At 42.2% G+C, this 71179-nt stretch overlaps 5 protein-coding genes across 10 annotated transcripts in view; all 5 read right to left on the reverse strand.

Moving 5' to 3' along the window:
• Positions 1-2298: 2298 nt before the first annotated feature.
• On the reverse strand, positions 2299-29746 carry LOC121540725 (switch-associated protein 70). 2 transcript variants are annotated; one of them, XM_041849775.2, is made up of 12 exons: positions 29612-29746; positions 28787-28927; positions 21276-21449; positions 20353-20580; positions 19816-19962; positions 18788-18896; positions 18166-18347; positions 10027-10134; positions 4526-4692; positions 3765-3963; positions 3533-3629; positions 2299-3261 (listed from the first exon to the last, which is right to left on the reverse strand). In XM_041849775.2, the coding sequence occupies exons 1-12, from the start codon at positions 29705-29707 to the stop codon at positions 3143-3145; spliced, it is 1767 nt and encodes a 588-aa protein (XP_041705709.1). In that variant the 5' UTR covers positions 29708-29746; the 3' UTR covers positions 2299-3142. The 2 variants fall into 2 exon arrangements, with proteins under 2 accessions (XP_041705709.1, XP_041705710.1); XM_041849776.2 differs by lacking the exon at positions 29612-29746 and adding an exon at positions 29036-29130.
• Positions 29747-29967: 221 nt separating this feature from the next.
• Positions 29968-36741, reverse strand: LOC121540724 (wee1-like protein kinase 1-A). The gene is made up of 9 exons (XM_041849774.2): positions 35569-36741; positions 34801-35012; positions 34390-34453; positions 34009-34181; positions 32674-32942; positions 32212-32399; positions 31913-32083; positions 31384-31529; positions 29968-31030 (listed from the first exon to the last, which is right to left on the reverse strand). Exons 1-9 carry the CDS (start codon positions 36061-36063, stop codon positions 30874-30876), a joined length of 1875 nt encoding a protein of 624 aa, XP_041705708.1. The 5' UTR covers positions 36064-36741; the 3' UTR covers positions 29968-30873.
• Positions 36742-37606: 865 nt separating this feature from the next.
• On the reverse strand, positions 37607-57324 carry znf143b (zinc finger protein 143b). Of its 3 annotated transcripts, none has more exons than XM_041849772.2 (16): positions 57228-57324; positions 48942-49055; positions 48474-48566; positions 48157-48252; positions 47824-47904; positions 47352-47545; positions 46830-46892; positions 45833-45949; positions 45572-45647; positions 45324-45449; positions 44220-44399; positions 43812-44039; positions 42984-43117; positions 42593-42745; positions 41933-42079; positions 37607-37919 (listed from the first exon to the last, which is right to left on the reverse strand). In XM_041849772.2, the coding sequence occupies exons 2-16, from the start codon at positions 49045-49047 to the stop codon at positions 37836-37838; spliced, it is 1878 nt and encodes a 625-aa protein (XP_041705706.1). In that variant the 5' UTR covers positions 49048-49055; positions 57228-57324; the 3' UTR covers positions 37607-37835. The 3 variants fall into 3 exon arrangements, with proteins under 3 accessions (XP_041705706.1, XP_041705705.1, XP_041705707.1); XM_041849771.1 differs by having other exon boundaries at positions 48942-49099; positions 57228-57307; XM_041849773.1 differs by having other exon boundaries at positions 48942-49058; positions 57228-57306.
• Positions 57325-67155: 9831 nt separating this feature from the next.
• On the reverse strand, positions 67156-70797 carry LOC121540722 (A-kinase-interacting protein 1). Of its 3 annotated transcripts, none has more exons than XM_041849770.2 (5): positions 70057-70797; positions 69600-69754; positions 67879-67965; positions 67688-67798; positions 67156-67505 (listed from the first exon to the last, which is right to left on the reverse strand). In XM_041849770.2, the coding sequence occupies exons 2-5, from the start codon at positions 69735-69737 to the stop codon at positions 67362-67364; spliced, it is 480 nt and encodes a 159-aa protein (XP_041705704.1). In that variant the 5' UTR covers positions 69738-69754; positions 70057-70797; the 3' UTR covers positions 67156-67361. The 3 variants fall into 3 exon arrangements, with proteins under 3 accessions (XP_041705704.1, XP_041705703.1, XP_045063764.1); XM_041849769.2 differs by having other exon boundaries at positions 69600-69814; XM_045207829.1 differs by lacking the exon at positions 70057-70797 and having other exon boundaries at positions 69600-70041.
• Positions 70798-70901: 104 nt separating this feature from the next.
• Positions 70902-71179, reverse strand: part of LOC121540092 (60S ribosomal protein L27a) — a gene marked incomplete at its 5' end in the record, with an annotated part of 5286 nt that continues 5008 nt past the window's right edge. The window contains one exon of the mRNA XM_041848716.1: positions 70902-71069. Within this exon, the coding sequence (XP_041704650.1) occupies positions 70941-71069 (129 nt within the window). The remainder of the gene's footprint in view (positions 71070-71179) is intronic.

Consider the following 71179-nt stretch of genomic DNA (forward strand, 5'->3'; position numbering starts at 1 on the left):
ACACACACGCACAGGCCCCCGATGGATTCCAGATCAGAGGGGGAATTTATTGCATTCTCTGCTTTGCATCATGTCCCTGGAATGTGGTATTCAGGCTACAGGCCTCATAACCCTGAGCTGATGAATTTTAGGAAGTTTAAGGAGGCATGATGCGATGCAGACTCTGCTGGGGGTGGAGAGGGGAACGAAGGGGGTTGACGGAGTGGTGTTTGGCGTTAATGACAAGCTGCCCTGTTGCTTAAAGCAGTGTTAGTACAGCTGTGGTGTGTGTGTGTGTGTGTGAAGCGCATCTGGAGCACATCTTTAGTTCTTCTTTTTTTTACTGCCCCCTCGCTCCTTTCACTCAAGCAAATGAACAACGATTGCACGATATGTAAGGAAGACAGAGTGAATTAAATAGTTAATATAGGGGTATCTATTGGGGAGAACAGATTAGCTTGATTGATTGGCTTTTGAGAGTTTGGGATGTTTAGACTTCCCTCCCTCTCTTTGTTTTTACACTTTGACCTGCTGTCTATCCCTCTTTGCAGCCAAAGAATAAGTTTTGTCGCCACTTACTAGAGAAAAAGAGCCCCTTCAGGGGATCTTCTAGTCCAGAGATTTGGCCAGAAAAGCTATGAAAACTATATTTATTTAAAATATGAAAGAATGTTAATTAAAGTTTTTCAGCAGATAAATACTAAACAATGCAGATAATCTTGGTTTGCATCTAAGTGTACTTGGCTTTGTTTACACAGGCAGCCCAATTCTGATCTTTTCTTACTTATTGGTCTTCTGACCAATCAGTTTAGCTCTTTCTACAATAATTGGGCAAAAGATCAGAACTTGGCTGCCTGTGTAAATGGAGAAGACAAGATTCTATTTTATTTTGGAAAGTGGCAGGTTTGTGCAGTGAAGTAATGGAAATAAAAACATCACTGACACACGCACACGCACGTGCACACGCACACACATACTGTTGACAGCACAACAGGTTGTGTTCATGACATAGTTCACTTTAATTAATGTTGTAGGGGATCATCAACTAGATTCAGTCGCGGTCCGATTTTTTCTTTAGCAGATGGTCGGGGGGCCGGAACATACTTACAAATAAATTGTAGACTGCATATTGACCGCAAGAGGCCCAAACAGATATAATATTTGACTAAAACATCATTTCAAAACTTGCTTACATTTGTCTATACGATCGTGTGTCTATTATGCGTGGGAATACTTGGGAACAGATTTCCAAAATTCTAATCACTTGGAGCTGATTTCCTGGTGTTTTTACAGTATTTTATGTCCAACCATAAAAAAATACATAATAATAATAATAATAAATACATTTTATTTTTTTTGCTCAAAAAACTTGGGAGGCCAAATAAAAGCCTGTGGGCTGCCTGCTGGGGAACCCTTTTGTAGGAGATGATGACCAACGATGCATAGCCTGCCTTTTCTGAAACTATAGTACCCCCTGGAGGACATGGAAACCATGTGGTCGATTTATGTGATACCATTCCACTAATTCCACTCCAACGATTACCATGAGCCCGTCCTCCCCAATTAAGGTGCCACCAACCTCCTGTGATGTCTATTGTGTTCTATTATGAACATTGTTAAATTATATATCAACAATCAGATCTACTTGCAACAATTGCACAAAACTACTGTTTAAGATTGATGTAATGTTTTATTACAGGGTTCAGTCTTCATTGATTTACACACATTAAAGAATACAAAATACCAAAAGTTCAACAACAACTCCATATCCCCCATGATCATGGTTCTGGCACCGCGGTACAAAGCCCTGTAATTTGCTAGCAACAATGCTTAAAGTGTAATGTTGCAAAATGTCCCTATTTCTTACAGTATGTGTGTAATACCTTGCTAATACCAAGTATAGAGTTGATTTGTTATAATGAATTGGTATTAGATTTAAAAGGTGATCGAATTGCTCCTGATTTGTAATGTCGTTAATCCATTTCTTTTGAAGCAATGTTTCAAAAATGTACAAGTGAATAGGTTGGTTTACTTTTAAGTTTAAGTTTCCCACGTATCTTGTTAATGTTTTGACCAATGAGGTAACTTGTTACGTTGTGGCCAATGGGAGAGTGGACTGGTTGCTGGGATAGAAAAGAGAGGGAAAGGTTGAAAGAAGGGAGAGGAGAGATGTTAGTGGGGTTGGTGAAGGAAAATTACTAAAGGAAACGATAAAGAGAGAACAAAACCATACCTACAGAGTTTTGAAGGGAAATCCTGATTTTTTCACCCTAGCAAGTTTACAATAGGGATTCTTATTGGAGATGTCCTTCTCACCTAATATCCCATGCTGTTCAGATATTCTAAGTAAGGTAATATCGTGAGAGTCAAAATCGAGCCTGGTGAGAGGGTTACATGTGTACACAAAAATTACATTTAATACAGGGAGCAGTATAGTATGATGGGCTAGTTAGTGAGATAAGCTGCAGTCATTAGATTTTCTTGAATTGTCATTTCATGATGTTATCATGGAGTTTTGTTCATACTTACATGGGCTATTTAAGTGCTATAAGTTCTATCACTTTGGCAACGGAACCAAAAACAGTAACCCTAAAATGTATGCAAGCTGTAGTTTTAACATTTTAATAATACACAAACAATTGTGAAATCTTAGGAAAAATCTAAACACACCAACATGCTCCAACACATTTTGATAAAGGAATCTACCGTTTCAGAACACACTCCGCCTTCCCCACAGACATTGAATTATTAGTGTCAAGTGTGCAGCTCCTTTATTCCTTCATTTGAAAGCAATTTTAATCTGACTGTTCATTTTCCTCTCAGGCTATTCAGGTAGTATCAAGATCTGTGCAGCACCGGCTCTGAACTAGGTTGTGTTCATTAGGGGACGCAACAGAAAACATTTCAAAGCGCTTTGCAACGGAAAACAAAAATGAGCCTTTCGTATTGGACAAGTCCAGGTAGGCCCTCGCCGTTTCAGTTAGTTGTCTTCCATTTGGTGCCTAGTGAACACAACCATGGTATCTGTGTAAAAACAAGCCTGCCTTCCCTGTTTTCTTTTGAGTTGGTCAATGAATGCTGAAGACGCAACATCGCACACTGATGGCAACATTGCATCAATGTTCCAGCAACCATGAGTGTGCCGACTGTGGGAATGGGGGCTCTACTGGGTCTGAGCGGGTTGGTTCTTCCTCTCCTGCCAGTCTTTCTCCCTCAGGCTCAGTTCTGCCTCAGTGAAGGCCGCTGGGCCCCAGTTAGTGATCTTCTGAGGCCCCTTCGATCCTGAGAAAACAAATCAGAAAGTTCATTCACATCAGTGCAGACAAATCAGAACGTTCATTCACATCAGTGCAGACAAATCAGAAAGTTCATTCACATCACTTCAGACAAAGGAAAGGAAATGAGGAGAGGAAGCAATTTTAGATTATTGAGATGCACCCAGAGAGGCCACAGACGGAGAAATAACAAATAGCACAACAGAAAGAGAGGGAAGAATGAATAGAGAGTATTGATTTAAAGGAGGAAAATGTACAGTAATATAGTGTGGTTTTACCTGGTTGAATGAGGTGGACTAACCCCTCATGGTGGGCCACTTTATGTTTCCAGGTCCTGGTGTTCTTCGCTGCATCCTCCAGTTTCTGCACTACCTCCTGTGACAAACAAAGAAAAGACGATGTCCTACTCCTGAACTGAAAAGCTTTTAGAATCTCTGTTCAAAGTACATTTTAGTCCAGAAATGGGCAGTGAATCTTTGTCCGTGAACCATGCCCTAAAACATGTCTCACCTGGTACTGCTCCAGCACCCCCTGCCTCTCATTCTCCAGCTGCTCCAGCTGCAGCATGGCGGCCTGCAGGGCATTCTCCTGGGCTGTTCTCTCCTTCCGCAGCTCCTGCTTCTCCGCCTCCGTCTCAGAGATGGCCCTCTGCTGGTGGAGGTGGATCTGTTCCAGCTCAGCCCGCTTGGCAGCCTCCTCCTCTAGTAACCTGGAGAAACTTACTTTAAGTACAGGGAACAGCCTCCTCCTCTAGTAACCTGGAGAGACATACTTTAAGTACAGGGAACAGCATCCTCCTCTAGTAACCTGGAGAGACATACTTTAAGTACAGGGAACAGCCTCCTCCTCTAGTAACCTGGAGAGATGTACTTTAAGTACATGGAACAGTTAGTTCAGAATGTGTAATATACAAACAAAATATGTTGATCGAAACCAAATGACATTGCACACATATCCACCCAGGAGTACACACACACACATCCCCATTTAGAACACAATGTGAAAAGTGCTGAGCCCAGAGAAGCACAAATGTCAGCACAGAGGAAGGAAGGAAAGGTTTCTGGACTGGAGGGACTGTTGCCTATGTCTATGTACATGCCTTTGTGTGTGTGTGTGTGTGTGTCACCCTCTTCCCTACTGACTCACTCCACTTGTCAGACAATTACAGTGACTCAGTCAGAGAGACAATCAAGTCCATCAATTCATCTCAAGAGTGTGCATGTATCCCTTTCTATGTACAGTATACGCCTGTCTGTGTGTGGAGCACCAACCGGGCCTGGAGCCTGCGGACCGTCTCCTCGTCCTGCCTGGCACGTTTCTCGTCCTCCAGTGCGTCCTCCAGGCGGTGGTACATGTCCTCCAGCTCCCGGACGCGCTGCAGGTACTGCTCCAGCTCACTGGACTTCTGAGCCACCTGCTCCTCCATCTCCTGTCGCACCTGAAGACCGGCGAGAAGACAATGTAGAAAGAGCACTACAGTTCTCTAAAACTAAATCTAGTGGTGCTCTTGGACCTGGGGACCCAATTACTAGCAGTCAGTGCTTAGTAGGTTATAGCACTGATAGATGGGACTGGTTGCTTAGCAACAAAACCAAACGCGTGCGCAACTATGGGGCAAAACAGACATGGTTGGCTTAGACTGTTGACAACATGAACACTATATTTACTCTGCAAAGAGCACTTGTTGTCTCTCAAGTATGTCATTACAGTTGGTTAGCTATCGAATCAGTCAAAACACCTCAAAACAAGACATAGTATCAATAACAAGATACACTACATGACCAAAAGTATGTGGACAACTGCCCGTCAAACATTTCATTTGACGGGTAGGTGTCCACAAAGGGTCCCCCCTTTGCTGATATAACAGGCTCCATTCTTCTGGGAAGGCTTTCCACTAGATGTTGGAACATTGCTGCAGGGACTTGCTTCCATTCAGCCACAGGAGCATTCGTGAGGTTGGGCACTGATGTTGGGCGATTATGCCTGGCTTGCAGTCGGTGTTCCAATTCATCCCAAAGGTGTTCAATGGAGTTAAGGTCAGGGCTCTGTGCAGGCCAGTCAAGTTCTTCCACACGATCTCGACAAACCATTTCTGTATGGACCTCGCTTTGTGCACGGGGGCATTGTCATGCTGAAACAGGAAAGGGCTTTCCCAAACTGTTGCCACAAAGTTGGAAGCACAGAATCGTCTAGAATGTAATTGTATGCTGGTGCGTTAAGATTTCCCTTCACTGGAACTAAGGGGCCTGAACCATAGAAAAACAGCCCCAGACCATTATTTCTCCTCCACCAAACTTTACAGTTGGCACTATGCATTGGGGCAGGTAGCGTTCTCCTGGGATCCGCCAAACCCAGATTCGTCTGTCGGGATTGCCCGATGGTCAAGCGTGACTGATCACTCCAGAGAACATGTTTCCACTGCTCCAGAGTAGAATGGCGGCAAGCTTTACACCACTCCAGACGACGCTTGGCATTGCGCATGGTGATCTTAGGTTTGTGTGCAGCTGCTCGGCCATTTCATGAAACTCCAGACGAATGGTTCTTGTGCTGACGTTGCTTCCAGACGGAGTTTGGAACTCGGTAGTAAGTGTTGCACTTTCGCACTCGGCAGTCCCATTCTGTAAGCTTGTGTGGCCTACCACTTCGCAGCTGAGCCGTTGTTGCTCCTAGACATTTCCACTTCACAATAACAGCACTTACAGTTGACCAGGGCAGAAATTTGACGAACTAACTTGTTGGAAAGGTGGCATCCTATGACAGTGCCACGTTGAAAGTCACTGAGCTCTTCAGTAAGGCCATTCTACTGCCACTGTTTGTCTATGGAGATTGCATGGCACTGTGCTCGATTTTATACTCCTGCCAGCAACGGGTGTGATGGAAATAGCCGAATCCACTAATTTGAAGGGGTGTCCACATACTTTTGATTATATAGTGTACAACGATGCTGAAACGAGCCTCCTACAATTCCCCACATGGCAGCTTCTTGTCATTGTTGCTAGCTATCTGACCATTCAGAATCATAACACCCCATGGCCTTCTGCCTCATCGATGCACGTGCATCATTTTCGTGATGTTGTCAGCCAACTCGTCTATTTAACTCACTTCTTTAATCTAATATGGCTGAACTATCCCTTTAATATCACTCATTTAACCCATTGGATCTTCTCTTTCATATATTTATTGGAGACCCATTGTATCTTAATACCACGCATTTCCTTTTGTATCCTACGGCCACTAACTTCCTACCATTCAGTCCTACCATTCAGGCTATGAAAATGAATAATGTGATGATTGGAAACACTTGCCATCGCTAATGGCAATCTGTAAACATTCCGTTTTTTTTATTTTTATACATATAACAAAGAAAAGAGGAAGCAACCCTTCTGGATACTTCCTGAAACAGAGCAGATATTGGCCTGAGATAATGAAATAATGTGACACCTTATTGAGCTGAGAGAATGAAATAATGTGACACCTTACCAATCTGGACCCTTTTTCTAAAATTAGCCGCCGAAATTGTCGCAACCCCTATTACTAGCCTGATCAACCTCTCTTTTGTAACGTCTGAGATCCCCAGAGATTGGAAAGCTGCCGCGGTCATCCCCCTCTTCAAAGGGGGTGACACTCTAGATCCAAACTGTTACAGACCTATATCCATCCTGCCCTGCCTTTTGAAAAATTATTTGAAAGCCAAGTTAACAAACAGATCACCGACCATTTCGAATCCCACCGTACCTTCTCCGCTCTGCAATCCGGTTTCCGAGCTGGTCATGGGTGCACCTCAGCCACGCTCAAGGTCCTAAACGAAATTATAACCGCGATCGATAAAAGACAGTACTGCGCAGCCGTCTTCATCGACCTGGCCAAGGATTTCGACTCTGTCAACCACCGCATTCTTATTGGCAGACTAAATAGCCTTGGTTTCTCTAATGACTGCCTCGCCTGGTTCACCAACTACTTCTCAGATAGAGTTCAATGTGTCAAACCGGAGGGCCTGTTGTCTGGACCTCTGGCCGTCTCTATGGGGTGCCACAGGGTTCAATTCTCGGGCCGACTCTTTTCTCTGTGTATATCAATGATGTCGCTCTTGCTGCTGGTGACGCTCGGATCCACCTCTATGCGGACGACACCATTTTGTATACATCTGGCCCTTCATTGGACACTGTGGTAACAAACCTCCAAACAAGCTTCAATGCCATACAACACTCCTTCTGTAGCCTCCAACTGCTCTTAAACACTAGTAAAACTAAATGCATGCTCTTCAACCGAACGCTGCTTGCACCCGCCCACCCGACTAGAATCACTACTCTCGGCGGGTCTGACCTAGAGTATGTGGACAACTACAAATACCTAGGTGTCTGGTTAGACTGTAAACTCTACTTCCACACTCACATTAAGCATCTCCAATCAAAAGTTAGATCTAGAATCAACTTCCTATTTCGCAACAAAGCCTCCTTCACTCATGCTGCCAAACATGCCCTCGTAAAACTGACTATCCTACCGATCCTTGACTTCGGCGATGTCATTTACAAAATAGCCTCCAACACTCTACTCAGCAAATTGGATGTAGTCTATCACAGTGCCATCCGTTTTGTCACCAAGGCCCCATATACTACCCACCATTGACCTGTGCGCTCTTGTTGGCTGGCCCTCACTACAAACCCACTGGTAAACTGGCAGTGCCAAACCCACTGGCTCCATGTCATCTATAAATCACTGCTAAGCAAATCCCTGTCTTATCTTAGCTCACTGGTCACCATAGCAACACCCACCCGTAGTCTGCGCTCCAGCAGGTATATCTCACTGGTCATCCCCAAAGCCAACACCTCCTTTGGCCGCCATTCCTTCCAGTTCTCTGCTGCCAATGACTGGAACGAACTGCAAAAATATCTGAAGCTGGAGACCCTTATCTCCCTCACTAACTTTAAGCATCAGTTGTCGGAGCAGCTTACCGATTACTTCACCTGTACACAGCCATTCTGAAATTAGCCCAACCAACTACCTCATCCCCATTTTGTTATTTATTTTGCTAATTTGCACCCCAGTATCTCTATTTGCACATCATCTTTTGCACATCTATCATTCCAGTGTTAGTGCAAAATAGTTACAATTTCGTATTATGGCCTATTTATTGCCTTACCTCCATAACTTACTACATTCGCACACACTGTATATATATATTTTCTGTTGTATTTTTGACTTTATGTTTTGTTTACCCCATATGTAACTCTGTTGTTTTTATCGCACTGCTTTGCTTTATCTTGGCCAGGTCGCAGTTGTAAATGAGAACTTGTTCCCAACTGGCTTACCTGGTTAAATAAAGGTGAAATAAAAAAAAATATATAAAAAAAATTGAGCTGAGAGAAAGAAATGTAACACCTTATTGATGGCAGTCCTATGAACGGAGGATGTAATTTATAAAGTCGGTCAGTAGGATGTATGGACTAAATGTCAGAGGTTATGAGCTTAGGGGCATAAATGGGAGGATAAAAGAACTAGAAAGTTGCAATCATTTTCATGGACCCAAGAATTGACTGAATAAATGAAGAGAAACTGCTGAATGAGCTGAATCAGTGGTTAGGGACAACTTGTACCTACTCCTTGAATTCTCACAGGGTGCAGGACAACTTCTACCTACTCCTTGAAGTCTCACAGGGTGCAGGACAACTAATGAAAAAGTAGCCAACTAAAAGTGTGAGGGGCAATTTTGTTAAAGTCAATTAAGTAGCCGGCCACATAAGGGGTAGTAGTCAGCGGTGGGTGTAGTTTACAGTCTAAACATATTCCCCTTTGACCGCTAAACTGTGAGTAGCTTGTGATATTTTTCAGTAGACCATACAGAGCCATGGTACCGAGTGGTACACAAGGTCAGACCATAGGTTAAACATAGTAAATATTTGTTGACTATAAAGATTAAAACATAATCATAAAGACAATCATAAAGACAAGCAGTATGACTAAGTGAATACGGAGTGTGGTACCGAGTGGTCCACAAGGAGGGAGGCTGAGCCAGAGTCAGGACATGGCTCTTGATTGATTATACTGTTATGCATGAAGCAATGCATTAGGAATGTCTTAAATATATATGGTTGAGAATGGGTTATGGACCTGCCATGTTTAAACCATATTTAAGTATTGATTGATATGTTTTTGAATAAACAGAGCAGAGCCAGGAGATGGCTCTGCTATTTTTTACATGAGAAAGCTTGGTTCTGCCACTATTGTTTTCAAACTGAATAAATAGGAGGAGAAGTCAGATTTCGCCACTATCATAAATGGAGTGGGCGGAGCGTTTAAAAGATGAACGTTTGGAAACAATGGTGGAGGAGCTAAACTGGGAGGGATTAGGCAAAAAGTATGTAAAATGAGCAGGAATGGAAATTGTATATAAACTGAGGGACAAGTATTGGGAGTTAGTTGGTCTGCAGATCAGCTCGGCTTTTGTTGCTTTGTGTAATAGTCTATCTTGATTCTACAAAAACTCTGGAAGAACTTTGATTTTTAATAAGTATAGGGATACATTTCTACGACATAGCTAGGTAGGTACCATATACTCCTTTGACCGCTAAATTGTGAGTAGCTAGGTAGGTACCATTTTCTCCTTTGACCGCTAAATTGTGAGTAGCTAGGTAGGTACCATTTTCTCCTTTGACCGCTAAATTGTGAGTTGCTAGGTAGGTACCATTTTCTCCTTTGACCGCTAAATTGTGAGTAGCTAGGTAGGTACCATTTTCTCCTTTGACCGCTAAATTGTGAGTTGCTAGGTAGGTACCATTTTCTCCCTCTCCAGGTCCATCCTGTAGCGATCCTGTAGTTCAGTCTGGATCTGCAGGCGGCTCCTCTCCTCCTCCGCCGCGTTGGCCGCCGCCTCCTCCAGTTTCTGACCAATAGCAGAGGGGACAGTTGTTACAAAATTGAACATAATTGACGACAGATACACATCATCTTCTCTCCGACAAAGTTGATGGCGTTTCTGAATTTTAAACCACTTCCTGAATTGACTGAATTGAAAGTTAAATCTACACAATGCAATGCATGACCTCAATTCTTAACCTAAGCTAATGGATATGTTGCTTTGTAAACAAAGCAGGTAAAGCTTCTGAACAGTTCCTAAAGAGGAATTGAAAGCACAGCACTGAAGTCTGACATGGCGTCTTCGCAGCCCAAAAAACACCCTTCTTATCAAGATTTTCCAATGTAATCTTGTGCTGACAATACATAGCAAGAAATGTATCTTAATTTAGTGAGTCGTTGGATTAAACCATATTAGGATCAATATGTTGATTGAAACCTCTTTCATATCATTTTTTTCTTTCTGAATTAGCTATTTTTTCCAAACTACTTTTCAAAGGGGCATTATTTAGTTGATACATCCATTTTATGACTTTTAAATTAATTATACGTACACAGTGACTCTTGAAGAAAATAATTTAGATGCCTAATGAGCAGTCCATCAGAACCCAAAATATAGGATTGTTTACAAACAATGGAGTCAAACAATGTAAATGTAAACCAACATTGTGTGTAGACTCAAAAAAATTTTTTGTTAAAACTATAATTTTGATCTCACAGATGGTCAATCCTTGCATCCATAGCTCTGTCTATGAATTTCAGAGTAGTTACATTTCTACAGCCCCATATTTCAGCTGTTTGCCAACACAGTGGCAGGGCTGCTTTGTTGTTTGAACTTCAGATTTCCCCTTGGGTTGTTAATTGGTGATTCATCTCCATTTTACTCTTTCCATGCAGCTGTGCCTTTCTTGTTCGTTACTCACTCACCATGGCAGGTTAGTGTGAAGTGACCAGCCCATCACAGTGGCTATTGTGTACACGTGAACCCAGGGTTAAAGGGTTTTAAGGGGGTTGACCCTCAACATCCATTCCTGTGTGTATCAGAGAGTATGAGAGATGGGGAGTTGTTGCACCTCAATGGGAGATTGTTGTTCATTTATTATGCATCGAGTAGTAGAGGCACAATGAATGTTTAGACAAAGAGAGATTGTTGCCTCAGTAAATCTAATGATTGTCCACGGCAACACTATATGGGTTACATTGGACAATAAAGTTGTATTGTATTGTTGTAGTGTATGTCTCGTGTGAGCTTGTCCAGATGAATTGTCATGAGTCTCATCTATAAGAGCTCAGCTACAATGGGTATTGAAGACAAATACTGTTATTGGAATGTACTGGATTTTAGAGCTCAATCTCTCTTACCAATCTCTACAGCAAATAGAGGGTGTGAATGAAACGTTGTTAGCACTATAACAGTGAAATGAAATGACCACATAAGATAACATTTGTGAATGTTATTTCACTCATAACTGGAACTGCCTTGTTAGTATAATCAGCTCAATAGGATAATATTGCCATTATGTATTCCATGTTTGTCTGCTGATGAGTGAAATGAGGAAACATCTAATTTAAGTGACATTTCATCTGTAATTAGAGACCCCCAACTGACCAGCGATAATTGGATTTAAACTGTGAATAAACTGCATCAGAAGGCCATACTAAAGAACTTAATCAGGATTAAGAGAGGTACTGTAGCTGGAAAAACAAGTTAAGTGAAAGTGACACTGCAGGACAGGGCAAGTTGAGCCGCCTACAAATGTCTGTACTGAATTAAATATTACCACTACCTTTCTAAAACCATATCTATCTTTATTTACCAAACACAATTCAACCCAATCACAACGGCTTTCTTGTCTTTTAATCATTTTAGCATCTTTTAACACAGGCTTAACACCTAACAAACACTTTACTTTTTAATCGCTGGGATATGAGGTAACAACAGGACCTTACATTACACCTGAGAAGCCAACACTTCAATTTGCTCAACTTGTCATTGACTCAAACATTGGCTCAATTTAACCCATGGCCATTGGCTCAACTTACCCCAAGGGAAAATTTTTTACTATATTAGCCCACAGATCTACAAGCATGCACTTTCATGCAAGGTTTAGGACCTCATATTTAAGCTAGAGACCAGCCTGAATTTAAAATTGATTAAATTGTGTGTTGTTGTTTTTTGCTGGCCGACACACAATACCCCACAATGTCAAAGTGGAATTATGTTTTTAGAAACTTTTACAAATTAATTAAATTCAAAGCCGAAATGTCTGAGTCAATAAGTATTCAACCCCTTTGTTATGGCAAGCCTAAATACATTACATTCGGAAAGTATTTAGACCCCTTCCCATTTTTGCACATTTTGTTTCGTTACAGCCTTATTCTAAAATTGATTACATTTTTAAAAAATCCTCAATCTACACACAATACCCCAATGCGAAAACAGGTTTTTAGAAATGTTTGCAAATGTATAAAAATAAAAAAAATGATACCTTATTTACATAAGTATTCAGATCCTTTGCTATGAGACTCAATTGAGCTCAGGTGCATCCTGTTTCCATTCATCATCCTTGAGATGTTTCTACAACTTGATTGGAGTCCACCTGTGGTGAATTCAATTGATTGGACATGATTTGGAAACGCACACACCTGTCTATATAAGGTCCCACAGTTGACAGTGCATGTCCTCCTGTAGCTCAGTTGGTAGAGCATGGAGCTTGCAATGCCAGGGTTGTGGGTTAGTTTCCCACGGGGGGCCAGTATGAAAAAATGTATGCACTCACTAACTGTAAGTCGCTCTGGATAAGAGCGTCTGCTAAATGACTAAAATGTCAATGTAAAAATGTCAGAGCAAAAACCAAGCCATGAGGTCGAAGGAATTGTCCGTAGAGCTCCGAGACAGGATTGTGTCGAGGCACGTATATGGGGAAGGGTACCAATACATTTCTGCAGCATTGAAGGTCCCCAAGAACACAGTGGCCTCCATCTTTCTTAAATGGAAGAAGTTTGGAACCACCAAGACTCTTCCTAGAGCTGGCTGTCCGGCCAAACTGAGCAATCGGGGGAGAAGGGCCTTGATTAGGGAGGTGACCAAGAACCCGATGGTCACTCTGAAAGAGCTCCAGAGTTCCTCTGTGGAGATGGGAGAACCTTCCAGAAGGACAACCATCTCTGCAGCACTCCACCAATCAGGCCTTTATGGTAGAGTGGCCAGACGGAAGCCACTCCTCAGTAAAAGGCACATGACAGCCCGCTTAGAGTTTGCCAAAAGGCACCTAAAGAACTCTCAAACCATGAGAAACAAGATTCTCTGGTCTGATGAAACCAAGATTGAACTCGTTGGCCTGAATGCCAAGTGTCACGTCTGGAGGAAACCTGGCACAATCCCTACGGTGCATGGTGGTGGCAGCATCATGCTATGGGGATTTTTTTCAGCGGCAGGGACTGGGAGACTAGTCAGGGTTGAGGGAAATATGAACAGAGCAAAGTACAGAGAGATCCTTGACGAAACCCTGCTCTGGACCGGACTGGGGCAAAGGTTCACCTTCCAACAGAACAACGACCCTAAGCACACAGCCGCGACAACGCAGGAGTGGCTTCGGGACAAGTCTCTGAATGTCCTTGAGTGGCCCAACCGGACCCAACCAGAGCTCGGACTTGAACCCAATAGAACATCTCTGGAAAGACCCTGAAAATCTGGACGCTCCCCATCCAACCTGACAGAGCTTGACAGGATCTGCAGAGAAGAATGGGAGAAACTCCCCAAATACAGGTGTGCCAAGCTTGTAGCGTCATACCCAAGAAGACCCGAGGCTGTAATCGCTGCCAAAGTTGCTTCAACAAAGTACTGAGTAAATGGTCTGAATGCTTATGTAAATGTAATATTTTCGTTTTTTATTTTTTTAAATGTGCAAACGTTTCTAAAAACCTGTTTTTGCTTTGTCATTATGGGGTATTGTGTGTAGATTGATGAGAAAAAAATATTTTATCAATTTTAGAATAAGGCTGTTATGTAACAAAATGTGGAAAAAGTCAAGGGGTCTGAATACTTTCCGAATGCACTGTAAGTTCAGGAGTACAAATGTGCTTAACAAGTCCCATAATAAATGGCATGGACTCGCGCTATGTACAATAATAGTGTTTAACATGATTTTTGAATCTACCTCATCTCTGTACCCCACACATACAATTATCTGTAAAGGTCCCTCAGTCAAGCAGTGAATTTCAAACACAGATTTAACCACAAAGACCAGGGAGGTTTTCCAATGCCTCACAAAGAAGGGCACCTATTGGTAGATGGGTAAACGTTTAAAAAAAGCAGACATTGAATATCCTTTTGAGCATGGTGAAGTTATTCATTACACTTTGGATGGTGAATCAATACACTCAGTCACTAGAAAGAGACCGGTGTCCTTCCCAACTCAGTTGTCGGAGAGGAAGGAAACCGCTAAGGGATTTCACCATGTGGCCAATGGTGACCTTAAAACAGTTACAGAATTGAATGGCTGTGATAGGAGAAAACTGAGTATGGATCAACAACATTGTAGATACACCACATTACTAACCTAATTGACAGAGTGAATAAAACATATTCCAAAACAAGCATCCTGTTTGCAACAAGGCACTAAGTAAATATTGCAAAAAATGTGGCAAAGCAATTAATGTTTTGTCCTGAATACAAAGTGTTATGTTTGGGGCAAATCCAATACAACACATTACTGAGTACCACTCTCCATATTTTCAAGCATAGTGGTGGCTGCTTCATGTTATGGGTATGCTTGTAATAGTTAAGAACTGGGGAGTTTTTCAGGATATAAAAGAAACGGAATGGCGCTAAGCACAGGCAAAATCCTAGAGGAAAACTTGGTTCAGTCTGCTTTGCACCAGACACTGGGAGATTTAATTCACCTTTCAGCAGGACAACAACATAAAACACACAGCCAAATCTACACTGGAGTTGCTTACCAAAAAGACAGTGAATGTTCCTGAGTGCCCGAGTTACAGTTTTGACTTAAATCTACTTGAAAATCTATGGCAGGACCTGAAAATGGTTGTCTAGCAATGATCAACAACCAACTTGACAGAGCTTGAAGATTTTTTAAAAGAAAAATGTGCAAATGTTGCACAATCCAGGTGTGGAACGCTCTTAGAGATTTATCCAGAAAGACTCACAGCTATAATCGCTGCCAAAGGTGCTTCTACAAAGTCTTGACTCAGGGGTGTGAATACTTATGTATGTAAATGAGATATTTCTGTATTTCAGTTTTAATACATTTGCAAAAACAGGTTTTCACTTTGTCATTATGTGGTATTATGTGTAGATGGATGAGGAAAAAATATTTAACCATTTCGAATTCAGGCTGTAACACAACAAAATGTGGAATAAGTCAAGGGGTATGAATACTTTCTGAAGGCACTGTATAGAACAATCTTAAAATGATCTACTTTGGTTTATATACAAGCTTCATGAAACCTCTAACAACTTAATTTGACTTGGTGGAAAATCGTTTTTTGGGGCCTCCCGAGTGACGAAGCGGTCTAAGGCACTGCATCGCAGTGCTAGAGGCGTCACTACAGACCCGGGTTCGATCCCGGGCTTTGTCACAACCGGCTGTGATCGGGAGTCCCATAGGGCGGCGCACAATTGGCCCAGCGTCGTCCGGGTTAGGGGAGGGTTTGGCCGGGGGGGGCTTTACTTGGCTCATTGCGCTCTAGCAACTCCTTGTGGCAGGCCGGGCACCTGCAGGCTCACCTCTATCGTCAGTTGAAGTGCGTTTCCTCCGACACATTGGTGCGGGCAGGTGTTAAGAAGCGCAGTTTGGCGGGTCATGTTTCGGAGGACGCATGACTCGACCTTCGCCTCCTGAGCACCTTGAGGAGTTGCAGCGATGAGAAGAGATCAAAATTGTGGAGAAAAGGGGGCTAAAATAGTCCTTCACAGACTCCATGAAATGATGACCTCTTCCTAACTACAGTGGGGGAAAAAAGTATTTAGTCAGCCACCAATTGTGCAAGTTCTCCCACTTAAAAAGATGAGAGAGGCCTGTAATTTTCATCATAGGTACACGTCAACTATGACAGACAAAATGAGAATTTTTATGAATTTATTTGCAAATTATGGTGGAAAATAAGTATTTGGTCAATAACAAAAGTTTCTCAATACTTTCTTATATACCCTTTGTTGGCAATGACACAGGTCAAACGTTTTCTGTAAGTCTTCACAAGGTTTTCATACACTGTTGCTGGTATTTTGGCCCATTCCTCCATGCAGATCTCCTCTAGAGCAGTGATGTTTTGGGGCTGTCACTGGGCAACACGGACTTTCAACTCCCTCCAAAGATTTTCTATGGGGTTGAGATCTGGAGACTGGCTAGGCCACTCCAGGACCTTGAAATGCTTCTTACGAAGCCACTCCTTCGATACCCGGGCGGTGTGTTTGGGATCATTGTCATGCTGAAAGACCCAGCCACGTTTCATCTTCAATGCCCTTGCTGATGGAAGGAGGTTTTCACTCAAAATCTCACGATACATGGCCCCATTCATTCTTTCCTTTACACGGAGCAGTCGTCCTGGTCCCTTTGCAGAAAAACAGCCCCAAAGCATGATGTTTCCACCCCCATGCTTCACAGTAGGTATGGTGTTCTTTGGATGCAACTCAGCATTCTTTGTCCTCCAAACACGACGAGTTGAGTTTTTACCAAAACGTTCTATTTTGGTTTCATCTGACCATATGACATTCTCCCAATCCTCTTCTGGATCATCCAAATGCACTCTAGCAAACTTCAGACGGGCCTGGACATGTACTGGCTTAAGCAGGGGGACACGTCTGGCACTGCAGGATTTGAGTCCCTGGCGGCGTAGTGTGTTACTGATGGTAGGCTTTGTTACTTTGGTCCCAGCTCTCTGCAGGTCATTCACTAGGTCCCCCCCGTGTGGTTCTGGGATTTTTGCTCACCGTTCTTGTGATCATTTTGACCCCACGGGGTGAGATCTTGCATGGAGCCCCAGATCGAGGGAGATTATCAGTGGTCTTGTATGTCTTCCATTTCCTAATAATTGCTCCCACAGTTGATTTCTTCAAACCAAGCTGCTTACCTATTGCAGATTCAGTCTTCCCAGCCTGGTGCAGGTCTACAATTTTGTTTCTGGTGTCCTTTGACAGCTCTTTGGTCTTGGCCATAGTGGAGTTTGTAGTGTGACTGTTTTGAGGTTGTGGACAGGTGTCTTTTATACTGATAACAAGTTCAAACAGGTGCCATTAATACAGGTAACGAGTGGAGGACAGAGGAGCCTCTTAAAGAAGAAGTTACAGGTCTGTGAGAGCCAGAAATATTGCTTGTTTGTAGGTGACCAAATACTTATTTTCCACCATAATTTGCAAATAAATTCATTAAAAATCTTTTTTTTTTCTCTCCATTTGTCTGTCAAAGTTGACGTGTACCTATGATGAAGATTACAGACCTCTCTCATCTTTTTAAGTGGGAGAACTTGCACAATTGGTGGCTGACTAAATACTTTTTTCCCCCACTGTATTTGGTAAAATTATACATTTGGTGTATGGTTTCCAAGAAACAAGGGTGGCTCAACTTACCCCACTCTCCCCTACTGTTAGTATAACCATGTTAGTGCTGTTTTCAGTGAATTTATGTAAATCATGAAGCTCAACTGCATTTCTTGCATTGCAGGAAAATTCTCAGCAACAAAAGAGTGATCAAATTAAGATCCTACATCTGTAGAGAGAACACTTTTTCTCTCTGCCTCCCCACTTTCCACTTTTTTCCCACTGTTTTGGGTGATTCAGCAAACATCCTCATGACTTCCAGTTAGTCTAACAGCACTGACAATCCTAGACTAAGAACCATGGGGGATGGATTCTAATGGCGCTAGTATCATTTTCCCACTACCTTACTGTGCTGGCTTGGATGTTTTCTCTTCACATTGTCTTTTTCACATTGTGGATGCATAACTAGGTCAGCACAGTGTAGCTCAGCTCAGTAGTGTGAAAAGGGCATAGTAGCAAAGGGAGGACTTTGACCGTTGTGAGTGGGCTGGCTGGGCTCACCTTCCTCATGGCCTCCAGTTGGTGCTGCTTGTTCTCGTTGGCCATCTGCAGCTCTCTCATCCTAAGCTCCAGCTCCTCCTGCTCCGCTTGCTGTTTCTGCCTCAACTCCCGCCGCTTCTGACGGGACTCGCAGTGCGGCGCCGACCGTCCCAGCTTCAGCAGACTGATGCACATCTGGATGGCTGAGATGGAGAGGAGACACACCAGACAGGGGTCAGTACCAAGGCTGGGCCATGTTCAGTCTAGGCAAACGTTGTGGAATGTTGCAGATAGAAATGTGATGAGTAAAGCTGATAGGATTCCTTATTCTACATGTCAGAGAGGCATGTCTATTCTACATAACATATTTCTATCTGAACATTCCACAACGTTGTGCTCTGCTGAACACGCCCCTGTACTTATACGTCTCAACAAAGTCTAGATCGTCCAGTCCATGCTTTCCATAATACCGAAAGGAGATAAATTGCATGGTGAGAGAATTGTGAACTACAAGAGTTACATTACACAACAACAGGATTTGAAGTGCAAAAACAATATACTTTTTTTAATCTAATACGGTATGAGCTATGTATGAGTCATTTAATTTCTGATTAAATATGAATTCAATATGTCCACTTCGTACCCTGAATCCATTCCTGTTTCCTCTTCTTATCTGACGCGTTGATCTCATAGCTTTTGTCAGAGCATTTGATGTAGAACAGGCACTTCTTTCCTTCCTTATCCGGTAACGACTGCAAAGACAATTTCATTACATCTTTTCACTATTTCACCAACGTACACTGAGTATACAAAACATTAGGAACACCAGCTCTTTCCATGACATAGACTATCCAGGTGAAAGCGATGATCCCTTATTGATGTCACATGTTAAATCCACTTCAATCAGTGTAGATGAAGGGGAGGAGACTGATTAAAGAAGGATTTTTAAGCATTGAGACAATTGTGTATGTGTGCCATTCAGAGGGTGAATGGGCAAGACAAAATATTAATGTGCCTTTTGAACAGGGTATGGTAGTAGGTGCCAGGCGCACCAGTTTGAGTGTGTCAAGAACTGCAATGCTGCAAGGTTTTTCACTCTCAACAGTTGCCCGTGTGTATCAAGAATGGTCCAGCACCTAAAGGACATCCAGCCAACTTGACACAACTGTGGGAAGCATTGGAGTCAACATGGGCCAGCATCCCTGTGGAACGCTTTCGACACCTTGTAGAGTCTATGCCCTGACAAATTGAGGCTGTTCTGAAGGCAAAAGGGGGTGCAACTCAATATTAGGAAGGCGTTTCTAATGTTTTGTACACTCAGTGTATATTTAAGCAATAATGCACGAGGGGGTGTGGTATATGGCTAATATACCACAGCTAAGGGCTGTTCTTAGGCACGATGCGGAGTCCCTGGACACAGCCCTTAGCCGTGGTATATTGGCCATATATCACAAACCCCCAAGGTGCCTTATTGCTATTATAAACTGGTTACCAATGTAATTAGAGCAGTAAAAATACATGTTTTGTCATACCCATGGTATACGGTCTGATATACCACGGCTGTCAGCCAATCAGCATTCAGGGCTTGAACCACCCAGTGTATCTTACTAGTTAGGTTAATGTGTAACATTAATGTATGAGCCTTGTTTGTTGTTGTTTAGTGTTCCTTGCCTCGACAGAGCAATTTCCATTCAGCACAATGTCGCCCTTCTTCTCGGCCAGGTTCTCGCTCACGTAGTAGGAAATGGAGTTTGGCCTCAGGAGGAACCAGCGCTCTGTCCAGTTTTTCCTCTTGTGGCCCTTTTTCATCATGTAGCCCTGCAACAAGAGAATACAGGAGGCTCAGACAGTTGTATGTTTCTGTCTTTTTTTTACATCTGTCTGTTTGTGTTAATAGCTGTGTTGAGCTACTTGGACGGCTCCTGTCAGTTTAACTGCTTACTTGACCACTGCACAGCCAACAGGATGAGTTTGTGGTGTTGCATATGAGATTCTAATCATCAATATTGATGTGGTCCCTATAACATGGCTCCCTACTGCACTCCACTGACCATTGCTCTGGTGTTTGGTGTTTAAAAGCTAACTCCATGCTATAGTTTTGCTAGTATGTAACACGGGTCAATGCTATCAATCAACCATGGTCACATGGAGGACGGTAGTGTGCTTGATGTCAACATATATGGAGATATAAATGGCTCTGATGCCAACCTGTTTGAATATGTCAAGGATGAGCTCGTGGAAGACCTCGGTGATACCCATGGAGAGGGTCTGGCAGTCCATGCCCTTGCTGAAGGTGCCCGTGCCCACCAGGGTGATGAGCTCCCAGACACTCAGACACTGCTGCTTGATGCTCAGCTCTAGCTTGTAGTCCTCAAAGCGCTCCTCCACCCAACTGCCACCCATGGCCTCCGTCAGCTTGCGCAGGAAGTACTCAATCTGAAGGGAGGCGGTGAAGAGACACAGGTGAGTACACAGACAGGTTAGTGTACACGCACACCAACATTTAAAAAAATACCCATACTACCTTTTGAAGTGACACAATCTGTATGTTACAGTACATGTGTTTATGTGGAATAATAAAAGGGAGTACTAACCTCACAGCAATAATTATATGAAACTACACATAGTTTCCATTAATAACCTTATAATAAATCCTGCCGTGTTGTAATTTAACAGCAAGCTGCTAACTTCCTTTTCTGTGAGAGCTGTTGGGCAATGGTGAGAGTGTTTCTCCAAAGTAGTACGAAAAGTGTACCAGTGGATCTGAACAATCCTTCTTTACCTATAACCTACTCCCTTCTTATGTATTCCATTGTGACAGAGGTAGAGGTATCGTTGATACGGAACACGAAAACAATGTTATATCATGAGTTTCAGACTGATTAGCTTTACAACTGATTACTGATCTGTTAATGATCAACCTAAACTTTGCACAAAGTCGGGTTTGTGTTGGGGCTAAATGTGCCAGCATCAGAACCCAGTTCATGTTCATTAGGGCACTCGACGGAAACGTTTTAAAACCTTTAACAACAGAAAATGGAAACGAGTGTTTCTTATTGGATGGTCCCTGCCTGTTTCAGTCCATTGTCCTCTGTTTGGTGCCCAATGAACACAACCCCGTCCAATCTCACCTCCTCATTGACGATGGCCAGTGGGTATTTGTCTTCAGATAGGAAGTTGAAGATGCACCAGATCTTGAAAGCGTCTTCGTCCGAGATAAGGAGGTGGGTTCTGTTGAGGTTCTTCCGGGCGCACAGGGTCCAGCACATTCTGTTAAAGTCCTGCCGGTCAAAGTTGTCCTGGACCTGCAATCAGGAACATTATTCTCAAGTCACGTCACTTGGCTGGAGACCGGCATTTTTCGTATGAGAAAAACACAACAACAAGCTGACTGTACTAAGGACCTCTTCTCTTTATACTACAGTTAAGGTTTAAAATGGCACGGAAGATCATACAGTCAGTGTCGGTTTGACTAACACACAAATCAAACCAAATTAATAGGACAGAATGAAAGGAGAAACGTCGTTTTTGGTAAACAGCTGAGGGATGGGGCTGAAGAAATGTAACGACTCAAATAGAGTTATCGATGCTAGGATTAACTATCAATGAAATCAAAATGAAATCAACCCATGCTTGGATTCTGTTTACCTGGCCACTGTTTCAAATGCTACTTTTTTTGGCATTTGTGGCACAAATCCAATGCAAGTCAATGGTACATTTATTAGCATTTTCTCGCTAAAGTATCAATAAATTGATTGTGTAACTCAATTATGTTATTTGGATATGAAGCTCAAAAAAGCGAATATAGGTACAATTGACTTGCATTGGATTTGTGCCACAAATGCTAAAAAGTTAGCATTTGAATCTGTGGCCAGGTAAACAAAAACAAAAAAGCATGGGTTTCTGTCATATCTTGTCCATAGACCACTTACAGGGTAAGGAAACCAATGTCATTTTCTAATTTCGGTGAACGATCCCTTTAACATTTAGAGGGGGGGATTCTATTTGTTTTATCACTTATTAGCAGGAACAGCACCATCTAGTGGTCAGATCCTGGTAATATCAGGACGTAGGATGGGACATAAACCTAACTTCAATTACTAATTTCTCTGAACAGGGGAAAAAACAACACCACATTCACTGAGAATTTATTCCATTGGATGACGGAAACAATACTCCCGAGCTGCAGCTCTATACTACTTGTCAAACAGAGAACTCCTACTGTATACTTGTTGTTGGGGTATATTTGGCGTGAGGTCCGTGGGTGGTGGATTTGGCTTGGGGGTCCGTGGGTGGCTTGACCATTTCTTTGGAATGTCTTACTCATTGTTAGAATATTTGTATTTCAAATCGGATGTTATGTAGTATTTCTACTGAATATTAATGAATCCTATAATTGAAAATGGCCAATTTGGGTGCAATAAATTTTCTTAAATTTCTCAGAGATTAAATTATATTTCAACAAAATGTTGAAGGAATGCTAATTGTATCTATTTCAAAAACGATTACAGAACAATCTGAGATGGTGGGTGTCATGGCTTGCTGAAATGACATGGAACGACACTTAGCTGTTTAGATGCATGACTCAACTCAGCTAAACCACAAGAGAGATAGACCTGATACTGATTATCAGCAATCTACAAATAGCAAGATGTGCATAAACAGAGAAACAGACTATTGAAACACAAACAGTATGTGTATTATGGTCAGGAGACATCTTTAGGAGTGTTTAAAACACACATCTAACTACACCCTAATCTGAATGAAAGACTAAAATGACCACAAACAAAAAGCTGAAAATGCTCCTCCCATATGAAAAAGAATCATGAAAAGCAAATAAGAATATTTTATGGCAGAATAAGATTAAAAGCTAATAAGTATCTGGTAAGATTTTGTATGTTATATGTTAGTAGTGTATGTGTGTTAACTTATGTAATATGACATACACAAGTCACTACATGATTGTGGTGAATTTCTTACAAAGATATGGTATTTGAGACAAAATATGAGTCATCTATGAGTTTTGTGTGTATGTTCTGTGTATGTTCTGACATTGTAACCTCTACAAAATAAATATTTTCCTTATAGGTTTCACATTGTTTATATACAGTGCATTCGGAAAGTATTCAGACCCCTTGAGTTTTTCCACATGTTACGTTACAGCCTTATTCTAAAATTGATTAAATCGTTTTCCCCCCTCATTAATCTACACACAATACCCCATAATGACAAAGCAAAAACAGGTTTTTAGAAATGTTTGCAAACGCTACAAGTTTGGCACACCTGTATTTTGGAAGTTTCTCCTATTCTTCTCTGCAGATCATCTCAAGCTGTCAGGTTGGATGGGGAGCGTCGCTGCACAGCTATTTTCAGGTCTCTCCAGAGATGTTTGATCGGGTTCAAGTCCGGGCTCTGGCTGTGCCACTCAAGGATATTCAGAGACTTGTCCCGAAGGCACTCCTGCATTGTCTTGGCTGTATGCTTAAGGTCGTTGTCCTGTTGGAAGGTGAACCATCGCCCCAGTCTGAGGTCCTGAGAGCTCTGGAGCAGGTTTTCATCAAGGATCTCTCTACTTTACTCTCTGAACAGGGGAAAAAACAACTTTCCCTCAATCCTGACTAGTCTCCCAGTCCCTGCCGCTGAAAAACATCCCCACAGCATGATGCTGCCACCACCATGCTTCACCGTAGGGATGGTGCCAGGTTTCCTCCAGATGTGACTCTTGGCATTCAGGCCAAAGAGTTTGATCTTGGTTTCATCAGACCAGAGAATCTTGTTTCTCATGGTCTGTGTCCTTTAGGTGCCTTTTGGCAAAATCCAAGCGGGCTGTCGTGCGCCTTTTATTGAAGAGTGGCTTCCGTCTGGCCACTCTACCATAAAGGCCTGGAGCTCTGTCAGAGCTCTGTCAGAATGACCATCGGGTTCTTGGTCACGTCGCTGACCAAGGCCCTTCTCCCCCGATTGCTCAGTTTGGCCGGGCGGCCAGCTCTAGGAAGAGTCTTGGTAGTTCCAAACTTCTTCCATTTAAGAATGATGGAGGCCACTGTGTTCTTGGGGACCTTAAATGCTGCAGAAATGTTTTGGTACCCTTCTCCAGATCTGTGCCTCGACACAATCCTGTCTCGGAGCTCTACGGACAATTCCTTCAACCTCATGGCTTGGTCTCAAGGATGATCAATGGAAACAGGATGCACCTGAGCTCAATTTCGAGTCTCATAGCAAAGGGTCTGAATACTGTTTCTGTTTTTTTTTTTTTTTTTATACATTTGCAAACATTTCTAAAAACCTGTTTTCGCTTTGTCATTATGGGGTATTGTGTGTAGATTGATGAGGAAAATTGATTTAATCAATTTTAGAATAAGGCTGTAACGTAACAAAATGTGGAAAAATGTAAGGGGTCTGAATACTTTCCGAATGTACTGTTAGTCAACATATACAAAAACATGACAATTACTATAAGAAAAGTACAATATTTGTATATACACTGAACAAAACTAAACGCAACATGCACCTGCGTTACTGTTCATATAAGGAAATAAGTCAATTTAAATAAATGAGGCCCTAATCTATGGATTTCACATGACTGGGAATACAGATATGCATCTGTTGGTCACAGATACCTTTAAAAAGAAGGTAGTGGCGTGGATCAGAAAACCAGTCAGTATCTGGTGTGACTCATGCAGCATGACACATCTCCTTTGCATAGAGTTGATCAGGCTGTTAATTGTGACCTGTGGAATGTTGTCCAACTCCTCTTCAATGGCTGTGCGAAGTTGCTGGATATTGTGGATATTGGGGGGTGAACTGGAACACACTGTTGTGTACGTCGATCCAGAGCGTCCCAAACATGCTCAATGGGTGACATGTCTGGTGAGTATGCAGGCCATGGAAGAACTGGGACATTTTTCGCTTCCAGGAATTATGTACAGATCCTTGCAACATGGGGCCGTGCATTATCATGCTGAAACATGAAGGGATGGCGGTGGATGAATGGCACAACAATGGGCCTCAAGATCTCGTCACAGTATCTCTGTGCATTCAAATTGCCATCGATAAAATGCAATTGTGTTCGTTGTCCGTAGATTATGCCTGCCCATACCGTAACGCCACCATGGGGCACTCTGTTCACAATGTTGACATCAGCAAACCGCACGCCCACATGACGCCATACACGCTGTCTGCCATCTGCCCGGTACAGCTGAAACCGGGATTCATCCGTGAAGAGCACACTTCTCCAGCATGCCAGTGGCCATCGAAGGTGAGCATTTGCCCACTGAAGTTGGTTACAACGTGGAACTGCAGTCATGTCAAGACCCTGGTGAGGACGACAAGCACGCAGATGAGCTTCCCTGAGACGGTTTCTAACAGTTTGTGCAGAAATACTTTGGTTGCGCAAACCCACAGTTTCTGGGTGGCTGGTCTCAGATGATCCTGCAGATGAAGAAGCTGGATGTGGAGGCTGGCGTGACTGGAGTAGTTACACATGGTCTGCGGTTGTGAGGCCGGTTGGACGTACTGCCAAGTTCTCTAAAACGACGTTGATAGTGAAATTAACATTAAATTATCTGGCAACAGCTCTGGTGGACATTCCTGCTGTCAGCATGCCAATTGCACGCTCCCTCAAAACTTGGAGACATCTGTGGCATTGTGTTGTGTCACAAAACTGTGCATTTTAGGATGGCCTTTTATTGTCCCCAGCACAAGGTGCACCTGTGTAATGATCATGCTGTTTAATCAGCATCTTTATAATCCATCCACCTGACAGGTGTGGAATATCTTGGCAAATGAGAAATGCTCACTAACAGGGATGGAAACATTTGTGCACAAAATTTGAGATAAATGTCTGGGATATTTTATTTCAGCTCATGAATCATGGGACCAACACTTTACATGTTGCCTTTATATTTTTGTTCAGTGTACGTTTTAATTTTCAGATATGAGTTTCATGGTTAAGGCTGGGCAGCACCTCCTACTGGAATAAATACAGTTGATTTATCTACAGGTCACCCATCCAGCCTTTGGTCTCCCATACTGTGCAGTCAGGTGGAACAGAGTGAATAGGCATTTTAACGTCATAGATTTAGCCGGTGGTAACTTGTGGAATAGACTCGAATGCGGTTTTAACCAATCAGCATTCAGGATTAGACCCACCCGTTGTATAAATCCACAATAATAAAATTACATATATCCAAAATAATAGCTTACATTGCTATCATTATTGAGTAATCTGTTCGATGTGTCTCTAATTTTCCTCTCCCTCACAAGGTGGTGGGGGAATATTTTACAATAGGGCTGTTCAGTTAGAATTATGTACGATAAACATGACTCTTTAAGATGAAGAATGGGCTTAATGTCAGGTCTATTCATAACATTTCTCACTGCAACGTTCCACACAGTTTGCCTATTGAACGTGGCCCAGGTAAGAATCAGGTCATTGAACTAACACCAGCAGACACTATTTATAGAACTGTGGTTTGTTTTGGATGAGTCAAAGACTGCACTGTAAAGATAACTCAAGGGAAACGTAATTTCACAATAACACCAACTCAAGGGAAACGTAATTTCACAATAACACCAACTCAAGGGAAACGTAATTTCACAACACCAGCGAGGTAAGCAGAAAGAGGGAGGAGCAGTAGAAGTGAGATTGTTATGAAATAGCAGCTCTCTCTTTGCCCTCACGATGTTGTGTCATGGTCATCTCGTTCTCGCTCCGTACTAGCTGGTCCAGACTGATCTCTCTCTCTCTTTCTTCCTCCTCCCTCCCTCCCTCTCCACACCTCAACAATGGGGGCCTTGTCACGTCCCCTCCAGCACCCAGCCCTGCCTCTCCACTGCAGATACACATGCTCATCAGCATTCTTTGCAGTGGAATGTCCTAACAAGTTTACAAACAGTCTTATCACTGTCCTTGGCCCTCCAGGAGACTGAAACGTCCTACCATCAAATTGTCACATCACACAGAGATGCCTGTTGTTACTGTTTAGCGAGGGCAGAGGACAGGTGACGGATATCAACAGTAATTGTGAAATTACAAACAAGGTAGAATATGATATAGAGCATGTGTCTTGAAATGTGTTGAGGTTTAGGCAAGACTAAGACGGATAGAGGGGTTGAACTAGCAAGACATGAAATGAGGAAATAATTCATCCACAGCAGCCTTAAAATGTTAACTAAATTAAGGTCACATGTTCACAGCCTTGAACTATTTGGGTGCTCTGGTGTTTGTGTAGCATTGCTTTCTTTTGTTCCCCTTCTGACAAAAGGGGAACAAATGAAGCTCCCAATTAACAATGCATTCCAGGCTCTATAGGGTCAGTTGGCGAGGAGGAATGATGTGCTGAATGATGGAACAGTCAGCGATGGACTTGATTGTCTCTCCAGCTGAGTCACCATAATTGTCTAACAAGTGTAGTCACTCAGTGAGGAAGAGGGTGACTGACACACACACACAGGACTGTTAGGGTGGAGTTTCCCTGGGGAGTGGGGGTGGTGCCCCTGACCTGTATGGTAGGGTCATATCCACATGGGTGGGGAGACTTGACATTTGTCCATGATGTCATATCTAGGTTCCTGAAACCTTTTTGTAATACTAGAGGAATGAGAGCTTGAGGAAGTGACAGGAGAGGATATATCAACACGTCAGAGAATAGAATGGGCTGATGTACTGGAAGGTGGGTTGTAAAATCCCTTGTCATCTATTTCCTCGTGTGTGTCATAGGAAGCACTTGAGCAGTAAATATCTGCCTTCAAATGGAAATCCCAGATTATGAAATGCACAACAAGTTCAAAATGGGTTGTTCTCAGGAACATTTTTAAACGTTAACCGAAAACAATCTATTTTTAAACTGTCGATGATGACAATAAATGCTGTAGTAATTCTTTAGAACAACACACAAGAATTCTGTGACATGAAAAACAACAAGTATGAAAACAACAAGTATGCCAAACATTTACGATAAAACATCTCATGAAATAAAGTGTAACTCTGTGACATTTCACAAGAATTAGCATACAAATTCTCATCATGGTAACCTTTTAATATAATCAACAACTACAAAACTGTCACAGAAGCACCCCTCTTTGAAATGAACAAATGTGTCTTGCTGTAGTAATTATTTCTGACACCACTGAAGAATTCCAGTCACCATAGTAAGCCTTTATGACAGCAGAAAGAATGTCCAAATGTCACCACAGTGACATTGTAAGTTTACACACAAATTCCATTCTTTCACTATGGTAAACCTTTATGACACCAGCAGAAAGCGCCAAACTTGTTTTGCTAACCCTTTATGACGTTACACAATAATTCTCACCCTTATGACAGTGGCAAAGGAATGCCTATGTGTCACCATGGTATCCATGTTGTGATATTGGAAAAGGAATCCTTTACTCTCAATCTAATGACCAATTCTGACCAACAATAGAATCCCTAGCGTTCACTGAAGTCAAGGTTGAAGATGACAAACTAAAACAATGTGATTCTAACCTTGTCATCTTCCTCCTAGACTTCAGTGACCCTTTATCACATCAACAGAAGGAAGACAAAACAGTAAAACAGCAGTGAATGACTGAGTGAGTGAGTGACTGATTGATTGACTGAGGGGCATAGATACTCTAAGTTGTACTATGTTGGGCTCACCTTGTCCAAAATGAACTTGTTCAAGTAGGGCATGTAGCCCTGAGTAGAGACAGGGCCTTCGTCGTCATGTTTGAAGTGCTCCTCAAGGGCCACTGGGTCATGGGGGATCCTCATCACAGTGCACAAGTTATGAGAGAGCACCTGCAAAGAGGAAAACCCCACTTCTTATCAGGACTTCACAGTTCACACACAGCCGATAGTTATATTAAATGCAGCAACAATGCCCAAATAGCATGTATCTCTACTTACTGAAGACGTTGAACACATCAGTCACTGGAAAGGGTTCTAGGCAACTACACCAGGGGTTCCCAAACCTTTTCACTCCGGCCCCCCTTCTCTCAACAATGTAATTATTATTCTAATTATGGTCTAAAATAAACAAAATATTCTGACAATCACTTAATGTCAACAGGTGTGCCATAACAAACAAGAGGTTCCCTTTAACCATCCACAAGTAGTTTACATAAACCCCTGAAGTCTGACATGCACCTGGTCTGCGCTGTAATAATAGGAAGGCAAACAATGATTTGGGCTAAAATGACTTGACATTTTAGTCAGAGCGACTTACAGTTAGTGAGTGCATCCCCCCCGTGGGAAACGAACCCACAATCCTGGCGTTGCAAGCGCCATGCTCTACAGGGGACAATTCCAAATGCATCCTCTATTACTAATAAGTGTCCAACCAAAATCAGGTGCTCTTCACTTTGATGCCAACCTCTTTTCAAGACGCTCAAAAGGTTTCTGCGTGACATTATTTAATAAAGTTAACGACGTGCCTCGGGTTTCATTGACAATCACATTCTCTAGGTAAGTATAATTCCATACCTTTAACTGTGATTTGGACACTTTCCCGCTTTTGTCCACGTCCAACGATGTGAAAGCATGCCATATTGCCTTTAAAAGTTCGTCTCGTAGTGCCATTGCGCTTGCTTGACTAGAAGTAGTTCGTGTATGGGAACGTTTCTCTCATACTAGGATACAATGACAGTCACGTGATAAGCTGCCAGACACTTTGCTTTTCCAGCGGTGTCAGCGCACATTTTAGTCCTGCACTTCCTCTTGGCATGTAGTCAAAATAAAACTTGATTATTGACATTGAACTGAATTGGTTACAGTTGTGCGATAAGGTGATGGTAATACAGATTTATATGTAATATGTGATATGAATTTGAAGACCAGCATGAATTTGATAAGAATTTATTTTAAAAACAATGTACAGGCTATAACAGAGTTAGAAACGGGAGAACAGGACAATGATTTGTTTAATGCTACACAGGCAGGATTGAAGTATAAGGTTGGAGGCTGTAAATCTACCAGTTTAATTTTGGCAAAGAAAGCACTTCTTAAAACAATTTTCTTACATGTATTGCATGATCCATTTTCACAATTGTTTTTATTGTGGATAGTTGAAACCAACAACAACAAAAAAAAAGGTTATGGTCCACAATATGATCACAGGTGCAATGATTTAAAAAGACCATAAGGGAAAACGAAAAATCCATTAACCCCCTGGGACACAGACAAACATGAATAGCAGCGGGTTATGTGGCAAGTTCTCCCCCGTTGCTTCCAAAGTGCTCTTAACAGCATCGTCTGTCAGACCCTCGGATGCCTGGCATCAGGCAGTAAGGTGCGCACGTCTGTGGCCTGGTACGTTCACACACTGAGGAGGGCTTCTCTGTGCCCCTCTCCATCAAAGAGCAAGGCTTTCAAGGAAGTGCATGGAGTACAGTGGAGAGCCTCTGCAATCTACTTAGACTTGGATCTGACAAAGAAAAAAAAGGTACAGTAACTCCCTTAAGGAATGCTTGGTCTCTCTGTCAAGAGAAGTCCACTACCAGGATTACTGGTAATTGATTTGACAAGTCAGTACTGATTGAGTATGGCAATGTCTAGTCTCAGTCTTGACCGAGTCTGACAAGAAAGGTCCACCCACAGCATTGAGTTTGACAGGGAAAAGTCTCTCCTGTGACCAGTGGAAATGGGGTCCATTTTCACCACTTGTACCCAACAGAATACGTAGCTAGTCAAATTCCCTAGATATCAGTTTTCCAGTCCATGTTCCCCACTCGGGGGGGGTCTGTGTTTCAGTAAATTGTCAGGCTCATTGAGCGGTTCATCTTCTTGCCGATGAGTCTAGAGGTTTTGGGGTTGGGCTGGACAGTGGAGCGGGTCAGGACTCTGTCCGTGGACAGAACCTTCTCCTCAGCAGCAGCTTTGGCAATCTGGGCCAACTTCAGCTCCCTGGGGAAACCAATGAACAGTTAGACCAAACCTGAATGAAACACTGCACCATGAGACAAACAGATGGTGAAACCAAAAGTCCATACCGCAAATCTCTAATCTACAAGCCCCGCCTTTTCTACATCTTCAAATGTCACTTAGCCGTCAATGAATCAATTTATGTCACACTATGGGTAGGTTGGCTCACTAGTGGTACAAGGTGCCAGCAGGGAGAAACTGGTATACCCATGTAAAAGCAAGAGCAACAACTAGCTAACCACTGCCTTTGGTGTTGACAAAAACAGACTTAGGGGAAAGTTGTGCTACATCAGATCGTTGTTTCACTTTTGGTGCCATTGCCATTCTGTACTTACTTCTGAAGCAGGGCGTTCTTGAACTTCTCTGCGTTGAGTTCCACACGGAGCTGGTCAGCACTCATTCTAGCTGCGGTCAACAGCACCGGGTGCTTGATGAGGTCGGAGGTGGACGGCCGCCTGGTGGGATCAGGGTGAATCATCAGCTGCAGGGGAGGGGGAGAAAACTGAGGTTACCACCTGAAAACTAGCAACTGTAAATCCAATTGATGTTTGAGAGCACAATTCAAATTAACAGTATATCTTGCAATATCACAGAGCTTTATCAGTTTGTCCTATAACAGGACAGTGAACACCACTGAATAGCAGTGGCATAGAAACGTATATTTTCCAACTGTCCCGTTATCTGGTTTTAATGTCCATTCTAGAATGCCCTTCTAGCCAATCAGAAACAAGTATTCAATAATGCTGTGGTATAAGCAAAGGGTCAAGAGGAAAAGGACTGCTTTTAGAAAACAGTCATAACCTTCTTAAATTTACCTACATCACAATTCAAAGGAAAAAGCTTGAAGTAACATCAAGTTCTTACCTTGAGAAGACTCAGGAATTCCTGAGATAGCACTTGTGGGATGGGTGGCAGTTTTCCCTGACGGATCTCATGCCACTTGTCCCCATTGGTGGGCAGAGGCTCCGCCCCCGAGGCACTGATCACAGTCAGGGCCAGGGCAAAGATGTCCGCCTTCGTCAAGTTACTGTAGTCCTGAGAGAAAAGGTTGACGTGATTAGGAACGTTGTAAAGAATCATTTGAATGACCTTGAATTTTCTAATAATACTTTAGCTAGGGGGAGGGGGTGTGGCAAGTTTCTACTGGAGAGAAAACAACTCACCTCTTGAAGGACTTCATTTGCCAGGAACCTGCTATCGCCTTCTTCAACTTGAGGATTGTTCACCCTCGTCACATGGCCAAGGTCCCCTATTTTGTACACCACACTGGTGGCCAGTCCATCCTTTTCATCCTCCTCTTCATCACACGCGTCTACACTGCCAACCGTCTTGCGTGAGATAAAAATATTGCCTGAAAGACAATATGCAAACTCATTTTTTGTCCTCAATGACTAAGTAAAGACAAAAACACATCAAACAAATTGCATTGAATTAGGGATGTGATTCACAAGATGTCCTGCTGTTAAATGCTTGAATAAAAGAAGTGATACAAGCAAGAGCTGTGTGCCGGTTTCTCTTCTCGCTACTGTTAACTAAACAGAAATGTAAAGAAAATTCCACTTCATTATGACAAATCCCATCTACTATTAAAATGAATGCTTTCCATCCCCACAGAGGGTACTTACTAGGCTTGATGTCCATGTGGACCAGTGAGGACGAGTGGATGTACTTGAGGCCGCGAGTGACCTGCAGTAGCAGGTCCTTCAGTTCCAGCTCCGACAGGAAGCCTAGCCGCCGGTAGTTCTCGGCCGTGACGTCCGAGAGGGTGCCGCCATTGCAGTACTCGTTCTGGATGAGCATGTGGTCATCCTCGGCCCAGGCCGAGTAGTAGCGCACCACATGGGGGTGCTGGCCCAGCACGGCGTGGGCGTACACCTCCCGGAGGGCATTCTGCCTGGGGGGGGGACAACACGGATGTGATTAGATTAGGCATTTCTTCAAGTTTGATGTTTACTGTGGTTAGGATAACTAATACTATTTATTATTCAAGCTACTATTGACTGTTATAGAGACTGGATATGACATACTATTCCCAAGTCTTGTTGGAATACATGGGTGACAGCAACAAAGGGAGGATGTGAGAACTTCAGCATATCTTAGACTGGCTTCAGCAAGAATTCCATACACAATATATACTGAACAAAAAATATAAAAATGCAACACGTGTTGCTCCCATGTTTCATGAGCTGAAATAAAAGATTCCAAAAATGTTCCATACGCACAAAAAGCTTCTCATTTTGTGCACAAAATTGTTTACATCCCTGTTAGTGAGCATTTCTCCTTTGCCAAGCTAATCCACCCACATGACAGGGGTGGCATATCAAGAAGCTGATTAAACAGCATGATCATTACACAGGTGCACCTTGTGCTGGGGACAAATGCCACTAAAATTTGTAGTTTCGTCACAACACAATGCCACATATGTCTCAAGTTTTGAGGGGGCGTGCAATTGGCATGCTGACTTGCAGGAATGTCCAACAGAGCTGTTGCCAGAGAATTGAATGTTCATTTCTCTAACAAAAGCCGCCTCCAATGTTTTAGAGAATTTGGTAGTACGTCCAACCGGCCTCACAACTGCAGACCACGTGTAACCACGCCAGCCCAGGACCTCCACATCCAGCTTCTTCACCTGCGGGATCATCTGAGGAGCGGGGGTATGCTGAGGAGTATTGTCTGTCTGTAATAAAGCCCCTTTGTGGGGAAAAACTCATTCTGATTGGCTGGGCCTGGCTCCCCAGTAGGTGGGCCTATGCCCTCCCAGGCCCACCCATTGCTGCGCCCCTGCCCAGTCATGTGAAATCCATAGATAAGGGCCTATTGAATTTATTTCAATTGACTGATTTCCTTCTAAGAATTGTAACTCTGTAAAATCTTCGGAATTGTTGCATGTTGCATTTACATTTTCGTTCAGTATATTTAGAGCGTGCTCCTGTTTCACAGACAGATAAACTCCAACTTACTCATCCACAGAGCCTGCCAGGGGCTTCTTTGAGCGCTTGATAGCGTAGATGCAGCCGTCCAGTCTTTTGACACACTTGAAGACTGCGCCATACTCCCCGCTGCCGATCTTCTCCAGCTGGTGGAACTCAGAGGCGTACCTGGACTTCATGTTGCTCTCCATCATGGTGATTCTCTGAGGATGGAGAGGTTTAATAGAAAATCATAATAATCCAAATAACATATTAGTTAGACTATGTTATTATTGCCTCACTTTACACTCCATCTAAGTGGATATGTGTAAATGAACATCCTGTTGAGCGCTTTGCTGAATAACATGCCTGCGAGTGAACCTAGTTTATCGTAATGCTATAAAGAAATCAGAATGGTTCGAAAATAACTACCTTTGGCGGAGGAATGATTTCTTCCGTTTCAGCATCACTCGCCTCCATGTTCTCACCACAGGAGCTGAATAAAACGAGACAGTTTGTTAGCACACATTCCACCCACCAGAAGGCAGCACTGAGGTCTTCACACACGGCAGAGTTCATTAGTGACCATGACTGGTCTTGGTTTCCTGCCAGACGTTTGCCTTACTGATGCTTAGTCAACGGATTTAACGATTCCAGCTAGCAATAACAATGGGTTACAATCTGTGTGTACCGACATATGGACACATCCAGGTATCAAGTGATAAGATAAAAACATAAGTGATCAATTATTGTCTGTTTAAATTAGACTAAGTTAAACTGTTTTAGATTGCCAAATAAGTTAGTATTAGACTAAAAGAAATATAGGCTTAATGAGTGACATACTCGTTCCAGTGTGCCCTCTTCCTGTTGTTCCTCTGTTGAGTGGTAGACTGGATGAGTAGGGCTTCGGGGGTGAAGGGGTTGATGTTGACCAAAGGGGTCTGGCTTCTCCTGCTGTCTGGACCAGATTTTCCTGTGGAATCCACATTCCTGAAGAGAGCAACTCTCCTACTTGAGGACACTGAGCTGGCAGTTCTGGCTTTGTTCAGCAAACTCTGCGAATGACAGAATGAACATATTCAAGACATGTTGAGACACTTAGAGCACAAACTATTATGATAAAGTGAAATACTCCCAATGACCTGAAATAACATCACAAATATAAATAACTATTTGAGTAAAGTTGAAGTGAAAATTTAAACAAATCTGCCTATCAATGCATAATACTGATGTTGACAAGGATTCCAGTGTGGATAAGTGAGGCATGTCCAGCCATGAAAAAGCCTGCCTTCGAATCAATGACTCATTTGGCAGGCTGACTGACGTTTTATATAATTGTATAGTATTACTAAAAATAGGTAATTGGGCGGTTACTATTATTCAACAAAAGCTACCATTAAAAACATTTTAAATGTAAAGTTTCGATCAGTCACTAGGTCATGCTGCCAGCATGTTGTAAAGTACTACACACATCGGAAAATGGCATACATAACTACTACTCCATAAATGTTAGTGCCATGTAACTTACTTAGCTAACTATGTTGTCAAAACAATATTAGCCAATTTTAGGTATATTATAGCTTGCAGGTATGCTGGATCAAAAGTTCAAACCTTTGGTGTGTGTGGAGTATCAAAAAGGCGAAGTTTTCTGAAGGTTTTGTGTGGAGGTGTTTCGGGGCAGTCCGGAATAGGTGAGCTCGAGCCTTCCCCATCGTCCTGAATGTATAACCGCTCCGGTGAACTGCCATACACCCGAGAGCTTTTCCGTGGTGACCGGGACCCCTTCGTGAAAATAACGCTACTGGGGGACTGAAGGTGAGACGGAGAACCGAATCCTTCTTCGTCCCACAGTTCAACATCACCGCGTTCCCCAGTCCGATTCAGAGGGCTGCTGTGTTCGAGTCGTTTATCGACACTGTCCCGTAGCTCATGCATTGGAGAGTCCAGTTCTGTAAAGCCCGATTCAGCTCCTGTACTGTTGTTGCCGTCCTCAATCGGGTCATCCTCTTCATCGCTCGGCGTAAACTGTATCTTCTGACATATTGGTCGGGCGTTTGGAGATGAACTTCCATGCCGACGAAAGAAACTGTAACTCTGCATTTTCATTTAAACCCTGGCTATCGCTTTTTCTTCAAAAAATGTTTTGTTTATAGCTAAAGTTGCAACGTTAACCAACTGTTAGCTAGCTAATCCGCGTAATTACTATACAACTACTGTAGTATTTATGTATCACCGTACGATAATGACTGTAGCTTGTAATATCAAGTCAGTCGGCTAGCCACGCAGCAAAGTTGACGCTACTCGCTAGCTAACGTAAGTATGGCAAAAAGTCAAACTTCCTCAGAAATCTCCCGTACATTCAGCGAACACTTTCTCTTGTTGACGGGTCGCAAAATGTAACATACATCTCAAGCAAGTTTATGTTCATCTGATATATTTGTTCCGTAGATGTGTCGCTAGCTATACAGTTAGCTAACCAGCTACACGCCCCTGCCGTGGTCACTCCACTGCTATAGCCACGTTAGCTTAGGTACCGGAAAATGGCTGCGCAGTACTGCAACCCCTCGTCCAGAAACCAGCGCGAATAGAAATAAACATAAAATCCGTCGGAGTACCCAAAAAATATAATTCCAAAATCTCGCAATAAAATTACTTGGTTATCTTAAAAACGTTACAAACTACAAAAGTGTATTTTCACAACAAATCATTAGCAAGCTAGCTATGTTTACAAAAATTGTTTCCACGAAACTAAAAGCGCATCCTTATCAAGCGCGTGGTGAAGGGCTTCCCGCGACCGTTGGTCAGATGACCTCCTCCTCAGCCAATTGGAACGAACGATGAGTGTTTAAAAGATGGGCGTTCCAGTAGGTGCTACGTCATTTACATTCTCTTTGATGAAACGTCAATTTGGCGCCAATGATCATCTTTCATCAAGTTCCTAGTGAATCAATCAAATTAAAAACACGTTGAGCAAGTCTTTTTTTGTGTTACTTTCAATGCCGAAGTTTTATTTATATAATATTTTACAATTAATTGTTTAAAAGTATTCTACCAGGCCATTATGAACTGATCGTAGACATACATTTACATCATTTAGCAGACGCTCTTATCCAGAGCGACTTACAGTTAGTGAGTGCATACATTTTTTTATATATATTTTTTTCATACTGGCCCCCCATGGGAAACGAACCCACAACCCTGGCGTGCAAGCGCCATGCTCTACCAACTGAGCTACATCCCTACACACACACATACAATTGGCTAATTGCATGAATAATCATACATTGGAACTGATCTACCTTTCAAGTTTTATCTGAATCATGTTTGGCACTCAAGATTAAATTTTTCAGTTTAATTTTTAGATATAGCTCTGCATCTTAATTTAATATTCTCATACACACCTTGTTTCCATAGGCTTTCAAGGCTTTCATGCCTTAATTTCATTATATCAGCAAGATCATTAAAAATATATACATCTCAACATTTAACTAATTGTGGTAGTTGGTCTATGCATGTCTCAGTAAAACGAAGGTAACACATTTACATTTTAGTCATTTAGCAGACACTCTTATCCAGAGCGTAATAGGACCAAGAGGTCCATGATGTTCTGTCTTTCTCTGTTCCCAAAACCAACTTTATGTACACAGTATATTGATCACACCATTTTTTTATTTAAAAAAATGAGTTAGCTGTACATTGCAGTTGCACAATAGGACATTATAAATCATCCTCTCCTCACCAATGGATGAAGGAGCACATTAAATCCACATAGGACTCCAGTTATCAAAAAACACACACACACACACACTCAATTCCTGTAGAATCTAGAAAATAGCGAAGATATGATTTTCCTTTTTTGCTATTAGTTCATTTAGGTGTTAATCGTCCAATCCGGTTGTCTCTCCTTGCTGTATTCGCGACGCTATTCTGATGGCTTCTTCCAATGATGGTTGATCACTGAGCTAAAAAAAAAAAAAAATACACCATAGGTTATTATAAATTAAATTGTAACTTGTATTTAGCACTAGTTTAAGCCATTAATCTCCCCACCACCCAAACCCACTACCATCTCCTCCACAGTATTATTGCTCTTTTGTATGATTAACGACCTTGACAGGGTGGTATACCTCAGAGGGATTAGAGAGTGTTTGCATTTTCATTAGCATGACAAGAGGGCAGATCAAAGCAATCAATGGGTTAACAAGCCAGAACATGTATCTGCTCACTTTGGCTATTACAGAACCCCTTCAGGTAGAATAATGGCTTGCTTTGTTTAACACCTTGTAGCACTGATGTGATATTAGTCCTTGTGAGCTTTGAGCTTCTGAATGATTAACTGTTATTGACTAACTCACTACATGATTTCAGTCTAATTTCTCACAATAAATGTTTATTATTATTATTATTATTATTATTATTATTAACACAATAGGTGTTTATATAAAAACAAAATTGTGTTGCAAGGTTTACTGTTGCAATTCATTTTGTTTACTACATATCAATGTTGACCTTTATACAATGACCAAGTGACCCAAAACAGATACTGGGTGGAGCCTGGAGGGTACGAGTGGAAAGAAACACCTCGCCATGGGACTGGCTTCCTTCTGTACATTGATAAGCTTCAGAATGTAGTAAATCATGTCAATTCTGGGCGTTTCCTGGAGTAGCAGGAAATACTACGTGTCCCAAATGGCACTCTTTTACCCCATATGTTGCACTACTTTTGACCACAGCCCTGCTAAAGGTGCACTATATAGAGAATAGGGTGCCATTTGGGACACAGCCTGGTAAGAAGCAACAAGCCACTCTGTGGATCAGCCTACGCAGTAGTGGGCCACATGGCTAGAGGCCGCTGTCCACTGGACCTGGATTGCATAGAAACCCCAGTCCACACATCATGTGACTATAGGCTTCCTTTCAGTACGACAGTTAAGTCAACACCAGAAATGGAGAGTGTCTCTTGGCACACAGCTCCTGCTAAACCCCAATCCAACCCCACCTACCCATTAATTTCACCTGACCGTTTGAACAACAAAACACTGAGGCTGGGTGGGGAGGGATTAGCCAATGGCAAATAGCTCAGGTTTAAATCAGTGCTGATTACTCTCTGTTTGGTCTGAAACTCATGTGAGTATCGTCAACGGCAGAAATATCAGATCAATGTGTTCTCATCTGGCAAAACTAAGGGGAACAGTCAAACAGAACACAGAATTTAAGATGGATACTGAATGAATAGAGCAGGCGCTGTTCCCTTTTCCACATGGAATCTCCTCTATATATAAAATGTATACCTGCAACATCGGGTAATGTGAGAACCAAAGATTTGTAGAACTAACCCAAGATAGACCACATCCTGTCATTTCTAATGGGAGCAAAATAATCATAGTGGGAGCCAAGCACAAGCTAGCGAGACCCTATTGGCTCGTTCTAGCATGTATTTGCATATTTCCATTTGGGAACACCTACTCTGAAGCCTGCGCATGTAATAACTCAATTCGCCCTTGCACATCTTCTAAACAACATAATTTTTAGAAACGTTGTCAAAGGGTAAAGTCTACAAAACTTAGTCCACTCTAACAGATTGTAGTTTTGGGAACAGAAAACTGCATTGAGATCAAATGTTTAATGGATGAGAAAATTAGCAGAATGTCAGCCAAAATCCATCTCGCTCAATCTTCTCCCACTGCCAGCCACTGGGCTTCATCTCGTAACCATATTTGGTAGTGAGTGGAAACGTCAACCGGATGCTTCAGGTTTATACATCCCGTGAAACATCTGGCTCATTGTTCCATCTGTGGTGTTACCTTCCATTTGTTGCAAACCAAGTAGCTAGGTAACATGTTCACTAAGGCTGCGTTTACACAGCCATCCTAAGAACCCAATTCTGGTTATTTTCTGACTGACACTCAGTTTTATATGTGACCTACAGTGGGGAGAACAAGTATTTGATACACTGGCAATTTTGCAGGTTTTCCTACTTACAAAGCATGTAGAGGTCTGTCATTTTTATCATAGGTACACTTCAACTGTGAGAGACGGAATCTAAAACAAAAATCCAGAAAATCACATTGTATGATTTTTAAGTAATTAATTTGCATTTTATTGCATGACAAAAGTATTTGATACATCAGAAAAGCAGAACTTAATATTTGGTACAGAAACCTTTGTTTGCAATTACAGAGATCATACGTTTCCTGTAGGTCTTGACCAGGTTTGCACACACTGCTGCAGGGATTTTGGCCCACTCCTCCATACAGAACTTCTCCAGATCCTTCAGGTTTCGGGGCTGTCACTGGGCAATACGGACTTTGAGCTCCCTCCAAAGATTTTCTATTGGGCTAGGCCACTCCAGGACCTTGAGATGCTTCTTACGGAGCCACTCCTTAGTTGCCCTGGCTGTGTGTTTCGGGTCGTTGTCATGCTGGAAGACCCAGCCACGACCCCTCTTCAATGCTCTTACTGAGGGAAGGAGGTTGTTGGCCAAGATCTCGCAATACATGGCCCCATCCATCCTCCCCTCAATACGGTGCAGTCGTCCTGTCCCCTTTGCAGAAAAGCATCCCCAAAGAATTATGTTTCCATCTCCATGCTTCACGGTTGGGATGGTGTTCTTGGGGTTGTACTCATCCTTCTTCTTCCTCCAAACACGTCGAGTGGAGTTTAGACCAAAAAGCTCTATTTTTGTCTCATCAGACCACATGACCTTCTCCCATTCCTCCTCTGGATCATCCAGATGGTCATTGGCAAACTTCAGACGGGCCTGGACATGCGCTGGCTTGAGCAGGGGGACCTTGCGTGCGCTGCAGGATTTTAATCCATGATGGCGTAGTGTGTTACTAATGGTTTTCTTTGAGACTGTGGTCCCAGCTCTCTTCAGGTCATTGACCAGGTCCTGCCGTGTAGTTCTGGGCTGATCCCTCACCTTCCTCATGATCATTGATGCCCCATGAGGTGAGATCTTGCATGGAGCCCCAGACCGAGGGTGATTGACCGTCATCTTGAACTTCTTCCATTTTCTAATAATTGCACCAACAGTTGTTGCCTTCTCACCAAGCTGCTTGCCTATTGTCCTGTAGCCCATCCCAGCCTTGTGCAGGTCTACAATTTTATCCCTGATGTCCTTACACAGCTCTCTGGTCTTGGCCATTGTGGAGAGGTTGGAGTCTGTTTGATTGAGTGTGTGGACAGGTGTCTTTTATACAGGTAACGAGTTCAAACAGGTGCAGTTAATACAGGTAATGAGTGGAGAACAGGAGGGCTTCTTAAAGAAAAACAAACAGGTCTGTGAGAGCCGGAATTCTTACTGGTTGGTAGGTGATCAAATAATTATGTCATGCAATAAAATGCAAATTAATTATTTAAAAATCATACAATGTGATTTTCTGGATTTTTGTTTTAGATTCCATCTCTCGCAGTTGAAGTGTACCTATGATAAAAATTACAGACCTCTACATGCTTTGTAAGTAGGAAAACCTGCAAAATCGCCAGTGTATCAAATACTTGTTCTCCCCACTGTATATCCGATTTGCGTATTCACACTGATGTAGCCTCTGAAACGGAACAAAGATGCAATGCTAATTTCCTGTCACTGCTCCTTTAAATTTTGTGGTGGTTGTCATGTAACAGCAGGTCATGTGAAAGAAATATATATCTCAGAGCGTCCAGACTGAGGTCACATATGAAGCATCAGGATTGAGATTCACATACGAATGTACGTACACAGGCAGCCCAATTCTGATCTTTTTCCACGAATTGGTCTTTTGACCAATCAGATCAGCTCTTTTGCCAATAATTGGCCAAAAGATCAGAATTGGGCTTCCTGTGTAAACACAGCCTAAAGATCAGATTCCATGTGGTTTTTGCAGTTTACACATTGTGGAAAAGATCAGATAGACCTAGGTATCAGATATGCCAATACACCTGAATTGGGGTAACTAGCCTAACTAACATCCATAGGCTGCTCATTATGGCATACCTGCACAGCGATGTGAGTGCCATTGGAAGTAGCCAATAGGGTGACCGGGTGAGGGCTTGAAGACACCACCTGGTGCTCCTGTTCCTGGATAAAATCCACCTCCTCCACTGTCTGGAAAGTGGTCATATCTGGGGTCATAATTTGCACCTGCAGAGGACAGAAATAAAGTTTGAAATAGAGAATACAGAGTATAAAATATACAATGAAAAAAACAAGGACACAAAGACTTTGCTCCGAAGTGGGATTGATTAGGCCTGGAAACGATTTATCCCTTAGGTCAAAATAAATCATGTATTTAGTGTGTTTAGTGTATTTATTATTGTAAATATTGTAGACTACATGTAATTATGCTGTAGTATGTTTCGTGTTGTTGGTCGCTGTCATGTTTTGAAAATATAAAATACAATGTTTGAATGAAATAGAAAGAACTCCCACATGGGAATATGTATTGGGAGTGTGTGGAATCTTTTATTTTTGGTGAAGGTATACTTGGATCACCAACATCTAGCCAAGAAAAATTGTAGGTACATATATTTCTGTATTTTTCTAGTACATAGAATGGACATTGGCAGAAGTGCAGATGGGCAGTACCCCGGAATATTAAAAAAATAACACACACCCAACCCTAAGTAAAAAAAAAAAAAAAACATAGATAGATACCTGTCCCTCTGTGCCATCCGCTGTCACCATGGTGACAGAATGATGCCCTTGTGACATCAGCTCGTGGGCTGGGATGGTGATGGTGGTGCCTTCTTGTGTTACCATGGTAATTGTGCCGCCCATCGCTTGCAAATCCGCCTCGGAGATACTGACCTGAAGTATAACAACATCAGCTTGTTTTCTAACTACTCCGACCGTCACAACATTTAGATGTAAGAATGGTCAAGGTGTTTCTTCATTTCCATTTTAAAAGAGCTCTTGATTAAAATTTCCTGTTACGCACCCATCAATGCATTATTTAAGTTGCAAGATCATTCTTACCATAGAAAAGACATGAAAAGCAGAGAATAATATAAAATCAGAAATACTGATGTGTGACATGGATGCTTACCTGCTGCGTTGTTCCGTCCTGTGTGACTAGGGACACTTGATGCTGTTGCCCTAGGACCTCTGGAGTCCCCACAGACACAGAGTCCTCCACCTCCACTACAGATGTGTAGGTGACCTCAGGATCATCAATGGCATCTAAATCAAACAGGGAAAACAGGGTCAAGCTTAGAAAACCACAGAATAAGTCCCATGTGGCTCAGTTGGTAAAGAATGGCACTTGCAACGCCAGGGTTGTGGGTTCGATTCCTGTAAGTCGCTCTGGATAAGAGCGTCTGCTAAATGACTAAACTATAAACTGTAATAAAACAATAAATAATTAGGGTCAGGTTTAGGATGTTGATGACAAGTCGTCTGGGATTGAATGAGGGCCAATGACAGTCATCTCCGTATCCAAGCTCTCAAGGTGAATCTGCATCACTGCAATTTGTCAGTTTTCTACATAATCTAGCTTTTCTGTCTACTATACATCACAGCTGAGTACAGAATTACCTTCCCTCTTGTTTATGTGCAGAGGCGTACCCACACACACACACACACAGGCGTACACACACACACACACACACAGGCGTCCACACACACACACACACACAGGCGTCCACACACACACACACACACACACAGGCGTCACACACACACACACACACACACACAGGCGTACCCACACACACACACACACAGGCGTCCACACACACACACACACACAGGCGTCACACACACACACACACAGGCGTCCACACACACACACACAGGCGTACACACACACACACACACACAGGCGTACACACACACACACACACACACACACAGGCGTACACACACACACAGAGACCTGTGGGTTGCTCAAAGTAGGCCTGCTGCTCCTCTTCGATGGGCTCTGTGTCGTTGTGTGCCGTGCGTTTGTGCATGGCCAGGGTGGAGATCTGCTTGTAGGTCTTCCCACAGTAGTTACAGTTGTAGGGCTTGCAGGGTGTGTGGACCACATGGTGCTTGTACAGGCTGGAATACTCCGTGAAGCGCTTATCACACCCAGGCACACTGCACACGTACGGTTTCTCTCCTGAACACACAGACAGGTACAACACATTGTTATCATTGGGCAAAATAACTAAATCAAGGTATATTGTGATTGCTTCAAGAAACATGAAATTTCAGTCCAAAAAGCCTTCATCAGATAGTTCCTTGCTATATGGCCATGTAAATAACATGTAAAGAAGAAGCCTAATATTTTGGTACATGCCTGTGTGAATCCTCATGTGGTTCTTGTAGTTGGTGGCGCTGGCGAAGGATCGCCCGCAGCTGGGCTCAGCGCAGTAGTATGGCCGCTCTCCGGTGTGCGTGCGGATGTGAACCTTGCGGATGTTGGAGGTGGTGAACGACCGTCCACAGCCCTCAACAGGACATTTGAATGGCTTCTCTCCTGAAAACAAGACAAGGCAGGACAAATTAGAGTAAGACCACGTCTCAGAATGTACATTAGATATCTATCAATCAACATATTATATAACCTGGGCCTAAACCCCCCAACACAAGGCAGAGGAGATAGTGCCAAGGAAATACTCAATAGGTGGAAGAATAAGTGGAACTCACCCTCTTCCTTATCCCAGTGCATTTCTACCAGGAGTGTATTGTACCAGTGCATTTCTATCAGGAGTGTATTGTACCAGTGCATTTCTACCAGGAGTGTATTGTACCAGTGCATTTCTACCAGGAGTGTATTGTACCAGTACATTTCTACCAGGAGTGTATTGTACCAGTGCATTTCTACCAGGAATGTATTGTACCAGTGCATTTTTTTTTACCAGGAGTGTATTGTACCAGTGCATTTTTTTAAAACCAGGAATGTATTGTACCAGTGCATTTTTTTTAAACCAGGAATGTATTGTACCAGTGCATTTTTTTAAAACCAGGAATGTATTGTACCAGTGCATTTTTTACCAGGAGTGTATTGTACCAGTGCATTTTTTACCAGGAGTGTATTGTACCAGTGCATTTTTTACCAGGAGTGTATTGTACCAGTGCATTTCTAACCAGGAGTGTATTGTACCAGTGCATTTCTAACCAGGAGTGTATTGTACCAGTGCATTTCTAACCAGGAGTGTATTGTACCAGTGCATTTCTACCAGGAGTGTATTGTACCAGTGCATTTCTACCAGTGCATTTTTTACCAGGAGTGTATTGTACCAGTGCATTTTTTTACCAGGAGTGTATTGTACCAGTGCATTTTTTTACCAGGAGTGTATTGTACCAGTGCATTTTTACCAGGAGCGTATTGTACCAGTGCATTTTTTAACCAGAAGTGTATTGTACCAGTCCATTTTTTAAAACCAGGAGTGTATTGTACCTGTGTGTGTCCGTGTGTGCTTCTGTAGGTCACCGGATGTTTTGAAAGACTTGTGGCAGTTGATCTCCTGGCAGCGGTAAGGCTTTTCCCCGGTGTGTGTACGCGAGTGACTCTTCAGCCCATACCCTGAAAAGGACAAAACAAGGTACCAAACAAATTTAGTCTAGAGCCAATTTAAACATAAAGAAGAAATCAGCAAGGTTGTATGACCCATGAGAAGAGTTAAAGCCCTCACAGTAGGTTGCTACCTGTAGCAAACTTCTTCCCACAGCCAATGTGGTCACAGATATATGGCTTATCTCCAGTGTGGCATCTCTCGTGTACCTGTGGGAAACACAAACAAAGCAATATTGCAGCAACAGTAAAAACAAACTACACACACACACGATACACTAGCTTTTATTAGAAGTAAGAAGAACAAAGTATAAAACTGTCATTAGACAAAATATTTGACAGAGAGAGGAGAATGGTATTGAGACAAACACACACAGACACAGACAGGGCCTTGCCTTTAGATGGTGAGCAGTGGTGAAGAGTTTTCCACAGCCCTCGTGGTCACAGTGGAACGACTTCTCCCCTACGTGTGAAACCCTTCCTGTCCTGCCCTCTTGACCCTGGAGGACAATCTGAAGAGGAGAGGAAACATTAGGTCCTCATGACAAACCAGGGTCTTGTTCATTAGCCACCAAACGGAAGAGACCGGACTAAAACACAGAGGATCTACCTGGACTTGTCGAGTAACATACGTACATTTTTGTTTTCCATTGCAACATGTTTTCAAAGGTTCTCTGTTGCGTGCTCTAATGCAGTGTTTCCCAACCCTCTCCTCGGGTGCCCCCAGACGTTTCACATTTTAGTTTTAACCCTAAACTGGTACACCTGATTCAATGAGTAAAAGGCTTGATAATTAGTTGACTAACTGAATCAGGTGTGCCAGTTTTGGGTTAAAACAAAAATATGAGGGCCTCCCGAGTGGCTCAGCGGTCTAAGGCGTCACTACAAACCCGGGTTCGATCCCAGGCTGTGTCACAGCCGGCCGTGACCGGGAGACCCATGAGGCGGCGCACAATTGGCCCAGCGTCGTCCGGGTTAGGGGAGGGTTTGGCCGGACGGGATTTCCTTGTCCCATCGCACTCTAGCGACTCCTTGTGGCAGGCCGGGCTCCTGCAAGCTGACCTCGGTCGCCAGCTGGACAGTGTTACCTCCGACACATTGGTGCGGCTGGCTTCCGGGTTAAGCGAACAGTGTGTCAAGAAGCAGTGCGGCTTGGCAGGGTCGTGTTTCGGAGGACGCACGGCCCTCGACCTTCGCCTCTGCCGAGTCCGTATGGAAGTTGCAGCTATGGGACAAGACTGTAACTACCAATTGGAAATCACGAAATTGGGGAGAAAATGGGGTAAAAGTACATTTTAAAAGAATAATAGTGAGAGAAAAAAAAGACATGTCTAGGGGGCGAGTGTTAGGAAACCCTGCTCGAAATAACATTATCCAGCAGAGTGACAGTACCTGCATGTGGATGCCATTATCAGTCTCCTCTCGTCCGAACAGCCCACTCTCTATATTCTCCACCTGGAGAACAATCAAATAAAATGCATCATCATATAGTGCTTCTGAATGAGACACTACACAGCAATACTGCAGTCCATACCATATAGCCCTCAAACTCAACTCAGGACCTCAAAGCCAGTTCCACTGCATATTTTCATTGTTCCCCTCTAATAAGGGACTGGCTTAGACCTGGGACACCAGGTGTGTGCAATAAATTATCAGGTAGAACAGAAAACCAGCAGGCTCTGGACCTCGTAGGGTAAGAGTTGGGTACCCCTGCCCTATTGTAACATGGAACATTCTCCACTCCAATCCAGTTTTAAAATGTACAGAAATAAGGGTAGGAACCGAATACTTTGGTCAACCCAGTCTTTTCATGACCATGTTGCAGAGCAAATCAGTGGTGACATGTTTAGTATCCATGTCTATATGAATAAATCTATCCTTTCTCTATGGCTCTGGGTTTAGATATCGCACTACCTTGGTGGTGTACTGCTCCAGCACACTGATGGTCTCGGGGTCTATGCCCCCGTCTGTCTGCAGGTCTGAGATGGTGCCGTCAGCCTGAATGGCCAGGATGTTGTTGGACTGGGGCATGTGCACCGTGTGCTGGATGTACGCCGTGCTGCCGTCCTCCAACTGCACCGCCTGCAAGCTACTCTGCTCGTATGTCTCTGAGGAGGTATCAGGAGAAAGGTCAAAAGTGACCAATGTGATGACCAATGTATATCTGACCCCTAGTGACTACTCCCATAGGTATTCTTGTACATCTGAGATTATATTTGAGGCAAAAAATATCACATGGCCTCTAACAAAGGGAAAGGTGGCACTTTTATCCTATTGCTAATGATAAACAATTATACATTTTATCCTATTGCTAATGATAAATAACTATACCTAAGAAAGAAACAGCAGCAGAATCTGGGCTACATCCTTGATGAAGAACGTTTACCTTTGGGTGCATGAATGTAGGCTGTTGTTCCATCTTCTAGCTGGACAGCCTGTCCGTCTTCAAGTTGTAAACTGTCTCCTCCTACAACATAAACATGCAATACACATGGTAGTCTCTAGAAATGCATTATATACAAATGTCTGTCACCGAAAGAACTAAAAAAACACAGATTTTATTCAGGTTACGCCTGAGAAGCACAGATCAAAATCAAATGTTTGTTTGTCACATGCTTTGTAAACAACATGTGTAGACTAACAGTGAAATGGTTACTTATGGGCCCATCCCAACAATGCAGGTAACAGTACATGTAAGCGTCTAGTTCATATCCTTTACCTGATTTTGGAATGGACATATGCTGGACGTATGCAGCAGACCCATCCTCCAGTTGGATAACCTGTCCGTCCATTAGCTGTCCATCTGAAAAGGAAACTACTCCTCTCAATTAGACTGAACTCTAATCAGAGCTGTCACTGAGGCACGACATACCTGCTAAGCACAGATCTAGGATCAGCTTACTCCCTTATCTTTACCATAACATAGAGGATCAGTCCTTCCATTTTTACATAGAGAAAACATGGGAGGCAGACGTGGACATTTTTGCTTTTCTCTCAGCTCACTGGTAATGACACGAGAGAGTGATGCATGCTTACCTTTGGGGTCATGCTGAATGTATGCTGTGGAGCCATCGGCAAGGGTTACTGCCTGTAGACTCACTGTGTCCATAGTCTCCATATGATCGCCGTCTATATAGGATCATAACAGTCAGTATCAAGGTACTCAACTAAGAGCTGGCGAGACACAATAATAATCAAGGTGGTGCACTTCTTTTTAGGCAGTATGTTACTGTATTAGGTCCCACGTTGTGTTCTAAAACCATCTATGTAGATATAGTGTAATGACAGGGTTGATACACATAGTTACATAGTAGTTATACTGTGGAAATATGAAAACTATTTGCTTAACCCAGTCTTGGGATATAAAGTCCCAAGCTTGCTTGTAGTATTTTACTCTGAACTGTAATACATACATCTAATTCTATTCTCTGACCACTTCCCATTAGTGATTGGTTTGACCCTTTGACCTCTCCTGTGTTGGGTTAGGACCCAGAGGGAGCTCACCTGCCACGGTCACTGCCTCTGCCAGACAGAGGGTCACCTGCTGGCCGTCTGCATCCTGGAACTCTGCCATCCCCTGGGAGTCACGGTTTATCTGGGCCAAGAGCATGTCTCAACCTCCTCAAACACACACACACACACACACCAACGCACACACACACCAACGCACGCACAGGAAAAAAAACATGATTCAGGATGTTGTCTCTGCTTCTGAATCTTAATTTAGAGAACTGAATCTGAGAAGTTGAATACATGTAACTTTGGTCAACTTGAAATTATAGTTTGTAAACTTGATACAGACAAAAAATGTAATTATCTACCATGTTGAAACTGAATATATAAATATTGAATTTGAATATTCAATTACATTGACACTTAATTTTAAAACAATGCAATGCTCAATTCAGTTTCAAATCATGAAATACAAGTTCAATTTAAGAATTCAATGATTTAATTTGTGCATAAAAAAATCTAAAATATTGAATGAATTACAATATTTCTGTTAGCACAAAAATTGCTCCATAGCAAAGTCCCTGACTGCACTGTCGTTGACACAGTATTTTGCAGTAAAACCAGAGTGTAATTTCAATTACCACAAGCAAATGTGTGTGGTTCGGTGTGGCCCCCACTGAGAAGCCCTACCTCGTCATTTACCTTCAACAAACCCAATCTACATTATTTGCTGATGAGGCCATGATATGCAACAACATGGTGAACAGATAACTTCTAGTGAATCTTTGTTTTCATTTCAACAATTTACAGTGGGGAAAAAAAGTATTTAGTCAGCCACCAATTGTGCAAGTTCTCCCACTTAAAAAGATGAGAGAGGCCTGTAATATTCATCATAGGTACACGTCAACTATGACAGACAAAATGAGATTTTTTTTCTCCAGAAAATCACATTGTAGGATTTTTATGAATTTATTTGCAAATTATGGTGGAAAATAAGTATTTGGTCAATAACAAAAGTTTCTCAATACTTTGTTATATACCCTTTGTTGGCAATGACACAGGTCAAGCGTTTTCTGTAAGTCTTCACAAGGTTTTCACACACTGTTGCTGGTATTTTGGCCCATTCCTCCATGCAGATCTCCTCTAGAGCAGTGATGTTTTGGGGCTGTCGCTGGGCAACACGGACTTTCAACTCCCTCCAAAGATTTTCAATGGGGTTGAGATCTGGAGACTGGCTAGGCCACTCCAGGACCTTGAAATGCTTCTTACGAAGCCACTCCTTCGTTGCCCGGGCGGTGTGTTTGGGACCATTGTCATGCTGAAAGACCCAGCCACGTTTCATCTTCAATGCCCTTGCTGATGGAAGGAGGTTTTCACTCAAAATCTCACGATACATGGCCCAATTCATTCTTTCCTTTACACGGATCAGTCGTCCTGGTCCCTTTGCAGAAAAACAGCCCCAAAGCATGATGTTTCCACCCCCATGCTTCACAGTAGGTATGGTGTTCTTTGGATGCAACTCAGCATTCTTTGTCCTCCAAACACGACGAGTTGAGTTTTTACCAAAACGTTCTATTTTGGTTTCATCTGACCATATGACATTCTCCCAATCCTCTTATGGATCATCCAAATGCACTCTAGCAAACTTCAGACGGGTCTGGACATGTACTGGCTTAAGCAGGGGGACACGTCTGGCACTGCAGGATTTGAGTCCCTGGCGGCGTAGTGTGTTACTGATGGTAGGCTTTGTTACTTTGGTCCCAGCTCTCTGCAGGTCATTCACTAGGTCCCCCCGTGTGGTTCTGGGATTTTTGCTCACCGTTCTTGTGATCATTTTGACCCCACAGGGTGAGATCTTGCGTGGAGCCCCAGATCGAGGGAGATTATCAGTGGTCTTGTATGTCTTCCATTTCCTAATAATTGCTCCCACAGTTGATTTCTTCAAACCAAGCTGCTTACCTATTGCAGATTCAGTCTTCCCAGCCTGGTGCAGGTCTACAATTTTGTTTCTGGTGTCCTTTGACAGCTCTTTGGTCTTGGCCATAATGGAGTTTGGAGTGTGACTGTTTGAGGTTGTGGAGAGGTGTCTTTTATACTGATAACAAGTTCAAACAGGTGCCATTAATACAGGTAACGAGTGGAGGACAGAGGAGCCTCTTAAAGAAGAACTTACAGGTCTGTGAGAGCCAGAAATCTTGCTTGTTTGTAGGTGACCAAATACTTATTTTCCACCATAATTTGCAAATAAATTCATTAAAAATCCTACAATGTGATTTTCTGGAAAAAAATGTCTCAATTTGTCTGTCATAGTTGACGTGTACCTATGATGAAAATTACAGGCCTCTCTCATCTTTTTAAGTGGGAGAACTTGCACAATTGGTAGCTGACTAAATACTTTTTTCCCCCACTGTATACTGAACAAAAATATTAATGCAACATTCAACAATTTCATTGACTTTACTGAGTTCATATGAGGAAATCAGTCAATTGAAATAAATGCATTAGGCCCTAATCTATGGATTTCACATGACTGGGAATACAGCTAGGCATCTGTTGGTCACAGATGGGCCTCACAATGGGCCTTAGGATCTCGGCACGGTATTTTTGTACATTCAAATTGCCATAGATAAAATGCAATTGTGTTCATTGTCCGTAGATTATGCCTGCCCATACCATAACCCCACCGCCACCATGGCGCACTCAGTTCACAACGTTGACATCAGCAGTCTGCGGTTGAGAGGCCGGTTGGACGTACTGCCAAATTCTCTAAAATGACGGAGGCGGCTTATTGTAGAGAAATGAACATTATTTTATTTTATTTATTAGGATCCCCATTAGCCGACACCAATGGCGACAGCTAGTCTTACTGGGGTCCGACACAACGAAAAAGACATTACAGACAAAATACTTTACAATTTACATACATTTAAAAACAATATTTAGTGTGTGCGCATCTATCAGTTACACATACAGTTGAAGTAGGAAGTTTACATACACCTTAGCCAAATACATTTAAACTCAGTTTTTCACAATTCCTGACATTTAATCCTAGTAAAAATTCCCTGTCTTAGGTCAGTCAGGATCACCACTTTATTTTAAGAATGTGAAATGTCAGAATAATATTAGAGAGAATGATTTCTTTCAGCTTTTATTTATTTCATCACATTCCCAGTGGGTCAGGAGTTTACATACACTCAATTAGTATTTGCTAGCATTGCCTTTAAATTGTTTAACTTGGGTCAACATTTTGGGTAGCCTTCCACAAGCTTCCCACAATAAGTTGGGTGAATTTTGGCCCATTCCTCCTGACAGAACTGGTGTAACTGAGTCCAATACCTTGACTTTGTTGTCCTTAAGCCATTTTGCCACAACTGTGGAAGTATGCTTGGGGTCATTGTCCATTTGAAAGACCCATTTGCGACCAAGCTTTAACTTCCTGACTGATGTCTTGATATGTTGCTTCAATATGTCCATATAATTTTCCTTCCTCATGATGCCATCTATTTTGTGAAGTGCACCAGCAACCCCACAGCATGATGCTGCCACCGCTGTGCTTCACGGTTGGGATGGTGTTCTTCGGCTTGCAAGCAACCCCCTTTTTCCTCCAAACATAACGATGGTCATTATGGCAAAATAGTTATATTTTTGTTTCATCAGATCAGAGGACATTTCTCCAAATAGTACGATCTTTGTCCCCATGTGCAGTTGCAAACCGTAGTCTGGCATTTTTATGGCGGTTTTGGATCAGTGGCTTCTTCCTTGCTGAGCGGCCTTTCAGGTTATGTCGATATAGGACTTGTTTTACTGTGGATATAGATACTTTTGTACCGGTTTCCTCCAGCATCTTCACAAGGTCCTTTGCTGTTGTTTTGCGATTGATTTGCACTTTTCGCACCAAAGTACGTTCATCTCTAGGAGACAGAACGCATCTCCTTCCTGAGTGGTATGACGGCTGCGTGGTCCCATGGTGTTTATACTTGTGTACTATTGTTTGTACAGATGAACGTGGTACCTTCAGGCGTTTGGAAATTGCTCCCAAGGACAAACCACACTTGTGGAGGTCTACCATTTTTTTTCCTGAGGTCTTGGCTGATTTCTTTTGATTTTCCCATGATGTCAAGCAAAGAGGCACATAGTTTGAAGGTAGGCCTTGAAATACATCCACAGGTACACCTCCAATTGACACAAATTATGTCAATTAGCCTATCAGAAGCTTCTAAAGCCATAATTTTCTGGAATTTTCCAAGCTGTTTAAAGGCACAGTCAACTTAGTGTATGTAAACTTCTGACCCACTGGAATTGTGATACAGTGAATTATAAGTGAAATAATCTGTCTGTTAACAATTGTTGGAAAAATTACTTGTGTCATGCACAAAGTAGATGTCCTAACCGACTTGCCCAAATTATAGTGTTAACAAGAAAATTGTGGAGTGGTTGAAAAACGAGTTTTAATGACTCCAACCTAAGTGTATGTCAACTTCCGACTTCAACTGTACATGTCAGTACATACACACAACAAGTAGGTCACATGGGAGAGAGGCGTTGAAACCAGGTTTGCTGTTCACTTGCGCTATTTAAGATGGGAGTTCCATGCACTCATGGCTCTGTATAATACTGTAAGTTTCCTTGAATTTGTTCTGGACCTGGGGACTGTGAAAAGACCCCTGGTGGCATGTCTGGTGGGGTAAGTGTGTGTCGGTGCTGTGTGTAAGTTGACTATGCAAACAATTTGGAATTTCCAACACATTACTGTTTCTTATAAAACAAGAAGTGACACAGTCAGTCTTTCCTCAACTCTTAGCCAAGAGAGACTGGCATACATAGTATTAATATGAGCCTTTTGATTACAATGAAGAGCAAGACGTGCTGCTCAGTTCTGGGCCAGCTGCAGCTTAACCAGGTCTTTCTTTGCAGCACTTGACCATATGACTGGACAATAATCAAGATAAGATAAAGCTAGAGCCTGCAGGACTTGCTTTTTGGAGTGTGGTGTCAAAAAAGTAGAGCATCTCTTTATTACGGACAGACCACTCCCCATCTTTACAACCATTGAATCTATATGTTTTGACCATGACAGTTTACAATCGAAGGTAACACCAAGTAATTTAGTCTCCTCAACGTGTTCAACAGCCACACCATTCATTACCAGATTCAGCTTAGGGAAAGACTTGTACCAAATACAATGCTCTTAGTAGAGATGTTCAGGACCAGTTTATTATTAGCGCCAACATTCAATTATCCGGCAACAGCTCTGGTGGACATTCCTGCAGACATCTGTGGCATTGTGTTGTGACAAAACTGCACATTATAGAGTGGCCTTTTGTTCCCAGCTTCTTGATATGCCACACCTGTCAGGTGGATGGATTATCTTGGCAAAGGAGAAATGCTCACTAACAGGGAAGTAAACTAATTTGTGCACAGAATTTGAGAAAAATAAGCTTTTTGTGCGTATGGAAAACTTCTGGGATCTTTTATTTCAGCTCATGAAACATGGAACCAACACTTTACATGTTGCGTTTATATTTTTGTTCAGAGAACTATCTGTGATGTGCTAGATGCCTTGCTTAAGATTGATGTAAAAAAAATCCAATGGGGCTGATATGCTTGATCCAATTTTGCTGCAGCTCTCTGCCCCCCTGATTTCTGAATCATTAACCCATATTTTTCACCTGACGATTATATCTGGTACTATCCCCAAGGTTTGGAAGGTGGCCCATGTACTCCCCCTTCACAAAGGTGGTGACCCTTGTGACCTAAATAATTATAGCCCTGTTTCTAAACTTTCTTGCTCAGCTAAAATATTCAAATCCTTGATTAAATCTCAGCTAAGATCTTTCTTATCTTTGAGATGTATTCTAAATGTACATCAGTCTGGTTTTAGACCAGGTCATAGCACTATCTCTGCTGCATTCCTAGTTATAAATGATGTGGTTAACTGTATGGATAAAAGGCAACATTGTGCTGCCCTCTTCATTGACCTGTCAAAAGGCTTTCAATACTGTTGATCACTCACTGCAAATTCAGAGGCATTCCTAAATTGGCCTAGACCAGGCTGCATGTAAATGGTTAAAAAATTACTTGACAGACCTCATTGTGTATCTAGCGATGGTGTTAAATCAGGTTTCCTGGATATTACGAAAGGTGTCCCGCTGGTGTCGATTATGGGTCCTGTACTTTTTACTGTTTAAATTAACAATATCAATTTGCACTTGTATGCCGACGATACTGTTGTGTATGCTATTGCCCCCACGGTTGACCAGGCTCTATCTGAACTACAGTCTGCCTTCATTGTATCACAGAAAAACTTTGACCTGAAATTAGTACTGGATGCAGGTATAACTAAGTATATGTTGTTCTCTAGAGCGCATAAAAATAACTATGACGATTTAAGCTTATGTACTTTGGATGGTGTCCATACTGATCGTGTCCCTGCTTAGAAATATCTGGGCATCTGGATAGATGAAAAGCTGTCTTTTAAAAAGAATATTGATGAGTTAGTTAAGAAGCTGAGAATAAAAATGGGCTTCTTCTATAGAAATATGTCCTGCCTCTCGCTAAACAGTAGAAAGCAGATTATTCAGTCAACGTTCCTATCGGTCCTAGACTATGAATGAGTTTGTTTTTTATGACAGTGGTTTTCTTTCTTTCTGCTTGCATTGTGTTGTGTGTCTTTTCTGCTATTCAGGGCTCATCTCTAAACGAGACCTTGGTCTCAGTATGACTCCCTGATTAAATAAAAGGTTAAATAAAATAAAAAGATATCCAGTGTGAAAAGCTGTAGCGACAGCCATTGACACTGCATATACTGTAGGCACAAAACGTGACGATGCCACGCACATTTACGTAAAAAAATTCCAACCAGTCCCTTTACAAGTCAGAATGTTGCATACACTTCATTTGAACATACTCTGCCAATTATCCATGTGTTATGATACTGATGATTTCTCGCCACAGATGGATTGTTACATTTCGCCACAGATGGAAACTTACGTTTCTACCATTGTAGTTAGATGGAGTAGGCCTACCGCTCTATCTAGTGGTCTTATCAGGGACAACAGTGGTTGACAACTGTAGCATGGTTGCTAAGCCTAACCCGCTATGTTAATTCACGTAACCTACTGCATTAGTTCTCCTAACCTGCCATGTTAATTATTTTAACCATTTATGTAAACAAACCATCTCTGACAATAAATCATCAGTATCACCACACCAGTTTTCTAAAGAGTCAGGTAAACAATCCTTTCCTGTGGATGGGTCTCAAAGACCAACCACACATACAACCTGTAACTGAGTAAGTTCAAATGTCATTTTATTCAGCCTTCTTCTGTCTTATAAAGAAAACGTAGACGATTTTGCATTGCTATGTTTCAGACTGTATATTAAGTATTGGTATTAAAGTTTGATTTACTAGGCAACATACACTAACTTTATTTGGTCAGATGACTTGCAAGCTAGAGACAGACGCGTTGTTACAAAGGTTGCAACTTTGGGGTGGCAGGTAGCTTAGTGGTTAAGAGCGTTGTGCCAGTAACCGAAAGGTCGCTGGTTCTAATCCCCGAGCCGACTAGGTGAAAAATATGTCGATGTGCCCTTGAGCAAGGCACTTAACCCTAATTGCTCCTGTAAATCGCTCTGGATAAGAGCGTCTGCTAAATGACTCAAATGTAAAGGTAAACTTCTAAACTGGCATGCGCCAGAGGATAGCTAGGACAGTGGTTCCCAACCAGGGGTACTAGGACCACTGGGGGTGTTTGGCCTATCCACAGCGGGTACTTAAGACGACATGAGTCCATAGGCCTACTGGTAAAATGCACATAAGGTACTTGAGGGGTATTACGGGCAGAGAAAAATTCAGTTGGTGGTTCAGTAACCGAAAAAGGTTGGGAACCACTGAGCTAGAAGACTGCACACGAATTGTAACGATTAGCGGGGCCTAGCAGGCTCTCCCTCTCGTTAGCGATGCATAAAGCTAATCTGTGTTAACACAAACCGCAATTTCTCAAGTGATAGCCTAGCCTACATTTGTTGAACTGGAGAGTTTCACAATAAGTTACATTTACTAATGTTACACAACCAGCAGTGTAGCCTAACAACAATTCGTCGTTCAAAGCAACACTAGTGGCATACACACGTAGCTGATAATGCACTTAGGCAACACCAACAAGAAGACAATCCATTAGCTAGGTAATTAATGTTAAGAATGATTGTTCTTTGACATTCAATTTTATTGTATAGCAGGTTTCTCCCGTCCCTCGTTTACAGTCCCTGTTGTAGTTCTTCTCAGAAATGGCTGTGGGAATAATGCACACTGGGTAAAAAACCAATTTATATACTAACCTCCGAAATTTTCCAACAATCCCTCCGTTCGACCACCATGCATCAGTGCAGGAAATGTTATGAGCGCATTTTCACCCGGGAACATGTATGAAGAAAAGCAGTCGCAACAAAGATCAACCCCAACTGAATTACCACCATTCTATTGGTTCCCTACAATTTCACGCTAAACGGTGGTCTTCCGATTGGCCACATACCAGCTAAAAGTTCACAAACGCAGGTAATATTTTCACTATACACGTTCATGGGCCCCTAGCAGGCGCCATTATGTGTATTGTTTGTGGCGTTTGACTAGATCATTTATTTTTTAACGTTACAAAACGGTGGACGCTTTACATTTTACGTAACATGTAACTAGATAGTTCTGAGCGCTTCTAATTTATGTCTTATGTCATACAGGTGAAATCAAATTTGTCTGTAAATGTTCCATGTAAACAACATTTACTGGGAGATGACGGGCATCCATGTTGAAAACAAGGTTGTGTGGGAAAAAAATGGGGGTATATGGGCAATGCAGTGAATTGAGCTCATGATGGCTAAGTATTGATGCAGACATGATAACATGTCCTTTATGCAAGCTTACTTTACATCTGATTTAATGAAGTAGGATTACCCTACAAAATATAACGGATATATAAGGGCTCACACTCCATGGGTAATTATATAGGCTATTTTTAGGCCGTGGCTACGGATACGGAGTTTTCTACCCCCCCCACAGATAACAAAAGACCCCCCCAAAAAATTTAAATAAATAAACACAAAGTATATTACCCTATAAACAAGTTACATTTTGACAAATACTGTAGACACTTCTTTGATAATTTGCTATTTATACCTTTAGGGACGTTATATAATATTGTAAATCAATTAGAAAAATATACACTTTTTTTTCTTATTTTCCTTAAAGCTAAGGACCCGGATCATGTTCTGCGCATGCGTTTTATATAACATCGCTGCTGCTCACTAAGTGTCAGTATATCCATAATCTTTACTAATGCTGAGTGATTAAACACAATTTCGGAGGGGTTTCGGTTATTAAACAACTAATTGACCGACGTTGGTCCAATTACTTGAATTCCATTTAGGGCGTTTTTTTGTGTGAGTTTCTTTAGAGAGAAATAAATTCATTCACGAGAGAAAATAAGTCAATAACTATATGGGACGCTTGGCTGAAGGGAGTTGTAGTTTTAATTAAGAAAATATTCAACCTTGCATAATCTATTGTGCCTGTTCTTTTCTGTCTCGGACGCAAAACATGCAAAAATGTCAAAGATTTTGAGGGCATAGGCCCACCCACTTGGCAGCCAGCCCCACCCACTGCAGAGCCAGGCCCAGCCAATCAGAATTAATTTCTCACCTCAAAAGGGGAATTACAGACAGAAATACTCCTCAGTACCCCCCTCAGACGATCCCGTAGGTGAAGAAGCCAGATGTGGAGGTCCTGGGCTGGCATGGTTACACGTGGTCTTCAGTTGTGAAACCGGTTGGACATAATAATAATAATAATAATAATAATATGCCATTTAGCAGACGCTTTTATCCAAAGCGACTTACAGTCATGCGTGCATACATTTTTGTGTATGGGTGGTCCCGGGGATCGAACCCACTACCTTGGCGTTACAAGCGCCGTGCTCTACCAGCTGAGCTACAGAGGGCCACAGACATACTGCCAAATTCTCTAAAACGACATTGGAGTCAGCTTATGGTAGAGAAATTAACATTCAATTTTCTGGCAACAGCTCTGGTGAACATTCCTGCAGTCAGCATGCCAATTGCACGCTCCCTCAAAACTTGAGACATCTGTGACATTGTGTTGTGTGACAAAACTGCACATTTTAAAGTGGCCTTTTATTGTCCCTAGCACAAGGTGCACCTGTGTAATGACCATGCTGTTTAATCAGCTTCTTGATATGCCACACCTGTCAGGTGGATGGATTATCTTGGAAAAGGAGAAATGCACACTAACCGGGATGTAAACAAATTTGTGCACCAAATTTGAAGGAAATAAGCTTTTTGTGCATATGGAAAATGTCTGGGATTTTTTATTGCAGCTCATGAAGCATGGGAGCAACACTTGCTGCGTTTATATTTTTGTTCAGGCTACTTTTATGCCAATTTAAGGTTTAACATTTTTGCCTAAGGGAATATCCATTATTTAAAAGCTCTAATCATTCTGATCCATGATGATTTAGCCTATGTCTCTGCTTCATATTTCTGAACAGCTGAAATAAAAACCCTGTAGCTATTTGAATGAACATTCCAAAACATATCAAATCTTATTTGTCACATACACGTGTTTAGCAGATGTTATAGCGGGTGTAGCGAAATGCTTGTGCTTATAGCTCCGACAGTGCAGTAATATCTAACAAGTAATATCTAACAATTTCACAACATATACCTAATAAACACAAAACTAGTAAGGAATGGAATTTAAGAAAATATACATACAGTGGGGAGAACAAGTATTTGATACACTGCCGATTTTGCAGGTTTTCCTACTTACAAAGCATGTAGAGGTCTGTAATTTTTATCATAGGTACACTTCAACTGTGAGAGATGGAATCTAAAACAAAAATCCAGAAAATCACATTGTATGATTTTTAAGTAATTCATTTGCATTTTATTGCATGACATAAGTATTTGATCACCTACCAACCAGTAAGAATTCCGGCTCTCACAGACCTGTTCAATTTTTCTTTAAGAAGCCCTCCTGTTCTCCACTCATTACCTGTATTAACTGCACCTGTTTGAACTCGTTACCTGTATAAAAGTCACCTGTCCACACACTCAATCAAACAGACTCCAACATCTCCACAATGGCCAAGACCAGAGACCTGTGTAAGGACATCAGGGATAAAATTGTAGACCTGCACAAGGCTGGGATGGGCTACAGGACAATAGGCAAGCGGCTTGGTGAGAAGGCAACAACTGTTGGCGCAATTATTAGAAAATGGAAGAATTTCAAGATGACGGTCAATCACCCTCGGTCTGGGGCTCCATGCAAGATCTCACCTCGTGGGGCATCAATGATCATGAGGAAGGTGAGGGATCAGCCCAGAACTACACGGCAGGACCTGGTCAATGACCTGAAGAGAGCTGGGACCACAGTCTCAAAGAAAACCATTAGTAACACACTACGCCGTCATGGATTAAAATCCTGCAGCGCACGCAAGGTCCCCCTGCTCAAGCCAGTGCATGTCCAGGCCCGTCTGAAGTTTGCCAATGACCATCTGGATGATCCAGAGGAGGAATGGGAGAAGGTCATGTGGTCTGATTAAACAAAAATAGAGCTTTTTGGTCTAAACTCCACTCGCCGTGTTTGGAGGAAGAAGAAGGATGAGCACAGCCCCAAGAACACCATCTCAACCGTGAAGCATGGAGGTGGAAACATCATTCTTTGGGGATGTTTTTCTGCAAAGGGGACAGGACGACTGCACTGTATTGAGGGGAGGATGGATGGGGCCATGTATCGCGAGATCTTGGCCAACAACCTCCTTCCCTCAGTAAGAGCATTGAAGATGGGTCGTGGCTGGGTCTTCCAGCATGACAATGACCCGAAACACACAGCCAGGGCAACTAAGGAGTGGCTCCGTAAGAAGCATCTCAAGGTCCTGGAGTGGCCTAGCCAGTCTCCAGACCTGAACCCAATAGAAAATCTTTGGAGGGAGCTGAAAGTCCATATTGCCCAGCGACAGCCCCCGAAACCTGAAGGATCTGGAGAAGGTCTGTATGGAGGAGTGGGCCAAAATCCCTGCTGCAGTGTGTGCAAACCTGGTCAAGACCTACAGGAAACGTATGATCTCTGTAATTGCAAACAAAGGTTTCTGTACCAAATATTAAGTTCTGCTTTTCTGATGTATCAAATACTTATGTCATGCAATAAAATGCAAATGAATTACTGAAAAATCATACAATGTGATTTTCTGGATTTTTGTTTTAGATTCCGTCTCTCACCGTTGAAGTGTACCTATGATAAAAATTACAGACCTCTACATGCTTTGTAAGTAGGAAAACCTGCAAAATCGGCAGTGTATCAAATACTTGTTCTCCCCACTGTATATGGACAAGCAATGACAGAGCGGCATGGACTAAGATACAGTAGAATATTATAGAATAGAATGCAGTATATACATATGAGATGAGTAGTGCAAGATATGTAAACATTATTAAAGTGACTGTAAACATGATTAAAGTGACTAGTGTTCTATTTCTTAAAGTGGCCAGTGGTTTCAATAGGCAGCAGCAGCCTCTAATATATATTATGAAGGCTGCAACTGTCTATTGTAATCAGAGAAGGGAAGTATTTCTGTTAAATGTATTTCAAATATGTATCTCAATTACTTTGAGTATTTCCTCATTGTTATTACACTGGGCTGAACTACACTCCAATGTATTTTGTAGCAAGATACTTTCGATAGCTGAAATTTATATTTTCAAAATACTTTTCTATACCATATTTTATAGCGGTTCACCATTTTGTGGCCTCCTTTCACCCTGCATTGGTATCAGAAGTCAGATGGCACTATGGTGTGGTAAGAGTGTCTGCTAAATGACACTTTGGAAAGTATTCAGACCCCTTGACCTTTTCCACATTTTGTTACGTTACAGCCTTATTCTAAAATTGATTAAATTGTTTTTTCCCCTCCTCAATCTACACACAATACCCCATAATGACAAAGCAAAAACAGGTTTTTAGACATTTTCCCAAATGTATTAATAATAAAAAACGGAAATACTACATTTACATAAGTATTCAGACCCTTTACTCAGTACTTTGTTGAAGCACCTTTTGCAGCGATTACAGCCTCAAGTCTTCTTGGGTATGACGCTACAAGCTTGGCACACCTGTATTTGGGGAGTTTCTCCCATTCTTCTCTGCAGATCCTCTCAAGCTCTGTCAGGTTGGATGGGGAGCGTTGCTGCACAGCTATTTTCAGGTCTCTCCAGAGATGGTCAATCGGGTTCAAGTCCAGGCTCTGACTGGGCCACTCAAGGACATTCAGAGACTTGTCCCGAAACCATTCCTGCATTGTCTTGGCTGTGTGCTTAGGGTCGTTGTCCTGTTGGAAGGTGAACCTTTGCCCCAGTCTGAGGTCCTGAGCGCTATGGATCAGGTTTTCATCAAGGATCTCTCTGTGCTCCGTTCAGCCCGATCGAACATCTCTGGAGAGACCTGAAAATAGCTGTGCAGCAATGCTCCTCATCCAACCTGCCAGAGCTTGAGAGGATCTGCAGAGAAGAATGGGAGAAAGTCCCCAAATACAGGTGTGGCAAGCTTGTAGGCCCCGTGTAGCTCAGTTGGTAGAGCATGGCGCTTGCAACGCCAGGGTTGTGGGTTCGTTTTCCACGGGGGGCCAGTATGAAAAATGTATGCACTCACTTACTGTAAGTCGCTCTGGATAAGAGCGTCTGCTAAATGACTAAAATGTAAAAAGTTGTAGCGTTATACCCAAGAAGACTCAAGGCTGTAATCACTGCCAAAGGTGCTTCAACAAAGTACTGAGTAAATGGTCTGAATACTTATGTAAATGTGATATATATATATTTTTTTTGTTGTTGAAATAAATAAAACAGCAAAAAATCAGGGTCCTCATGAGAGCCAGTTTCATCATAGCGCTTGATGGTTTTTGCGACTGCACTTGAAGATACTTTCAAAGTTCTTGAAATTTTCCAGATTGACTGACCATCATCTCTTAAAGTAATGATGGACTGTCATTTCTCTTTGCTTATTTGAGCTGTTCTTGTCATAATATGGACTTGGTCTTTTACCAAATAGGTATATATTTTTTACAATTACTGACATTTAATCCTTGTAAAAATCCCCTGTCTTAGGTCAGTTAGGATCACCTCTTTATTTTAAGAATGTGAAATGTCAGAATAATAGTAGAGAGAATGATTTATTTCAGCTTTTATTTCTTTCATCGCATTCCCAGTGGGTCAGAAGTGTACATACACTCAATTAGTATTTGGTAGCGTTGCCTTTAAATTGTTTAACTTGGGTCAAACGTTTCGGGTAGCCTTCCACAAGTTTCCCACAATAAGTTGGGTGAATTTTGGCCCATTCCCCCTGACAGAGCTGGTGTAACTGAGTCAGGTTTGTAGGCCTCCTTGCTCGCACATGCTTTTTCAGATCTGCCCACAAATTTTCTATAGGATTGAGGTCAGGGATTTGTGATGGCCACTCCAATACCTTGACTTTGTTGTCCTTAAGCCATTTTGCTACAACTTTGGAAGTATGCTTGGGGTCATTGTCCATTTGGAAGACCCATTTGCGACCAAGCTTTAACTTCCTGACTTGAGATGTTGCTTCAATATATCCACATAATTGTCCTTCCTCATGGTGCCATCTATTTTGTGAAGTGCACCAGTCCCTCCTGCAGCAAAGCACCCCCACAGCATGATGCTGCCACCCCCGTGCTTCATGGCTGGGGTGGTGTTCTTCAGCTTGCAAGCAACCCCCTTTTTCCTCCAAACATAACGATGGTCATTATGCCCAAACAGTTATATTTTTGTTTCATCAGACCAGAGGACATTTCTCCAAAAAGTACGATCTTTGTCCCCATGTGCAGTTGCAAAGCGTAGTCTGGCTTTTTTATGGCGGTTTTGGAGCAGTGGCTTCTTCCTTGCTGAGCGGCCTTTCAGGTTATGTCGATATAGGACTAGTTTTACTGTGGATATAGATCGTTTTGTACCTGTTTCCTCCAGCATCTTCACAAGGTCCTTTGCTGTTGTTCTGGGATTGATTTGCACTTTTCGCACCAAAGTACGTTTATCTCTAGGAGACAGAACGCGTCTCCTTCCTGAGCGGTATGACAACTGCGTGGTCCCATGGTGTTTATACTTGCGTACTATTGTTTGTACAGATGAATGTGGTACCTTCAGGCGTTTGGAAATTGCTCCCAAGGACAAACCACACTTGTGGAGGTCTACCATTTTTTTTCCTGAGGTCTTGGCTGATTTCTTTTGATTTTCCCATGATGTCAAGCAAAGAGGCACTGAGTTTGAAGGTAGGCCTTGAAATACATCCACAGGTACACCTCCAATTGACTCAAATTATGTCAATTAGCCTATCAGAAGCTTCTAAAGCCATAATTTTCTGGAATTTTCCAAGCTGTTTAAAGGCACAGTCAACTTAGTGTATGTAAACTTTTGACCCACCGGAATTGTGATACAGTGAATTATAAGTGAAATAATCTGTCTGTAAACAATTGTTGGAAAAATTACTTGTGTCATGCACAAAGTAGATGTCCTAACCGACTTGCCCAAATTATAGTGTTAACAAGAAAATTGTGGAGTGGTTGAAAAACGAGTTTTAATGACTCCAACCTAAGTGTATGTAAACTTCCGACTTCAACTGTACATGTCAGTACATACACACAACAAGTAGGTCACATGGGAGAGAGGCGTTGAAACCAGGTTTGCTGTTCACTTGCGCTATTTAAGATGGGAGTTCCATGCACTCATGGCTCTGTATAATACTGTAAGTTTCCTTGAATTTGTTCTGGACCTGGGGACTGTGAAAAGACCCCTGGTGGCATGTCTGGTGGGGTAAGTGTGTGTCGGTGCTGTGTGTAAGTTGACTATGCAAACAAATTGGTACTCCCTGTATATAGCCAAGTTATTTTTACATTTTTCCCCCTTAGATTTTTATTTATAAACAAACACAAAAACCATGTTATTTTTTACTCATTGTTATTCACTGTGTATTTATTCCTTGTGTCACTTTTTAATATATATATTTTTATCTATAAACTCTGCATTGTCGGAAAAGGACCCATAAGTAAGTATTTCACTGTTCGTCGACACTGGTTGTTTATGAAGCATGTGAAAAATAAAGTTTGATTTGAAAATAGCTGTATGCTGAAAATGCAGAGTAACATAAAACTGATGATTAAACAAAAATAAGTACAACATACATGGTTCAACCATACATACGATTCCATGTCTGTTGATTTGTCAGGGAAAGTACCAAAAATTCCAGTCTACAAAAACCAGCTACCCTGACATTAAGATCAGTGGCTCGCCCAATCACTGCTCAGTGTTTCAGCCAAGAAGGGTGACCATCAGGGATGTGTTTGGCCTGACAGACTACAGACCTCATCCAAAAACGAGACTTCAGTTAACCGCTGGCAACACGGTCACAGCTGTTTATACAAGAAGGTTGTCTATCGAATATGAATCTTATGGAGTCTATGTATTACAAATTTGATTGAGTGTTGTTGAGTTGACAAGAAAAACTGTGTCACAAACTGTGTCATTTTATTGATATAAAATATATACTTTATTATACTGATATGACATAAAAATACATAAATGCTTAACGTGATGCGTTTGGACAGACATTTTACACACATAATTGAATACAGTGGGGAAAAAAAGTATTTAGTCAGCCACCAATTGTGCAAGTTCTCCCACTTAAAAAGATGAGAGAGGCCTGTAATTTTCATCATAGGTACACATCAACTATGACAGACAAATTGACAAAAAAAATCCAGAATATCACATTGTAGGATTTTTTATGAATTTATTTGCAAATTATGGTGGAAAATAAGTATTTGGTCACCTACAAACAAGCAAGATTTCTGGCTCTCACAGACCTGTAACTTCTTCTTTAAGAGGCTCCTCTGTCCTCCACTCGTTACCTGTATTAATGGCACCTGTTTGAACTTGTTATCAGTATAAAAGACACCTGTCCACAACCTCAAACAGTCACACTCCAAACTCCACTATGGCCAAGACCAAAGAGCTGTCAAAGGACACCAGAAACAAAATTGTAGACCTGCACCAGGCTGGGAAGACTGAATCTGCAATAGGTAAGCAGCTTGGTTTGAAGAAATCAACTGTGGGAGCAATTATTAGGAAATGGAAGACATACAAGACCACTGATAATCTCCCTCGATCTGGGGCTCCACGCAAGATCTCACCCCGTGGGGTCAAAATGATCACAAGAACGGTGTGCAAAAATCCCAGAACCACACGGGGGGACCTAGTGAATGACCTGCAGAGAGCTGGGACCAAAGTAACAAAGCCTACCATCAGTAACACACTACGCCGCCAGGGACTCAAATCCTGCAGTGCCAGACGTGTCCCCCTGCTTAAGCCAGTACATGTCCAGGCCCGCCTGAAGTTTGCTAGAGTGCATTTGGATGATCCAGAAGAGGATTGGGAGAATGTCATATGGTCAGATGAAACCAAAATAGAACTTTTTGGTAAAAACTCAACTCGTCGTGTTTGGAGGACAAAGAATGCTGAGTTGCATCCAAAGAACACCATACCTACTGTGAAGCATGGGGGCGGAAACATCATGCTTTGGGGCTGTTTTTCTGCAAAGGGACCAGGACGACTGATCCGTGTAAAGGAAAGAATGAATGGGGCCATGTATCGTGAGATTTTGAGTGAAAACCTCCTTCCATCAGCAAGGTCATTGAAGATGAAACGTGGCTGGGTCTTTCAGCATGACAATGATCCCAAACACACCGCCCGGGCAACGAAGGAGTGGCTTCGTAAGAAGCATTTCAAGGTCCTGGAGTGGCCTAGCCAGTCTCCAGATCTCAACCCCATAGAAAATCTTCGGAGGGAGTTGAAAGTCCGTGTTGCCCAGCGACAGCCCCAAAACATCACTGCTCTAGAGGAGATCTGCATGGAGGAATGGGCCAAAATACCAGCAACAGTGTGTGAAAACCTTGTGAAGACTTACAGAAAACGTTTGACCTGTGTCATTTCCAACAAAGGGTATATAACAAAGTATTGAGAAACTTTTGTTATTGACCAAATACTTATTTTCCACCATCATTTGCAAATAAATTCATAAAAAATCCTACAATGTGATTTTTTTGAGAAAAAAAGTATCATTTTGTCTGTCATAGTTGACGTGTACCTATGATGAAAATTACAGGCCTCTCTCATCTTTTTAAGTGGGAGAACTTGCACAATTGGTGGCTGACTAATTACTTTTTTCCCCACTGTATAAAAAATAAAATAAGCATCAAAATATGGCTTCTCATTTAGCAGCAAATTAATAACACTATCACTATCACTCTAAAGCGACATTACAACAGAAAACAATATGTACGTAAACATTCTGATTGGGCAGTTTTGTTATTGGTAGCAGAAAGATCAAAGGGGATTGGTCAGGGGTTAGAGGTGAAAGGTGAGGTTCATGCTCTCTCCCGCATTAATGCGTACTACCCGGGTCTGTTGCTGTGAGTCCTGCGTTCCCGCTGTAATCTTATAGGTACCTGGAGACACCTCAATGTGGAAATCCTCATGTGATGACCGTGCCTGTAGAAACACAGGCATACCTTAGTATCTCAACCACATGAGTATGACAAGAAATGCAATTTCAAATGGCATGTTTTTGTTGACTTTCCCATTTGAATGTATGGGCTCTGCCCTGCACTTTTAAATGTACAATATGGCTTTATGATGGGTTGTTGCACTGAAAGGCTGTAACTTTGCCGTACATGTTTCCTGGTCTGCAGTGAGGTCCCTGGGCGTTGGTGAGATTGAGAATGGTATCTACACACATGGGTTCTCTCATTTTCCATAGGCTCCGTCTCCGACATGTAAAAGTTCTGTAATACAAACATATTTACCTAGCATTGACAAAAGCATGCACAAAGTAAGGGCAGTGGAATTAGGTTGGAGCACATACCTTGCATTGATATGTTGTCTGTGCCATGAATTCCGCTATGGTCTCAAAAGCATCATCCAGGCTTGTGTGGGCTGAGTCTCCCTGAACCTGAATATGGACAGTTGGACATCAAAGCGGCAATCAGTAGTAGAAACAATAACAAAACGTCTCCCCGCCCATGTGTAACAGTTTTGCTTCCGTCCCTCTCCTCGACCCTACCTGGGCTCGAACCAGGGACCCTCTGCACACATCGACAACAGTCAACCTCGAAGCACCATTACCCGTCGCTCCACAAAAGCAGCGGCCCTTGCAGAGCAAGGGAAACAACTACTTCAAGGTCTCAGAGCGAGTGACGTCACCGATTGAAATGCTACTAGCGCGCACCGCTAACTAGCTAGCCATTTCACACCGGTTACACATGCGTCGGTAAAAAACTGAGCGATAGGGCTGGAGAAATGTAACCATTCATAAACAGAGCTATGGATGTAAGGACTGACCATCTATGATATCAAAAGTATAGTTTTAACAATGTTTTGAGGCTGTATAGTGTTTGTTTACATTTACTTTGTTTACAAACATTGGAGTAAAACAAGGTTATATTTTGGGTTCTGATGGTGTATGACAGTTGAACTAAGCTCACGAGGCACTTAAAGTGGCAATATGTAACTTTTTGGGCAACCCCGCCAAATTCACATAGAAATGTGATTTATAGAGCGATCATTTTACTTGAAAGCAAGTCTAAGAAGCAGTAGATATGTTCTATGTGCGCTATTTCTATGCTTCCAGTGCTTCAATTTTGTTTTTGCTTCTTTTACTTTCGGTTTTGTACACCAGCTTCAAACAGCTGAAACAACAATATTTTTGGTTATTGAAAATATATTTCACAGATGGTACAATGATTCTCTACACTATACTAGCTTATTTTGTCACAAACTGAAATTAGGTGAACTATGAGTTTTAGCAACCAGGAAATGGCGGAGCGATTTCTGCATAGTGCAATTTTAAATTATATTCTTCAAGAATCAAAGGGTACATATCCTTAATTTAATAGTCAAAAAATTTATGTAGCAACTGCATGAGACAAGTTCCCAAAATGTCCCAGTGCGTCACAAGTAACGTTACAAAGAAACCAGAGAAAACAACATAGCTGACATAAAGAAAGACAGCACGGTTCCATGCACACAATAGCACAATTATTGTAGATAGTCAGATTAATATAATAGTTCGTTTAAAACATGTACATGCATATTTTGCAAAAATAACAATTTCCCTAATAAACCTGTATACAATACAGGGATATCAGAAATCTGGCTACTGATGGGACTTCTGATAAATGCAGAAAATCGCCAACAAAATAAACTTTCTAACACAGTGACCATGTTATTTTTGCTAAGACTATTTGATTCCGAGTTCGGACATAAAGTTTGTATGCGAGAACCATTTCTAAAATGCATACCTTCAGTGAACTCACTCCACTCGCACATTAGAGGGAGTTTACGCTGCCGGTGCTAGCAAATACACCGCTGGAACGCCGATTAAAGTGTTTACATGTCCTAATAATTCGAAAGATTGCTCAGAAAACCAGGTGTTTTAATCTGTGTATGCTTACTTCGATTATGACTTTACGCCGATTAAGATAAATAGAGTAACCTCGAAGCACCATTACTTCTGCCATAATCAGTTTAATATCGAATTATTAGTGTGCATGTAAATGTACTCAATTAACACGTAGGCCTGCCTACCTCCTCACTCCCGGCGGTGTCATCCTTTGTTGTTGTATTGGGATACCGACTCGCACTAGACCAGTCTACGCTCCGTCTCGAGGCTCGCTCCAGTACTTCCAGGCCGAGTCTGGCGGAGCGGAGCAGGGACAACTCCATCTGCCAGGCTTGCCTCGCTATAGGAAACAACACGGCGAGTCAAATCTCTGCTGTACCCAACCCACCGGCAAGCGACCCTTTTATGACAAGAGAAAAATTGTAGCATAATGTAAACATAACGCTGACGTCACAAACTCCCTTGCTTTGTGCGCTCTAGCTACATGGGTGCAGATTTGACAGCGCACGAGCAGCAATGCAACTGGCAGTGAGCACTCGAGTAGATCCCTACATTTGAGAATATAATATTTAACCCGAATTCCCATCCTATCACGTTAATTTGTGTGGACGAGAAACAATGTATTCACAGAAAGCTACTTACCAGAAAACTTGCGCCTGTTTAAATTACTTTTGCTCGCACCAAATTTGCTTTAAAGATTTGTCGTCACATTTCCGGTGTAGGGCACCGCCTTTATAATCTGGATTGACTCGATCCTGCTCAGTCTCTCACCAAATTAATCATTTATTCTGGCATAGGTGTCAATAATTAATTACTTCAAATATATATTATTCAAAAATGGGCATTGCTCATGGCCCGAATCATCAATGTGCTGTGAAAAGGTTACATACACTGCTGGATGTAATCATGTCATGATTAATAGTTTTTCATTAGTCACCCTTTTAGGTTGTTTTGATAATGTAAATCGTATCTAACAGACCACTCTCGCAAAGACATCAAATACCAAAACTACGAATGTATACCTACTTCATTATAGCAAATTCAGGCGATCAAAATAATTTGAGTCATGACCAGCCAACTGTATTTGACTCACCCGTGGTCACAAACCCTGGTCCTGCAAAACTGTGTGTGCAGGTTGACCTAGCCAAACACTGACACCTCATGCATCCTATTATCCTAACAGTTATTTGGGGGATTCAAGGTAACTTGTATATCAGTGATTCTGTCCAGGCCAACTGCAATGTCTCAAACACACCATGATTAATCAAATCAGTTGTGTACATGCTGGTTGGAACAAGTCTGCACACCCTGTAACTCCAAGGACCAGGGTTGTTGACCAATGTGACAAAGACATTATTTTATGCATCGTTCTTCTATGCAGCAAATCAATCCATTCGGTTCCTTGCTTGACATCTTTTACCCAACAATGTGTGAGCTAAGCTTCAGGCAACATTTACATCTTCGACAGACCACAAGACAAGTCCATCCCCATTTATACAGTTTATTCAAAAAACATTGACAGGAGCTTATGCCATTAGCACACAGGCTCCTCCCACTGCCTTGATCTTCTCCTCTGCCCGTCGGCTGAAGAACTTTGCCTTGACGATCACGGGCTGCTTGGGAAGCTTGCCTTTTCCCAGCACTTTGAAGTAGCCCTGTGGAGACCGACAGAACCAACATTAACCAACACATCTACACAACAACAAAAAAGTTCCACATCGCATTGATTCGCCTACCTTCCCACAAAGTCTGTCCTATCAACTAC

This window comes from Coregonus clupeaformis, chromosome 26 (genome assembly GCF_020615455.1).
Source record: "Coregonus clupeaformis isolate EN_2021a chromosome 26, ASM2061545v1, whole genome shotgun sequence".
Lineage (NCBI taxonomy): Eukaryota > Metazoa > Chordata > Actinopteri > Salmoniformes > Salmonidae > Coregonus > Coregonus clupeaformis.

Coding starts and splice junctions, on each gene's coding strand:
- LOC121540725 (XM_041849775.2), bottom strand. CDS start 29,707: ATGGCACTACGAGACGAACTTTTAAAGGCAATATGGCATGCTTTCACA. Junction 20,581..21,275: donor TGGCCATCGTCAATGAGGAG/GTGAGATTGGAC, acceptor GCCTCCCTTCAG/ATTGAGTACTTCCTGCGCAA. Junction 3,964..4,525: donor GTCCGCAGGCTCCAGGCCCG/GTTGGTGCTCCA, acceptor AAGTTTCTCCAG/GTTACTAGAGGAGGAGGCTG.
- LOC121540724 (XM_041849774.2), bottom strand. CDS start 36,063: ATGAAAATGCAGAGTTACAGTTTCTTTCGTCGGCATGGAAGTTCATCT. Junction 35,013..35,568: donor ATACTCCACACACACCAAAG/GTTTGAACTTTT, acceptor TGTCATTCGCAG/AGTTTGCTGAACAAAGCCAG. Junction 31,031..31,383: donor AAGAACGCCCTGCTTCAGAA/GTAAGTACAGAA, acceptor TGGTTTCCCCAG/GGAGCTGAAGTTGGCCCAGA.
- znf143b (XM_041849772.2), bottom strand. CDS start 49,047: ATGCTCTTGGCCCAGATAAACCGTGACTCCCAGGGGATGGCAGAGTTC. Junction 47,546..47,823: donor CTACATTCATGCACCCAAAG/GTAAACGTTCTT, acceptor ATACCTCCTCAG/AGACATACGAGCAGAGTAGC. Junction 46,893..47,351: donor TGGAGCAGTACACCACCAAG/GTAGTGCGATAT, acceptor ATTGTTCTCCAG/GTGGAGAATATAGAGAGTGG.
- LOC121540722 (XM_041849770.2), bottom strand. CDS start 69,737: ATGGAGTTGTCCCTGCTCCGCTCCGCCAGACTCGGCCTGGAAGTACTG. Junction 67,966..69,599: donor ACACCGCCGGGAGTGAGGAG/GTAGGCAGGCCT, acceptor GTCCATATTCAG/GTTCAGGGAGACTCAGCCCA. Junction 67,799..67,878: donor AGACAACATATCAATGCAAG/GTATGTGCTCCA, acceptor TTTGTATTACAG/AACTTTTACATGTCGGAGAC.